Here is a 71,421-nt window from a genome sequence, read left to right on the forward strand (position 1 = left end):
AATAATTATTTATATTTTCCATATATGATATTCTTATAAAAATGAAAAATAAAAACAAAAAATATGATCTATGAGAAGAAAAATAAAAACAGAGTAATTAGTAGATTTAAATATCAAATTTGTATAAAATATTCTGATAACATGTCTGTGATTTTTTTTAAATGAAAAACTAGAGCTTGCTTCCTGGAGTCTAACTTTTTTTTTTTTGAGACAGAGTCTTACTCTGTTGCCCTGGCTAGAGTGCCGTGGCCATCAGCCTAACTCACAGCAACCTCAAACTCCTGGGCTTAAGCAATCCTTCTGCCTCAGCCTCCCAAGTAGCTGGGACTACATGCATGTGCCACCATGACCGGCTATTTTTTCTATATATTTTTAGTTGGCCAATTAATTTATTTCTATTTTTTTAGTAGAAATGGGGGTCTCGCTCTTGTCCAGGCTGGTTTCAAACTCCTGACCTTGAGCTATCCGCCCGCCTGCCTCGGCCTCCCAGAGTGCTAGGATTACAGGCGTGAGCCACCGCACCCGGCGAGAGTCTAACTTTTTAATATTAAGTTTTATATTGAAAATAGTTCCTGCACATGGTTCCTGATCTAGACATATTAAATGATAATCTCTTTAATTTTTGACAGTCATCATGGAGAAAAAACTTTTTTTAGCACAAGAAGTGATGGTAAAATGTAAAGCCATATTTTTCTATTTGTATTTTTATGTACGATTTTTGTATAGATATATATCATACATGTAGATATGAGCACACAGCTTGGTGTTCCACTGGACTAATTTTCCCAAACATCCACTACCAGCACCCAGACCAAGAAACAGAATGATACCAGCATCCCTGAAGCCCCATCCATGCCTTCTCCCAGCAAATACTCCCACTTCCCCCAACAAGGTAACCACCATGCTGACTTCCATAAGTGGAATTTATACAGATAACACTTTTTTGTGCCTGACTTCTTTCGCTCAACCTTACGTTTGTGAGATTAATTCACACATCATTTTGTATAACAATAGTTCATTCATTCTCAAGACTTTATGGGATTTTATTGTGCGGAAACACCACAATTTGCTGAGTAGTCTCTTGCTGGACAATTGGGCGGTTTCCAGTTTTTGCCTATTGTGGTTGTGTGGCTATGTACGCTCTTCTACATGTCTCTTTGTGTTCCTATGCATGCAGTTCTGCTGGGTCTGTGTACAGGGGTGAAGTTGCTGGGTCATGGAGGACAGGTGATTCCAGTTGACATTCCTGCCAAAAGTGCAAAGGGTTCCAGCCGTTCCACATTTTTGCCAACATGTGGTATTGTCAGTTAAAGCTATTATTTTTTTTAAACAATGATGCATAAATTTACAGTAGCCGAAATTATACTTGAAGGATCTAGCAGCTCTTTTCTTTTATTAATGATAATAATACAGCATTGACATTTTTTTTCTGATGAGAGAGATGAATGTTGGAGAAGCCCTTGGGTGAGGCTAACCAAGACCTATTCCTAATCAATATCCTTTGTAGCTGTTTCCATAGGAAGAAGCTAGTTCTTTGCGGATTCCAGAAAGAAAGAACGATCGAATGATGGTTCTCTTCTTTGGCTGCTCTATCAGAAACTTGAAGGTTTCTGGGAGAGACCATGCTTCTTTCTACCCAAGGGACACGTGAAAAGGATGCCCTGCATCCTTTACGCTATTCCCAATGCACGTCTTCATTCTATCATTTATTTTCCTAGTAATGTGGGCATAAGGCATCTTGTATTACTGGCACGGAAACTGAGGCTCCAAGGGCGTAAAAGTGATCTCAAAAGATTACAGGGGCAACGACAGGAGCAGGGTACATTTCCTGACCCACCACTAGCGCTTTTGCTACCAGGAAACAAGGAGGTGTTGCTGCCCAGTTAGCATACTCTTTAGCCAGAAGGCTTTTGGATTTTTAGAAAAATCAGAGCCTGACCAGTGGCCCCAGAGCGATGAGGAGAAAGCAAGTGACCGCGTCTACGAAGTCAAACTATGGGTCCTCAAGCAAAAACTCCACGAGGACTCCACCCGCGTCTCTGAAGCTGCCCGACTAGGTGATCTCCTGGTGGCACTTGCCCCGCGAAATGGGCAATGAGGGGCTGCATTTGGGCGAAGAGGGCTTTGGGCAGAGCGTCCGGATCAGCCCGGCGCTCAGAAGGACTGGTGTGCGAGGGAGGGGTTCAGCACGGTACCCCGTGGGAATGCCGGCCCTTCAGGACATCCCCCGCCGCTGGAGCGCGCGGGGTTGGGGGGCGACACCGAGCTGGCTCAGGCCTTGGAACTTCTTACCCTGGCAAGGTGCTGGGCTAGCTCGGGCCGAAGCTCTCTAGAATTAGAATTGGGGGTGTCCTAACTCTGCCGCCCGCGGAGCAAGGGCGCCGCTCGATGCTCGGCTCTCGATTGCTCGAGCCTGGCGGCGGCGGGCGACGCACACGCCGACTGGAGCTCTGCGCTCGAGGGGTCGAGCCTGGCCCGGACGGGCCGCGATGAGCACTCTGCGGTGACCCCGGCGCCTCGGGCGGGCGGGAGGGAGAGGCCGTGGCTGCCGGCGCGGGGATGTCGAAGAGCTCGAAGGCGGTGCTGGGCCTCTCGGTGCTGCTGACGGCGGCCACGGTGGCCGGCGTGCATCTGAAGCAGCGGCAGGACCAGCAGGTCGGTGTCACGTGACCGTCTCTTCCCGGCCCGTGCGCGGCGGCGGCCTCGGGCCTCCTGTGGTCTCTGTCCGCGTGGTTCGCACCCTCCGCCTTGTGCCTTTTCCTTTCCGCCTCTTTTTTGTCGGGCGACTGCGTGGCCTGGCGCCCCCACGTATTTGTGACTGCGGCGCAGTGGCCGCCCAGCTGTCCCTGGCCCCTGCGGCTCTCCGCGGCGTGTGCAGCCTGGAGGCCCAGGGTAGCCCCTGTACTAGCGGCTGGCACCCCAGGGCGGAACGGGCCTTGCTCCCGCACCCGCGCGCTCTTGGGGTGCCCAGCGGTTCTGTTTTCAAGTCACAGCCAGTCTGCAGTGAAGCCGACCTTTCAGCATCTCACTTGGGCGGTTAGAAAGTGTTGATAGAAGGCAGGCAAGGGCTTTCCTTGGGGTGCTTTCAGCAAATTGCTGGCCTCCTCCCCACCCCCAGACCCAAGGTCGGGGCTAAAGCCTAATGTGTTTAAGTGGTAGTGAATTTATCCCTTGGTAAAGGAGGCGCCCCTATACCCACCTTCCGTGCCTTTTGCATTTTTTGTATAAATGAACACTTTGCTATGGAAACCGTAGACTCTGGGAAGGATACCAGCCTCCAGATTTTCTTTTTGGTACTTTTATTTCTGGAAATACACGTGACTCACTGATCAGTGACTGACCGTCTATCTATTCTGTCTGTCTCAGTTCGTATTTTCTTTTTTATTCAAGTTGGCAAACGTTTTGTGACCACCGTATGCCAGGTTCTTCACTGGGTTCTTTGGTAATACAAAGAGAGAAACAAAGCTGCTCCAGAGTCTGTAAAAGATTCACAACAGTGCTGAATGTTGAGTGTAAGAACGGTCAAGCAGGGCGTTGGTGAGCTTTCAGAGAGCACCTTGACAGTTGTTGGGGTTGAAACTAGTTTGCCCAGGGTGGAAATAATGAACTGGATGAATCAAGAGTAAGCAGTCTTCTTGATTTGCCTGTCCAGAGCTTTGGGCTGTGCTATGTGTTTGGTATACAGAGATGAAGCAGATAAGGTCTTTGTCCTGGGTGTTCCCAATCTGTGGAAGTCAGAGGAGAGGAAGCATGTGATGATAAAAGAATGTTGAGGAGGGGGATGGAATGACTGATGAAAAGGGCACAGAGGAGATTGGAGATTTGGGTTTAAAGTGTGAGTCTAAGAGGGTAGCTTTTGTAATAGCGGGCGGGAGACTTCCCCTTCTTAGGAGGAAAAAGAAAAGATAGTAATCCCGAGAAAACTTGAGAGTAGAGGATGGTATGTCAAATGTAGTTCTGAGGTTAGTGAAGGCAGTGATTTTTGAAGAGAATTAAGTAGTGATGGGTTAGAACTTGGTTCTGATCCCTAGCTACTTATCAGGTGTTCCTGGGAAGTTTTTGCTGTGTGACTAAGGCTTGGCCCCCACCCCATACAAATTAAGCCAGAGTCTCTTGGGGGTGGGGGCCCGGCATAGGTATATTTTAAAGTTGACCCACTGGATTTTAACACCCAGCCAGGGCTGAGAACCACTGTGTTAAAGAGTGGAAAAGTGGTTATTTGGAAGTTGGAGATGAAGACAAGATTGACCAGAATAACATGGGTTTATTTTACCTGTGGTCCTTCATTAGGAGTTTACATTCTAGCAATGGGAAATAGAACAAATTTGATTGACACGGTAGGTTTATCAGAAGGTTCAAGGAAGTGAGAAATGAAATAATGGTGGTTGTTTCCTGTCTTCTATATGTCAGGTACTGTATTAAGCACTTTATATACATCATCTTTTTTTTTTTTTTTTTGAGACAGAGTCTCACTTTGTTGCCCAGGCTAGGCTAGAGTGAGTGCCATGGCGTCAGCCTAGCTCACAGCAACCTCAGACTCCTGGGCTCAAGTGATCCTCCTGCCTCAGCCTCCCGAGTAGCTGGGACTACAGGCATGTGCCACCATGCCCGGCTAATTTTTTCTATATATATATATGTTAGTTGGCCAATTAATTTCTTTCTATTTATAGTAGAGATGGGGTCTCTCCCTTGCTCAGGTTGGTTTCGAACTCCTGAGCTCAAATGATCTGCCCGCCTCGGCCTCCCTGAGAGCTGAGATTACAGGCATGAGCCACCGCGCCCGGCCTATATACATCATCTTTAATCCTCACAGTAACCTTCCAAAAACCAAGTAGTACTATATGAGGAGCTAGAGTTCTAGGTGTTAGGGTTGTGAAGAGGTCTTTGGAAGTTATTGTAGTAAGGGAGGCAGTTTAGTAGCTAGTAAGAGGAGTGATTAGTAAGGTAGTTAAGTAGAAGTCACAGGAAAGATGTGTGAGGCAGTCAGCATAGACATTGAAACCTGAAGGAAGATCTCAAATGGTGGGATGAAGTGCAAGATTATAAGCATATGCTAATGTCTCTGAGAGGGAAGGGTAGGATCTGGGAGTCAGGTGTGGAAAGAATGACTCCAGTGGATAGTGTGGGCTTTGTGTGGGGGGAGGTATGTAGGTATGTCGTGGTGCAAGGAGCACAGGACAGGAAGACCCCAGGGGTGAGGGGACTGGAATAAGCACGTCCATGTTTATCTCCCTGGGGATTTTGCCAAGGGTGTAGGGTTCAAGAAAATTGGGTTTCAGCTATCAGTCCCAGGACTTTTAAATTTCCCAGCTCTCTCATAATAGTGAGTGAAGCTATAGGCCTGCAGGAGGTCCAGCGAGTAGGTACTAGGTGAGTTTTTAAAAATAGATATAATAATTTTTAGAAAATCAAACATACCCAAGCTGTGGGGCCCTACCTTTATTTATTTTACCTCATAAAGCCATTATTAAAAACTTATTAGAATGTTTTGTGAGCTATAAACTTGAAAATATTAGTTATTAGTAATGACTGAATTGCTGTTTTTAAAAGTCTCACCTTAGGTGCCAGTTCTACGTTCTGGAATTCTGTACTTGATTTTTTTAGTGCTTAACAAGGTAACTACCATTGATGGGTCTTTATTTTTACCTCTGGTAGTAGCATTCTTTGCTTTTCTTTCTCTGTTCATTATGTAATTTTTTTTTTTTTTAAGAGACAAAGTCTTGCTCTATTTGTGGTCATAGGTCACTGCATCCTTGAGCCCCTGGGCTCCAGCGATCCTCCTGCCTTAGCCTCCTGAGTAGCTGGAACTTCAGGTGTGTGCCACCATGCCCAACCAATTTTAAAATTTCTTGTAGAGAAGGCATCTTGTTGTGTTGCTCAGGCTGGTCTCAAACTCCTGAACTCAAGTGATCCTCCCACCTCAGTCTCCCAAAGTGCTGGAATTACAGGCATAAGCTGCAGTGCCCTGCCTCTGTTATATAGTTGATTAATACTTTTGTATGATTTTTACCTCTTCACTTTACATGCTAGAAGAAGCCAGGTTCTTTATTGTATCCTTAATAATTTGTTCAGATTTTAGTAATCTCCTTTTTTTTCTCTTGATGTTTATTGTTCAGCTAGGATAATTGCTAACAGGAGAGTAGTTTACAGTGCTGCCATAGTAACTCATGATGGAGAATAGCTTAGTGATATCCTGACCTTTTTTTTTTGTCATTGTCCTTTAAAACCTGATCAAGTAAAGGACAGTGGATCACATATTTTAAATTACTGCTTTATAAATCCCTTGTGTCTGAGTAAAGATGTGGGCAGGCACTCTTCTGAAGTTTTATTTTATCTTATTATTCATCAGTTTTTATTTTATCTTATTATTAATTAATTTGTTTTTGAGATAAGGTCTCACTACATCACCCAGGCTGGTCATGAACTAGCCTCAAGTGATCCTCCCACCTCAGCCTCCTGAGTAACTGGGACTACAAGATTATAGGCTCAAGCCACCACGCCTGGCTTTGTCAAATTTTTAAAGCATCAAATATCAATTAAACTTTTAAAATTCAACATGGTGCCAGCTTTTTCTTTTTTGCTATTTCACATTAAGTTTTCTGTACTAAATGTTCAGGAATGTCTTAAAATATGGTAAGAAGTCATTTCAGTAATAACTGCACACTACCAAATTTATTTGATTGCTTCGTTAGATTTTATTACATTTTACATTTGTACAGAAAGTTAAAATAGTAATTGGGTATTTGGAATCTGAAAGTTTTAAGTGTATTTTGGTAACACTGTTATTTGGATTTGAATGGCACAAGGATGGGAACCACCTGTTCTGGGTGTTACTGAAATCTGTTTCTTACGTTTTTAGAGGCTTCGTGAGGGAGTGATCAGAGACATTGAGAGGCAAAATCGGAAAAAAGAAAACATTCGTCTTTTGGAAGAACAGATTATTTTGACTGAGCAACTTGAAGCAGAAAGAGAGAAGATATTATTGGCAAAAGGATCTCAAAAAACATGACTTGAAACGAATACGAAATATCAATGGGACAGACAACACTGAGAGTGTGTGTGTGTGTTGATGGAGAATAGCTTAGTGATATCCTGACTTTTTATTTGTCACTGTCCTTTAAAACCTGATCAAATAAAGGACAGTGGATCACATATTCTAAGTTACTGCTTTATAAATCCCTTGTGTCTGAGTAAAGGTGTGGGCAGGCACTCTTCTGAAGAGTTTCTGTCTGTGTGATCCTGGTAGAAGCCCCTTTGAGTTCAGTGTCCAGAACTTAGGATTGTTACTGAGAAGCACTTCTGAACTTGTGAGAAGAAAGGATGGATAGTAACATCCACTTGAGTAGTTTGATAAGTCGGCATGATGATGAAGCCACAAGAACATCTACCTCGGAAGGGCTGGAGGAGGGGGAAGTGGAGGGAGAGACCCTCCTGATCGTCGAATCAGAGGATCAGGCATCAGTGGACTTATCTCATGACCAGAGCGGGGATTCCCTCAACAGCGACGAAGGAGATGTGTCCTGGATGGAGGAGCAGCTGTCTTACTTCTGTGACAAGTGCCAAAAATGGATACCGGCCAGTAAGGAGCTTCTCAATTCCTTTGATTTGTCAATTCCTGTGTGAAGGTTTGTTTTTCTAACCTGTGAAGGAAACATGAATGTAAAATAGATGTAAATAAAAGGATAATTATATTTATTATTTACTTGATCAACTATAAATTTATATAAAACATAGACACTTATACTAATAAAAATTGTCAACCTCTATCACATTGGTAAATTAACATTCTTGATGGTGACTCAATAAAAATAAGAAAATTGGAAATCCTGTGTTACTTAAAGAATTAGCCACATTTTTCTAACATGATCATATTATAGATTTGGGGCCAAATTCTAGTCACAGTGTAGAATTGATGTTCAAGTTCATAAAAATTAGTCTTTTATTTAACTTACATGGAAAACTGCTATTTATACTGCAGTGAGGTCAGAGCAGACTGAAGGTGTTTTGTGCCCTTTTCCAGGATGAATCTTTTTTCTTATTTGCTGGTCCCCTTTATCTGCTGGGAAGGGACACACACACACAGGCTCCCTCATTGCCTCAATCTTGGTATTTGCATCTGCCAGCTTCCTGGCTCTTGAGGAGCATGGCTTGCCAGCCGCCATAGGATTCATACCAAAACAGGATTTTTCCATTAGGCAAGAGACTGGTCAAGACATATGTACTCAAATGCTTTATGTATAGATTTTGTAACTAAGAGAAATTTACATATATGTTATTGTGAAGTGGGTCATTTTCTGGTATGTGGAAATGTTTTTGTTAAAAGGGGTTCAACTATTCAAGTTAATAGTAACGTTATCACAGGAAACAAACCTGGGATTTACTGCTTATTAACTGGTCTTTGCTTCTGAGCTATGTCTTTCTGCTTGTTAATTCTGGGTTCTGCCTGAACATCTCATGGTTTTTCCTTTGTCCTCACAGCAAAATAATAAACCTCCCTTTGTGGTCAGGCCCCTGCTAACTTTAGCCTCTTTTATTCTCATACAGACAACTTTTGCAGTTAGGGTTAACTTTTGATACTCCACAGGCAATTCTTTTTGATCCCTAGGACTTAGCACATTTTTGTTTCCTCTCTTGAATGTGCATTTCTCCAGCCTCCATGCCCTTCCCCACACACACAGGTACCCCTCTTCATCTGGCCAATTTCTAATCTGTCCCCTCCCATCTTCCTAATATAGGTTGGGCGCTCCTCTTATGTGCCCTCACACTGCCCTGTGATACACATCTCATTCTACTTCTGTGGTTTTCTTGCCTCACAGAGCATCAGCATCGCCTGGGCAACTGTAAAAAATGCAGAGGCCTAGGTCCTCCTTAAGACATAGGTTCATTTTGTCTAGGGTAGACATAGGCATATTTAAAAAACAAAAAGCAACTCCTTGGGTGATTCTGATGGAGAGTGAGGATGGAGAATTGCTGTGCTGTTGTGGTTACCTGTTTTTCTTGTAAACCTGTGAGAGCAGGCACCACTTCTGTCTTGAAAGTTATATTCTTGGTTCTTAGCCCAGTGTGTGGCACGTGGTGGGAGCTCAGATATTTGAAAGAATGTGAGAGGAGACCTGCCTGTAGGAGTCAGGAATGTGACAGATGGAAAGTCCAGTTAGAGCAATAGCACCTGCTTTTCTAGTACTTTTCTCCTAAAAGTTAACCACAGATCCTAGTGGGCATACACTGGATGTTAGAAGAATAAAAATCTTTCTTTACTCCCTTCCTCACCACAGGCCTGCTTTGTGGGTTGGCTGAAAAAAAAAAAAAACACGTAGCCTGGGAAACTTGGGAAATCTGGTTGATAAACTGATTAAATCTTTGGGTTACCACTGCACTAGATACCTATGATGTGACTTTTTGTTTTTCTCCTAGGTCAGCTGAGGGAACAGCTGAGTTACCTTAAGGGTGACAATTTTTTTAGGTTTACTTGTTCCGATTGCTCGGCAGATGGCAAGGAGCAGTACGAAAGGCTGAAGCTGACATGGCAGCAAGTGAGTAAAAAGCTCTAGAGTTCATGAGGGTGGTCCTCCAAGGGATTTGTCGGAATGGCTATCGAAAGTGAGAAATATGTATGAGCTTTTGCATTTTTGAGGGGCACTTTTTATTTCACAATGAAAATTGGGTACCGATTCTGTGGAGAAAGGAGTTCTTAGTGAAAAATACTGCTAACTTAGTGAATTGGGTTTGAGATTCTTGCAAATCTCACATGATTTTATTTATATGTAATAACAAGCTCTGATTATAATTGAAAATGAAGTTCACGTTTTTCTGGTAGCAATTTTTAGAACAGCAAAACCGGAGGCAGGAAGATTGTTTGAGCTCAGGAGTTCGAGCCTGAGCAAGAGTGAGAGCGAGACCCTGTCTCTACAAAAACTAAAAAAATAAATAAATAAATAAGAAACAACAGTAAAACCACTTTTTAAAAAAATATAAAGATGGCCACATTGAAAATAGAAGAAGTAACGTGACTAACTGCAAAAACTAACATAACCCAGCTTTTCTGCATTTGATCTCAGAGATGTTTGCATATTTTTTATTTGATAAATATTTACATTCCCTTTTAACCATCTCTAATACCAACACCCAAATTTAAGCCAACTATAGCCTAAATGATAGCTTTTTACTGATCCCCAGGTTGTATTAAATTTTTTTTAATACTAATATGTGTAGTAATATATAATATGTATAGTGAGACACCAATGCATGTATATTTTTTAAGCTCAAAAAACAGATGAATTATATATTACTCAATTTTTTATGTTCATTTGTTGAACAAATACTGAATGCCTATAATGAACCAGGTGCTATTCTAGGCCTGGAGACTACTATGGTGAAGGAGACAGCTAAGGCCCTTGTTGCCCCAAGGCAGATGACATCGAACTTTTATTTTAGATAATAAACATAAATAGGATAATTAACCATAACACTTTTTTGCTTTGAAGAAAGTAAACAGGGTAATGAGAAGATTTTAGATTATACCATGTGAGCCACTTATAGTGTTCCTTGTAAATTGTAGTTGCTTTAGCAGCCTTAGACTGTTATCTTAATAATCAGTGCTTTATTAGGACGTCTAATGAAATCTGTCGGTGGTGAATTTAGGAAGCCTTTTTGGACATGCCTGAAATTATATTAGTAGAAAACGAAGGGAAGTTTGTATTGAGGGTATAGTATTATGAATGTTGTAATTGGATATTTATCTCAAAAGTGTCCATGGGATACTGTGTCTGGGCAAGGTCATATTAATATTAATAGATTATTGTTATATGTGCACACAGGTAGATTTGTATTTGACTTGCAAGTAGTTTGTCATAAAAGCTGTAAAGTGGAAGAAGAGCAAATATGTGTAAGTTGTATTTTCAAGAATTTGAGTTTTCTGTAGAGACTCCTCTTTTTTTTTTTTTTTTTTAAAGACGAAGTCTCTTACTCTGTCTCACTCTGTCACTGTTGCCTGGGCTAGAGTGCTGTGGCATCAGTCTAGCTCACAGCAACCTCAAACTCCTGGGCTCAAGCAGTCTTCCTGCCTCAGCCTCCCGAGTAGCTGGGACTACAGGCATGCACTACCATGGCCAGCCGGTTTTCTATGTATTTTTAGTTGTCCAGCTAATTTCTTTCTATTTTTGGTAGAGCAAGGTCTCGCTCTTGTTCAGGCTGGTCTTGAACTCCTGAGCTCAAACAATCCACCCGCCTTAACCTCCCAGAGTGCTAGGATTTACAGGTGTGAGCCACCGCGTCCTGCCTAGAGATTCTTTTAAAAAGAAATTTGTCATTTGCCTATATTGCTCAGAATATATATATATATATATATAGGTTTAATTTGCATATTTAATTAGACTAATGTAACTTGCAAACTATTTTGTCACTTCCAAAAGACATAAAGATGGTGGATAATAACCTGGTAGGATGAAGCGATAACTTAGATCACACACATCTGGTTCTTGGCGAACTACTGACCAGTGTTTCTAGTTGCATCTGAAAAAGCCCATCTTTCCTTGAAGACCTAAAAGAGAATCAGTTTGTCTCTAATAGACTCCACTGATGTGTCCAGATACTTAGTGTATTGGAATGTGGGTTTTCTGTCTTTTTAAACTTTGTATTTGTTGATTTACCGAAGTATAAGTGTAAATGCTTGTACAGAAAATCATATTTTGTTAGTATTATACTCATGGTACAGAGATCTGGTTTCACGACTGAAAAGCCTCTTCCTGTGTCCTCTACCTCTTTGGTGACCCTTGTGAACCAGTTTGATGTATAAGAGAAACTTTATCGAACATTTGGGAAGAGGCTGGGCATGGTGGTTTATGCCTGTAATACCAGCACTTTGGGAGACCTAGGTGGGAGGATTGCTTAAGATCAGGAGTTCGAGACCAGCCTGGGTGACAGAGCAAGACCCTGTCTCTAAAAAAAAAAAAAAAATAGCATTTGGGAAGGATAGGGAGTTTTTACATTCTTTCCCTGGGGACTCATTCTGTGTCACAAATAAAGATACCATGATCTGTGCTCACTATTTTTCTAGGTGTTCTTTAGCAGACACTGAGTGTCTGCTTGCCCTGAGCTAGGCCCTGGGAATACATTGGTCCACAATGCTGGCTTCATTACTGACGAGCTTGGTCTAATAGCTTGAAAGCAGGAAACTAAACTGGAATTCATTATTTTAGATCACAGATTCCATGAGAGGAGGAAAAACAGGTCCTTTATGTATTAGTATATAGTTTGCACAGTAAATGTAAGTGATGAAAAGTTATTTTCAATAAATATATGAATTTTAACTTAGTCATGAAATATCTCAAATATAAAGGAAAGCACTGGAAATAAAATATCAGACAAATATCTACCACTGATATTATCAGTGAGTACATGTTTCTGAGGTACTCTCAGAGTCAGACGGGGCAAAGCTCAGTCTTAATTTTCTTCCTCCCTCCTTGCCTTCCTGCCTTCGGTTCCCTTGCCTTCCCTCCACTTCCCTTCCTTCGCTTACCCTCCCCTCCCCTCTCCTTTTCAACAGTCTCACTGGTGTTTCCCCAGGTAGAGTACAGTGGTGTCATCATAGCTCACTGCAACCTCAGACTCCTTGGCTCTGTGATCCTCCTGCCTCAGCCTCCTGATTAGCTGGGACTACAGGCACATGCCACGTCACCCCGCTAATTTTTTCTATTTTTAGTAGAGATGGGGTCTCGCTCTTGCTCAGGCTGGTAATTTTCTTAAAGCATTTATTGGGCAGTAACTTTTTTCAGGTTGTGATGAAATATGCATAACATAATTTACCATTTTTCAGTGTACGGTTTGGTGGCATTAAATACATTCACACTGTTGTGTAACCATCCTCACCATCCATCTTAGAACTTTTTTTTTTTTTTTTCTTTTTTCGACAGGATTTTGCATGCCGACTTAGAACTTTTTTATCTTAGCAAAATGAAACTATACCCATTAAACACTAACTCCCCAGAATATTAGCTGTTTAAAGGAAGATGTTTGTTGGCTGGTGTAGACCTAATACAAAAATAAATCTATTCATGGGGTTAATTGTGTGGTAGACTGCAAGCATTACAAGTTTAACGATGGGGGAAATTGAAACTTGGCTAGTGAAGAAGTATCAGAATTACTGGGCCTGTCTGTGTGGCGTAGTCATGGGTCTTCCCATAGGACCATTGGGGATTTAATGCTGTGAACACATGTTGGGGCATTAACTGCAATTTACTAGACTCCTAACAGCTATGGGATGCACCTTATAGAAATAAGGTCTAAGGATTCTTTTCTGGAGTCTCTGTTTCCTTTTCAATTTCCCAGCACTTTGAGAGACCTGGGTGGGAGGATTGCTTAAGATCAGGAGTTTGAGACCAGCCTGGGTGATAGAGCCAAGACCCTGTCTCCTAAAGTGCTGGCCCAAAAATAAGTCATGATTTTTATTAGGTTGAAAACATGGTTTTGAATAGCTCCTATAGTTTTGTCCATTTACATAAATTACATAAAGAAAACATCTCTATGAATATATATATATCTGTTTTATTTATTTATTTATTTTTGAGACAAAGTCTTGCTTTGTTGCCCAGGCTAGAGCGAATGCTGTGGTGTCAGCCTAGCTCACAGCAACCTCAAACTCCTGTGCTCAAGCAATCCTCCTGCCTCAGCCTCCTGAGTAGCTGGGACTACAGGCATGCGCCACCATGCCCGGCTAATTTTTTCTATATATATTAGTTGTCCAATTAATTTCTTTCTATTTATAGTAGAGACGGGGTCTCCCTTTTGCTCAGGCTGAACTCCTGACCTCGAAAAATCCACCCGCCTGGGCCTTCCAGAGTGCTAGGATTACAGGCGTGAGCCACTGTGCCTGGCCATCTCTATGAATATAGATGCAAGGAGAAATGTCTGAAAGGGCAATCACTGAAATTTTAAAAGTGATTAATTTGTTGATGGATTTCAAGTGATTTTTCTTTCCTTCTTTGCTCTTTTCTGTATTATTGAAGTCTTTTACAGTGAGCATCTGTTATTTATATTTCTGAAAAATACCTCCCCATTTGGGGCCATGAGTTCCCCCTCTGTAAAATAAGAAGCTGGGACTAGGTTAGGAGTTTGCACCCAAGCTCTGGGGGTATATTGGTGCCTTCTGAGAATGGGTGGAGTGGCCAGGCCTTTCAGTTCCGTGCCCTATGTCTAATGCTGATTTCATTTGTAGAAAGGTTTCCATAGTTAAAAATGGCTAAATCACTGAGTAGATGGCGTCCGACATTTTCAGCTCCAAAATTTAGAGAATCTTGTTTTTACCCTCTAAAGATCTTAGAAAAGTAAACATGCAGGGGTCATTTTAAAAATATTTAATAAAGGGTAGCTCCATCAGTCAGAAAATGCTGGGTTAGGCTGGGTGTGGTGGCTCATGCCTGTAATCCTAGGACTCTGGGAAGCCAAGAAGGGAGGATTATTTGAGCTCAGGAGTTCAAGACCAGCCTGGGCAAGAGTGAGACCCCATCTGTACTAAAAATAGAAAGAAATTAGCTGGACAACTAAAATATATATGGAAAAAATTAGCTGGGCATGCTAGCACATGCCTGTAGTCCCAACTACCTGGAAGGCTGAGGCAGGAGGATTGCTTGAGCCCAGGAGTTGCAGTGAGCTAGGCTGACGCCACGGCACTCTAGCTGGGGCAACAGAGTGAGACTCTGTCTCAAAAAAAAAAAAAAAAGAAAAGAAAATGCTAGCTTGAGTAGGCACTTGCTGGCTAAGTAGTTAGCCCTTCCTTTAGGGCTGCATTGTATAGGGTAGGGGCAGTGTTTGAGACAATGCCTATTTATCAACTGATTGAGTGGCAACTCTGTTGTAACCATCAGTCCAATCAGTCCAGCCACACATCAGCCCTGCATATGTAACACCAACACAACAACTGCACAGAATTAAGTGGATTAGTAATGCCTAATGAAAGACAAAAGGGAGTAAAATTCTACACTGCTAATATTTCAAGATATTATACATCCCTTGTCCCCTCTATTCACTACCATTCCTACTTGGAATATAAAACAGAGCAAACTTTTCCCCCTCAAGATTAACATCCCTAATCACACTGTTCTCCCAGCCCTTGTTTTGTTTGTGTTTCAGGTTGTCATGTTGGCAATGTACAACTTGTCTCTGGAAGGAAGTGGACGTCAAGGTTATTTCAGGTGGAAAGAAGATATCTGTGCTTTTATTGAGAAACACTGGACTTTTTTACTAGGGAATAGGTAAGGTGATTTTTAAAAATATTATACTTGAAGGAATATTTAAAGAACAAAGTGTACAAGATTTGAGAGAGCCTAATGTAGCCCCGTTAGAGATTTAGAGTATTTACTTGTGACATTTACAAAGAATTTTTGAATGCCAGAAAATGTTTTTACTTTAAGTTAAAAAACTTTATGAAAAATCAAAGTGGCAGTGTATACTTATTATAAAAGTGTGGGTCTTCATACTTCTCTCATTCTACTTCCAGAGCATAGTTTTGGTTTCTACTGAGCATGATGTTTTTTGTGGTTTTTTTGAGACAGAGTCTCACTTTGTTGCCTAGGCTAGAGTGAGTGCCGTGGCGTCAGCCTAGCTCATAGAAACCTCAAACTCCTGGGCTCAAGCAATCCTTCTGCCTCAGCCTCCCAAGTAGCTGGGACTACAGGCATGTGCCACCATGCCCGGTTAATTTTTTCTATATATATTAGTTGTCCAATTAATTTGTTTCTATTTATAGTAGAGACGGAGTCTCGCTCTTGCTCAGGCTGGTTTCGGACTCCTGACCTTGAGCAATCCACCTGCCTCGGCCTCCCAGAGAGCTAGGATTACAGGCGTGAGCCACCGCGCCCGGCCAGCATGAGGTTTTTGATGAGATACTTAGAATGTTAAAAAATAGAGAAAGAGTTTGATAAGTAACTGTTTAATTGAGGAGATAGGATTATTATGTTCTTTTAAGCTGGTCATGATGAGGCATGCCTGTAGTTCTAGCTACTCAGGAGGCTGAGGTGGGGAGGATCCCTTGAGCTCAAGAGTTTGATGCCAGCCTGGGCAACATAGCAAGATCCTATCTCTTTAACCACTTTGGTTCTGCGCTCACCGGCTGCAAAACCTTGCCCACAGCCGGCACTCATGGTCCGCACAATAGTTTGTGCTGTGCATTGACGACAAATCCGTTTTGCTCTTGTGTGATGAGGAAAGCTTTAAAGCACTGAAAGCTTGTTTTACTTTACAGGCAGCTTTACTTGTAATGTAAATCAGAATAGGTAACATATACATATATGTTTTCATTACGTTATTTTTAAATGTTCACAATTTTATTTTGAGAAATGAAAAATGAGAAAAGTCATATCACAGCTGTCAACGCTTGGTTGTGTGCCTTCATATCACGGCTGTCTGGTAAAGTTGCTGTGCGCATTCATCTGTGGCAATTGACTATAGTCGATGCTGGTACCGAAGTGGTTAAAAAAACATTCAACACCTTATAGGAGATCAGGAGAAGAAAAATAATGGCAGTTACTGACTGTACTCATTTAGATTGCTTTTAATGGGGTTTTGTGTTACTCGTAGTTTTTGTTAACTCTGAAAGTAGTTTTTATTTTTTGGTATTATTCATATTGCTTAGCAAAGCCTAGGCACATTAATATGCATCTGGTTTATTTGTTAATTACTGTTTCACTGTTTTCATAACTGTGCTTTGATTTCGCTGCTATTGTTCCTCCATGGTTGCCGCTTTGGTTCATCAGACGTAGGGATGCCAGTGCACAGACATTGAGACCATATGTTTTAACTAAAGGTCCATGTGGATCTAACAGGATTTTTATTCCTATTAGGAACTAGAGAGTTTGCTACTACATTGGTGAATTTTGTTTGAGATTCTGATTGTTAGTTGCTGTCTGAAGTCTAACGTGAGATTCCTAAGTCTTACATAATTAGGTCAGTGGAGACATGACAAAGGCTCTGATTACTTCAGGTAGGAGCAAGAAGTTCGTACCTGTCCTCACTCTGAATTCACCACAGCGTCTGTTTCTTCAGATGCTGAGAAATCACAGCTTTGCTCATGTTTCTGAAAGTACAAAGAGGGCAGCTGAAAGGAGGGGTGACCTTCTGAAGGCTTTGTGAGAAAACATGGAATAGATTCAGCACATTTTTACAAAACGGGTTGTTTTAGTTCTTGAATTATTTAGTGATGCTAAGAAAAGAATTGACACTAAAACTGGTTCTTTCTCATAAGGAAATAAAATCTGTTGTTTTAGTTTAATGATTTAGTACTATTTATGGAACTTAATATAACCCATTTATAAGGGATACGAAAGGGAAAAAACTGATAAAATTAGATCTTGGAATATATTCATGAACTCTGCAGTTCTTTTTAGTGGATTATCTTCTGGAAGAAATTTGATTAAAATTGCTTGTTTTTAAGGATATTACTGGATTTTAATAAGTTGTTCATTTGTTTCATTTGTTCATTTCTAGAGCATGTTCTGAGGGGAATCAGCTGAGCTTTAGCTGCGAAGGCTTTTTCTTTTTAACACTCAAATGCAAGGCATTAATTTCTCTCCAGTTTCTGTGTAGTTTAACCATTAAACCAGTGGTTTTTTGGCCACATTGGTGTAGCACCTGAATTATTATTTACTTAATCTCCTATTTAAATAAGAAACAGTACATTTATTTTAAAAAGAAACTTCTCATTACCATGGTAAATGGGAAACCCATATCATTTGTCATAAATAGAATGTAACTATCATAATAAATACACGAAAAATAAAACAATGCTATTAAATTGTAGCTGGATCTCCATGGCATGTAAAAGCAATCTGAGGCTTTTTTTTTTGTCAGTCAAAAAGGGAGGTTTCAAGTGCTAATGAGAATTTAAAGCAATAAACTTTCTCCTTGATCTAACCGAAAGGAGTGAAAGAGAATTAAAAATCACTCTGTGATTCTTTGCTACCTGGTTTCCTGCCACGATCCTGTTCTTCACTTTGGGAACTCCACTTTAAACATCAGTGATTGGAAGAGTCACCTGAAACTACTCACCTTACATAGTTAACATTTTTTCAGACATCTCTATGTATAAATGTTTACAGGATCACTATACTCCAGGGAAGCTGTCCGTGAAGAGCATTTATATTTAAGTTAAACTTTTTTCTTAGCTATTAAAGATTTTAATTCTTCTATCCATAGGACATACTTTAAATTCTTAAAAATGATAACCATTTCTGATTTGCCACAGGGTCTAAGAGAATAGTATACTGTGTAATGAGGTTCTAAATTTGAACACATTCTTTTTCAGATGTTTACAGGTTTTTCTTTTATGCCTTTAATTTGTTATTAAAATTTAAATATAGGCCGAGCCCGGTGGCTCACGCCTGTAATCCTAGTACTCTGGGAGGCAGAGACCGGCAGATTGTTTGAGCTCAGGAGTTTGAGACCAGTCTGAGCAAGAGCGAGACCCTGTCTCTACCAAAAATAAAAAGAAATCAGCTGGACAACTAAAAATATATAGAAAAAATTAGCTGGGCATGGCGGCGCATGCCTGTAGTCCCACTAGTCAGGAGGCTGAGGCAGGAGGATTGCTTGAGCCCAGGAGTTTGAGGTTTCTGTTAGCTAGGCTGACGCCATGACACTCTACTAAAGGTATTTTTAGTTGGCCAATTAATTTCTTTATATTTTTAGTAGAGGTAGGATCTTGCTCTTGCTCAGGCTGGTTTCCAACTCCTGACCTTGAGTAATCCTCCTGCCTTGGCCTCCCAGAGTGCTAGGATTACAGGTGTGAGCCACTGTGCTCGGCCTACAATCTTTTTATTATTTATTTATTGTGGTAAAAAACATAACAAAATTTACCATCTTAACTATTTTTAACTATTTAAAAAAAAAAAAAAAAGTAGTGTTAGACTGTAGTTCCCAACCCCTCGGTTGCATACTTGTTCTGGTCCCTGGAAAAATTCTCTTCCAGTCCCTGGTGAAACCAGTCCCTGGTGCCAAAAAAGCTGGGAACTGCTGTACTGTTAAGTATATTTACATTGTTGAATATAGATTGACAGATCTCCAGAACTGTTTTCATCTTGTAGATCAGAAACTCTATACCTGTTAAACTACTTTCCATTTTCCCCTCACCCCAATTCTAGGCAGTAATCGTTCTAAATACTTTCTATTTCTATGAATTTGACTTTTCTAGGTACCTCATATATGTAGAATCATCCAGTATTTGTCTTTTTGTGACTGGCTCATTTCACTCAGCACAATGTCCTTAAGGTTTATCTATGTTGTAGCATGAGACAGGATTTCCTTTAATTTTTTTTTTTTTTTTTTTTGAGGCAGAGTCTCACTCCATTGCCCTGAGTAGAGTGGTGTGGCATCAGCCTAGCTCACAGCAACCTCAGACTTCTGGGCTCAAGTGATCCTCCTGCCTCAACCTCCCGAGTAGCTGGGACTATAGGTGCTCGCCACCACGCCCAGCTAATTTTTCTATTTTTAGTAGAGATGGTATCGCTTTTGTTCAGGCTGGTCTTGAACTTCTGAGCTCAAGTGATCCTCCCCCCTCAGTCTCCCAGAGTGCTAAGGGTTTCCTTTAATTTTAAGACTGAGTAATATTCTATTGTATCTATATATACTACATTGTGTTTATTCATGCTTAGATGGACATTTGGGTTGCTTCCATCTTTGTTAATCTTTTTGAGAAACTGAAAAGCAACCTCTCTTTGTCTGTTGGGCAAAACAGGAGATTTCTCTTGTGAATCATGACCTACTTAAAAGGTACATGAAGAAGCCAGGCACAGTGATGCATACCTGTAGTCCTAGTTACTTGAGAGGCTGAGGCAGGAGGATCGTTTGAGCCCAGTAGTTCAAGACCAGCCTGGGCAACATAGTGAGACCTTGTCTCTAAAAAAATAAAAAGATAAAAACAAGATACATGAAGGAGAGTGGTTCTTAAGCCTTTTGCTCTCAGGACCCTTTTAGACTCTTAAACATTATCTAGGACCCCAGATAGCTTTTGTTTATGTTAGGTATAGTTATTGATATTTATCATTTTAGAAATTAAACAAATTTTATAAATATTAATTTTAAAAATAGTCAACCCATCAGACACTTGCTTGTATTTGGCCAACTATAAAAAAATGGAATAAAAAGAAATGAAAGAAAAAATAGTTGACCCATTTCATGTTAACATATTTTTATGAAAAAATATATTTTTTCTGGAGCAAAAAAGTAGCAAGACAAGTGCCATATTTTTTATTTTTGCAAATCTCTTTAATGATTAGCTTCTAAAAGACAGTTGGATTCTCTTATCTGCTTCTGCATTCATTCTGTTGGATATCACATGTCATGTAGCTGCTAGATGGGTGGGGGTGAGAAAGCAAATAGAATGGTTTCTACCCTGATCTCATCCCTTGGGTTAGAGGGGGGGGCATTTGGAAAGGTTAGAAAAAGGTGAGAATGTGGGAAAGGTGCTCTGGGATCAAAAGGTTGGGGGTGGTAGCCAAGGTGTCGTTCTCTCCATCTGAGAGAATGTTCATGCCTACTAAAGTTTATTTTTTTGTGTGCCTTCTAGTACATCTTTCTTCTCAGAATGCTGTTTCTTTGCCTTTCCAGCAATATTTTCCAACTATTAGACTGGCTTTCTTGTGAAATACTGTCTTTTAGGATTTCTGGTAATTGATTTATGTTTTCAAGGTGGGGAAACAGAAGATTTGCCTTGAAGAACTTTCAATCCTGAATAGTTGACAGCTTGCATGTTTTGTTACTTTGGTGTGAACTATATGCCTGTTTGTGGAACATACCATGTAGTTTTGTTACCACTCTAGTACATCAGGGCAGGTAGGAGCAGAATGAGGGATACATCTGGTTCCTTGGGTAAAATGGGCTATTTACCAGGGCTAATGATTAACTTGTACCACAAAATGCCCAATCCTGGAGTTATGTTTCTTGTTCACTTTATTTCTTGATAGCTCTGTTTAATTCACATATAAAAACAACTTAATTAAATTTAGCCTGTAGAATTCCATAATCATGGTGATTGCATGAGAAGTATTTTATATTCTTTATATTATTTCATTTAATCCTCATAACAACCCTGTAAAGTAAGTTCTATTATCCTGATGTTATAGGTGAAAAAGTTAAGCAGCTGGAAGGTGATAGAGTCAGGATTTGAAGCCAGGCAGACTCCAGAGCCTCTCTCCTGACTCTTAGACTCTGTTCCTTCAGCAGTGTGAGGTTCTATTGCATATCACACCCTAGGAGTTACAGAGAGTATTCATTGAGTATATTTTCTATATAACGATCAAATTGAAGTGCCAGTAATTTTTAAATTCTTAAATTCTTTAGGAAAAAGACTTCAACTTGGTGGAGCACAGTAGCAGGCTGCCTCAGTGTGGGAAGTCCCATGTACTTCCGTTCTGGTGCTCAGGAATTTGGAGAACCCGGATGGTGGAAACTTGTTCATAACAAGCCTCCAACAATGAAACCTGAAGGAGAGAAGTTGTCTGCCTCTACTTTGAAAGTAAAAGGTACTGTTGTGAGAACAGTGCAAAAGGTGCTGGTTACACCAGAGCCAAGCAGATGTGAGCTTCAGAGACAGTCCTGTGTTTACCAGGCATAGCTCATAGGGCTCTCTGTGGATACTCTACTTGGCAGTTTTAGGATGATACTTTTATTTGTGTGCTGTAAATAAATACTATATAAAAACATCAAGTTACTGGTTTTACAAGTTTCCTTTGGTATCTGAAAAATGCTTTTCAGTGTTTTCAATCTAATTTTTCTTTTTAAACCTTTTTTTTTTTTTTAGACAGAGTCTCACTCTGTTGCCTGGGCTAGAGTGCCATGGCGTCAGCTAGCTCACAGCAACCTCAAATCCTGGGCTCAAGCAATCCTTCTGCCTCAGCCTCCTGAGTAGCTGGGACTACAGGCGTGCGCCGCCATGCCCAGCTAATTTTTTCTATATATTTTTAGTTGGCCAATTAATTTCTTTCTATTTTTAGTAGAGACAAGGTCTTGCTCTTGCTCAGGCTGGTTTCCAACTCCTGACCTTGAGCCACCCTCCTTTCTCGGCCTCCCAGAGTGTTAGGATTACAGGCGTGAGCCACCACGCCGGGCCTTTAAACTTTTCATTATGAGAATTCAAACCATACAAAAGTGAAAAGAATAATACAATGAATTCCCATGTACCTTCCACCTCACGTCAATAGTTAACTCCTGACAGTCTCCGTTTATCTAAATCCCCGGTATTTTCCCCAGCCTTCCACCCATCCCTACCCATGGATTATTTAGAAGGAAATCCCAGGCATCAACATTTCTTCCTAAATATTTTAATATGTATTTCTTTATTTTTAAAATTTTTTCTTATTTTTTTATTTTAAAACAAATTTTAATTTACATATTTATTATTAAATTTTTACTCTTTACCTTTTTTTTTGTTTTTAGCTACATAAGCTTTTGCTTACTTTAGTATGTATTTCTAAGAGTTAAGGATGCTTTCCTTTTTGCAGCCTAAGCCTAATATTACTTTCACATTTAAAAAAAATTAGCAGTAACTCTTTACTATCACACATTAATCTGTTTTTTTAATCAAAAAAGTTTTAATGAACTTTTAAATTTTTAAAAATATAATTGGGAAAAGATCAAATAGTATTTTAAGACTATAAAGTCTGAAAGTTACTCCCTCTGGCCCCCTGCCTGCAGTTTCACTTCTCAGAGTAACCACTGTTGTTTTTTATGAGTACTTTTAGAAATGATCTCTGCATATTTAAGCATTTTCTTATTTTTTTTTATTTTTATTTTTTTGAGACAGAGTCTCGCTTTGTTGCCCAGGCTAGAGTGAGTGCTGTGGCGTCAGCCTAGCTCACAGCAACCTCAAACTCCTGGGCTCGAGTGATCCTTCTGCCTCAGCCTCCCGGGTAGCTGGGACTACAGGCATGCGCCACCATGCCCGGCTAATTTTTTTTTTTTTTATATATATATCAGTTGGCCAATTAATTTCTTTCTATTTGTAGTAGAGACGGGGTCTCGCTCTTGCTCAGGCTGGTTTTGAACTCCTGACCTTGAGCAATCCGCCCGCCTCGGCCTCCCAAGAGCTAGGATTACAGGCGTGAGCCACAGCGCCCGGCCTTATTTTTTTTTTTTTAAGACATATAAAGACTCATACCGTAGTACTTGTTCTCCATTTTCCCACCACTTACCAATATGCCTTGGACATTTTGTCATAACTGTATATGTAGATCTATTTTATTTCATTGTATTCAATATATGGCTGTATGATAAATTGTCAAAGCATTCCCCTATTGATGGACATTTTGATTGTTTCTACCTTTTATTGTTATTTTAAACAATGCTATAATTGTACAAATTTGTGTACATGTGAAAATTGTGATAAATTCCTGGAAACAGAATTGCTGTATCAAAGGGCATATTCATGCAAAATTTTAATTATTACCACATTATCTTCCAAGGAGCTGTAATAAAATTTATGTCATACTAAAAGAAATGAAAATGCCCATTTCCCCATACTCCTGCTGAGATTACCAAACTTTTAATGTTTATCATTTCCAGTAGGTAAAAGATAGTATTTGTTTAAATTTATCATACATTATAACTTCTTATTCCTTAAGAGATATTTAAGTCTTTTAGCTTAAGGCATTCATTGAACATTTCTCTATATTGAACATGATACTAGGCTTACTATAATTAGCAAGTGAAGCTCAAGTTGAGTAGTTATTTTAAAATTTAGATACTGGTAGAGCATCTCAAATCCAAAAATTCAAAATCCAAAATGCTCTGAAATCTGAAACTTTTTGAGTGCCCACATGATGCTCAAAAGAAAGGAAATTTCACTGGAGCATTTGGATTTCAGATTTCTGGGTTTAGGATGCTCAACTGGTAAGTATAATGCAGATATTCCAAAATTTGAAAAAATCTGAAATCCAAAACATGCTTCCTTGATCCCAAGCATTTTGGAGAAAGGATTATTCAACTTGTATTTATTCTCTTTTAGCAGCCTCAAAACCAACTCTAGATCCAATCATTACTGTTGAGGGACTTAGAAAACGGGCAAGTCGGAATCCTGTGGAATCTGCCATGGAATTAAAAGAGAAACGATCTCGAACTCAGGAAGCTAAAGACATTAGAAGAGCCCAGAAGGAAGCAGCTGGCTTTCTTGACAGGAGCACGTCTTCTACCCCTGTAAAATTTATAAGCCGTGGCCGCCGGCCAGATGTGATTCTTGAAAAAGGAGAAGTGATTGACTTTTCATCGTTGAGCTCCTCTGACCGAACCCCACTGACAAGCCCATCTCCTTCTCCATCTCTGGATTTCTCTGCCCCCGGGACGCCGGCCTCTCATTCTGCCACGCCTAGCTTGCTTTCAGAAGCAGATCTGATTCCAGATGTGATGCCCCCACAAGCTTTGTTTCATGGTAAGGCTTCCCTTGCTTTGGTCTTTTATTTTGTGTATGGGCCATGATGTAAATGTAAACGTTTTCAGCCCTGGGCTGTGTGCTCTGCATTTCTTCTTTCCTGTGTCTTGATGACACTGTTTTATGCTCTGCACAGATGATGACGAGATGGAAGGCGATGGAGTCATAGACCCAGGGATGGAGTATGTCCCACCCCCGGCTGGGGCAGCAGCTTCTGGGTCAGTGGTTGGGGGCAGAAAGAAGGTCCGAGGACCTGAACAGATAAAGCAGGAGGTAGAGAGTGAGGAGGAAAAGCCCGACAGGATGGACATGGACAGCGAAGACACAGATTCAAACACATCTTTGCAAACGAGGGCTCGAGAAAAGAGGAAGCCTCAACTAGAGAAGGACACGAAACCTAAAGGGCCCAAGTATACTCCCGTGAGTATCTATGAGGAAAAGCTGCTTCTCAAGAGGCTGGAAGCTTGTCCCAGTGCTGTTGCCATGACACCAGAAGCTCGGAGACTGAAGCGGAAACTGATTGTCAGACAAGCGAAAAGGGATAGGGGATTACCACTTTTTGACTTGGATCAAGTTGTTAATGCTGCTCTTCTGTTAGTTGATGGGATTTATGGAGCCAAAGACAGAGTTTCTAGGCTTCCAGCTGGACAAGCCACATACCGAACAACTTGCCAGGACTTCAGAATCCTTGACCGATACCAGGTGAATGTGTACATGCTCTAACTCTGTTGGGGGCAGAAGTGGAGGTAGGGCAGGCAGCACCAGACAGTAGACACATTGATGCTGTGACTTAAAATTATGAGTAATTTGAGGAGAGAGAAGAAAAGAGCAAGGGAGAAAAATACAAAAATGAATGGGCTTTATTTTTTGAATTTGTTCAGTATAAATATTCCTTAATACATCTGGGCTTTTCTTTTCCCTTGGGCATTCAAGGTATAACCTAGAAGTTTTTTTATAGCTCTCAGTCTCTGTGGGTAGCTGTACATAGTGTGTGTCATAGCTTTGATTGACAGATTTGTTGAGGACATCCAGTGTACTGGATGCTGTGCTGGGCAGGATCTGGAAGTGTAGAAACATCTATATAGTTAGGTGACAACATGAAGAAATAGCAGCCAGGGGATCAGCGTGGTGTCAGTGGAACCCAGGTTTTGTGAATGCTCCTGGGAACAATTAATTCCACTCAGAATTGCTGGCATATACCCTCCCACAGGGGGGAACACCGGGTCTCCATCCTTGCTAGCAGTTAACACTAACCTGCCTTTAAGTTTTGCTAATTCGAGGGCTATATGTGAAATCTTGTTTTTTATTTACAATACTTTGATTACAGGTGAGGTTAAACATTTTTTAGGTTTCTTGGTTGTTTATCTGTCTGTGAATTGCCTGTTTGGAGTCCTTGCACATTTTATTTCTTTTCTGGACACTAGTGGGATCTTCTCTTTATTGCCAGTGTTCTGATAACTATTCAGCGATACACCATATGTGGGGCTTCTTTCTTTCCTTGTGCTGGGCATGTGGTGTGTGGGCCCTTTCAATTTGAAACTCTCCTTCCTGAGTTCTGAAAAGTGTTAATTTCCTGTCTTCTATTTTCTCTGTTCTCTCATTTTAGAACTCCTTTGTTTGGATATTGGGCCCTGTAGAGCAAGGGTTGGCAAACTTTTTCTGTAAAGGGCCAGATAGTAAATATTTTAGGCTTTGCAGGCCGCATACTCAGTTGGAACTACTCAACTCTGCTGTTGTGATGGGAAAGCAGCCGTAGTGAATGGGTGTGGCTGTGTTCCAGTAAAACTTTATCTACTAAAATGGCAATGGGCTGGATTTGGCCTGTGGGCTGTAGTTTGCCAGGCTCCCTACTCTAGATGGATCCTATTCATTTTCTTTTTTCCTCCTATTTCCCATCTTTCCTGGGAAGTACAGTATTAACTTTCCTGCATTCTAGGAGCCAAGTGGGGAGGGGCCAGGAACCTACAATTAAGTAGGTAAACTACTGAATCTCCCGGTCTTCAGAACAGTACTCCCACACTTGGCTACCTGTGTGCGGAATCTCTTGAGCCTCTCTAGAAAGTCCAGTCTTCTGCCCTTGAGGGGAAAGATCATTTACTTCATGGGGACAGTGCAATTGGTGTAGTGGTATAATTGGAGGCTTTAGCCTCTTAAAGAGCCTCTTGATCTATAGCCCTACTGCCCACTCTCAGCTTCCATAGTACCTGATGCCTCTGATTGCTGCGCTTTCCTTAGGCTGTGTCTTGTAAATCATTCAGCTCCTCCACCACCAGTTTAGGTTTCAGCTTTCTTTGGTCTGTTAAGTAATTTCTGGCTGGTGTGGTGGCTCACACCTGTAATTCTAGCATTGTGGAAGGCGGAAGTGAGAGGATTGCTTTAGGCCAGGAGTTCAAGACCAGCCAGAGCAAGAGTGAGACCCTGTCTCTACAAACAATAGAAAAATTATCTGGGTGTGGTGGCATGTGCCTTATAGTCCCAGCTACTTGGGAGGCTGAGGCAGGAGGCCTGAGGCTTAAACCCAGGAGTTTGAGGTTGCAGTGAGCTATGATGATGCTACTGCACTCTAGCCCAGGCAACAGAGCAGAGACTCTGTTTCAAAAAACAAAAACAGGGACTTTGAAAAATAAAAAGTTAAAAAAAGTAATTTGCCACGTGTTCATATGTTTTTGTTACAGTCATCTGTTCACCTGCTCTTTGTTCTTGTGGGTGTGTCTGTGTAGTGCCTAGCCTTTATTTTTTAATTGTAAATGTGTCATACAAATAGAAGGCATAGAAATACAGGTATAGTTTAGAGATTAATAAAATAAAATGCCCATTTATCTATCTCCTGTGTAAAGAAATAGAGTATTACAAAGACCTTGGAAGTCCTCATGTGTGCTTCTGTTCCCTTCAGAGGGAGCTGGTCTTTGACTTTCAGTGTTAATTATTCCTTTGTTTTTTTAATGTATATATTCCTAAACAATATACTTTTCGTTTTTTAAAAAAACTGAGTAGTAAGCACAAATCTAGCTGTGTAAGCAAATTACCACTATTAGATGAAGTTTCCCAGAGAAGATGAGCTAAGGAGTCTTTTTTGGGTTGTTGTGATAGATTGAATTGTGTCACCCAAAAGGATATGTTGAAGTCCCAACCCTTGGTACCTGTGAATGTGACCTTATTTGGAAATAGGGCCTTTGTGGATATAATTAGTTAAGATGAGGTCGTACTGGACTAGGGTGAGCACTTTATCCAATATGACTTGTCTTTATAAGAAGAGAAGAGGCTGGGCATGGTGGCTCACAGCCTGTAATCCTAGCAATCTGGGAGGCCGAGGCAGAAGGATCACTTGAGGTCAGGAGTTCGAGGCCAGCCTGAGCAAGAGTGAGACCCCCGTCTCTACTAAAAAAAAAATTAGCCAGTCAACTAAAAATAAAAACAAAAAATTAGCCGGGCATGGTGGCTCGCGCTTATAGTCTCAGCTACTTGGGACGCTGAGGTAGGAGGATCACTTGAGTCCAGGAGTTTGAGGTTGCTGTGAGCTAGGCTGATGCCATGGCACTCACTCTCATAAAAAAAAAAAATTAAAAAAAACCCCAAAAACAAAAGGAGAAGAGATGCAGAGATGGACACACAGGGGAAAAGGCCCTGTGAAGCAGAGGCAGAGATAAGTGTTCATCTACAAGCCCGGGTGTTGCTGGCAACACCAGAAGCTAAGAGAAAAGTATGCAGCAGATTCTCCATTGGTGCATACAGAAAGAGAGCACAGTCCTGCCCACTGTGAGAAAGCCCAGTGATTTCTGACCTTTGGCCTCTGGAACTGTGAGATAATAAATATCTATTGTTTTAAGCCACTCAATTTGTGGTACTTGTTCCTGTAGCACCAGGAAACTAACACAATCACATTCTGGCTTTGGATTTCATAATCCTTGCCTGGTGAAGTCAGTGGTCAAGGTCATTAGGTAGTCCTGGAAAACATAAGGCTATGAGCATCAGGGCTGTATTGTACACCAGAAACGTGGCAGAAATCTGGGCAAAAGGAGATCCTCTGCTTCTCCTGCCTGAGCCGACATGGCTTCCCTCCAGCTTGCAGGAGGTCAAAGCAGTTATTTGTGGAGTGAGTGTCCTCAGCTGATCCAGGGAGTGGTCATGGAGGTTCACCAGTGCATGGTTAAGGCAAGCTGAGCACAGATGAGATTTTGGGCCATGACTCCTTAGGTTTAGAAATGGTCGGTGGCAGCAGGGACTTGGTGATGATAGCCTTAGTAGGTGTGCCCGTTGACTCACACTTGCCCAGTCCAGACTGGCCTCCGTTTGTATGTGAAACTCAGCAGTGGCCCTGGGAACTCCTCTCACTAGAGATTCCTGTTGCCTCCTCTAAATTTGATCTCCTGTTGTCTGTGGCCCATCTATACCTTTTTGTAGGTTTACTACCTTGTTTTGTGGAGCACTTTCTTAATGGCTTCCAGAGGAAAGCTACACAGGAAGTAAATCTTGAGACCTACATCTGAAAAGACCCTGACTTAAAGCCAAAATCCCAAGCCAGCATCAGGTAAAGTTGAAAGCCAACTTAACAGCAACCCTGAAAGCAAGTAGCCAGTGGAGCAGTGCTTTCAAATTCTGAGGTGAAATTAGGTTGAACCTAGAATTTTATACCCAGCCACATTATCTAGGTGAGTCATCTGTTGAGAACTCCTGACATTTCCTTTAGGTCTTTCCTTTTGAGGTAGTCAGTCCCCAGGGAAGAGTCTTCCAGTCTCACAACCCTAGTTGCCAAGTAGGGGAAGAGGGACCTTAGCATTAAGCCTGTAAGGTGCTTACCCTTCATTTCATCTGAGCTGCCCAACCCAGAGCCCCTGTTGTACTTTCTCTAGAGAAGGACCTCCAGACTTCTGGAGGGCCCAGCAGCAGGGAGTTGGGGGATATGGGGATTTTTAAATTTCTATACCCTTACTTTGTGGTTTTCACACAGCTTTTTTTTCTGCTCCTTATTTTACTGCCCCATTTATTCCCAGTTCCAGAGGAATCTAGTGCTGCCACCTGGGTTTTGGCAGGATTTTGCAATATAGATTGGGCTAGTTCTCTCCTCACCCAAAGCCAGTTTTGAATTTTGGCATTAAATCAGTTACTATTTGTCCATCTGCTTAGCAGTTACTGTTGTTTCTAATTCAGTCATTTTCTGTAGTTTTAGGATTTGGGGAGGTAGTAGAGATGCTTGTGTTTAACCCCTTCTTAACCAGGAATTTTAGCATAAATTTCAATGTATTTACACAGAGGTGCAGCTGTAAATACATTTATTCAATCCATACTCTTTCTTGTTTCCTGAAAAATGTATTTGTACCAATAAATTTCCCTATAATTACTACTTTAGCTATGACTCATGACTTTTGAAATGATGTTGATTTTATTACCAATCAGTACCTAGCATTTTGTAATTTTTCTCATTATTCCCCCCTCTAACCTAAAAATAATGTAGTTCTAATTTTTTGTTTTCAGATATATGAGACTTTTAAGCTATCTTTTGGTAATGAATTTGATTTCTAATCAGATTGTAGAGAAATACAATAAAGAAATTTCATTCTCAGAGAAAATAGTCCATGTGATGTTGATTCCTTACCATAAAGAAAATTATACATTCTGTTTTTATTTTTTATAGATCATAACTAAGACAGTTATTTGTCTCTATTTTTTAATTTAATGTCTATAATTTAGTTTAATGTCTATAAAGTTTTAATATTATCATGTAGTCATCCCCCCAAACAAAAAATAACCTTTTTTTTTTTTGAGACAGTCTCACTTTGTTGCCCAGGCTAGAGTGAGTGCCGTGGTGTCAGCCTAGCTCACAGCAACCTCAAACTCCTGGACTCAAGTGATCCTCCTACCTCAGCCTCCCAAGTAGCTGAGACTATAAGCGCGAGCCACCATGCCCGGCTAATTTTTTCTATGTATATTAGTTGGCCAATTAATTTCTTTCTATTTATAGTAGAGATGGGGTCTCGCTCTTGCTCAGGCTGGTTTCAAACTCCTGACCTCAAGCAATCCACCTGCCTTGGCCTCCCAGAGTGCTAGGATTACAGGCGTGAGCCACCACACCCAGCCTCAAAAAATAACCTTTGCGTACTCTCATCTGTCTTTTTTCTTTTGCGTTGCTCAAAGGACAGAAACTTTACTAAATTACCTATTCATGTTTACTTCCCATTATTCCTTCCTAGATCAATTTCTTGCTGAACTACTTTTACAATTTTGTAAAATATGGCCTTTTTGAGGTTAATTTTGAAAACCTCTATGCCTAAGAATATCTTCATTTCATTCTTTAATTAAACGATAACGTAGCTGTATAGACAATTATGATTTTTGTTGTTCCTTCGACATTTTTAAATTATAACTTCATTATCATCTTACATATAATATTGCTCCCAAGAGCCCTAGTATCAGTCTGATTCTTATTTCTTTGTGGGTGGCCTCGTTTTATTCTCCCATCTCCTGGAAGCTCTGAAAATTTTCTCTTTGTTTTTGATCTTTAGTACATTTTAAGTGTTTTTTGCTCTTATCTATCTTGCTTGACAACTCTGCTGTTTTAGTCAGAAATATCTTTCTTATATGCTTGTTGGCATTTATCCTGCTTGGTGTTCTCTGAGCTTCCTGCATGTGTGGTTTGGTGTCTGACATTAATTTGGGAATATTCTCAGTCATTGCTTCAAATATTTCTTCTATTTCTATCCCTGTTCTTTCTGGCATTCCCATTATGTGTACGTTATACCTTTTGTAGTTGTCTCCACAGTTTTGGGGTAGTCTGTTTCATTTTTTTTCTTTTTTTCCTCCTCTGCTTTTCTGTTTTGGAAGTTTTTATTGACATATCCTCAAGCTCAGAATTTCTTTTCCTCATCTGTGTCCAATGTACTCAGGAGCCCGTCATCAAAGGCAATCTTTATTTCTAACACATAATTTTTGATCTCTAACATTTCTTTTTTATTCTTTCTTAGAATTTTCATCTTTGTTTAAATTGCCCATCTGCTCTTGCATGCTAGCTGCTTCATCCATTAGAGTCCATAACATGATAATCATAGTCATAGGCATACCTTGTTTTATTGTGCTTTATTGCACTTCACAGACATTGCATGTTTTACAGATTGGAGGTTTGTGGCAACCTTGCATCAAGTAAGTCTAATTGGTGCCATTTTTCCAACAACATGTACTCACTTTGTGTCTCTGTGTCACATTTTGGTAATTCTCACTATATATAAACGTTTTTCATTCTTATTATATCTGTTATGGTGACCTGTAATCAGTGATCTTAGATGTTACTATTGTAATTGTTTTGGGGTGCCATGAACCATCGCCTTATAAGACAGGGAACTTAATCAATGTTGTACATGTTCGGACTGCTCTACCAACTGCTCTTTCCCCTGTCTCTCTCCCTCTTCTTGGGCCTCTCTGTTCCCTGAGACACAACAATATTAAAATTGGGTCACTTAGTAACCTTGAAATGGCTACTAACTGTTCAAGTAAAAGGAAGAGTTGCATGTCTCTCACTTCAAGTCAAAAGCTAGAAATGATTAAGTTTAGTGAGAAAGGCATGCCAAAAGCTGAGATAGAGCAAAAGATATAGGCTTCTTGCACCAGTTAGCTAAGTTGTGAATGGAAAGGAAAAGTTCTTGAAGGAGATTAAAAGTGCTACTCCAGTGAACACACGAATAAGAAAGCAAAACAGCCTTATTGCTGATATGGAGGAAACTTGAGTGATCTGGGTAGAAGATCAAACTAGCCGTAACATTCCCTTAAGTAAACCTAATCCTGAGCAAGACCCTAACTCTCTTCAGTTCTATGAAGACAGAGAGGAGGAAGCTGCAGAAGAAAAGTTGGGTGCTAGTTGAGGTTGGTTCATGAGGTTTAAGAAAGGAAGCTGTTTCCATAACATAAAAGTGTGAGGTGAAGCAGCAAGTGCTGATCTTGAAGCTGTAACAGGCTATCCAGAAGATCTAGCTAAGATCATTGGTAAAGGTGGCTACACTAAACAACAGATGTTCAGTGTAGACAAAACAGCCTTCTATTGGAAGATGCCATCTAGGACTTTCATAGCAAGAGAGAAATCAATGTCTGGCTTCAAAGGGCAGGCTGACTCTCTTATTACAGACTGAGGCAGCTGGTGACTTTCAGTAAAATGCTCATTTACCATTCTGAAAATCGTAAGAACCTTAAGAATTATTCTAAACCTACTCTGCCTGTGCTTTATAAATGGAACAACAAAGTCTGGACATATGTTACTGAAATTTTAAGCCCTCTTTTGAGACCTGCTACTCAGAAGAAAAGATTCCTTTTAAAATATTATTGCTTATTGACAATGCACCTGGTTACCCAATAGCTCTGGTGAAGATGTATAAAGAGTTAATATTGTTTTTATATCTGCTAGCCCAACATTCATTCTACAGCCCATAGATCAAAGAGTAATTTTGACTTTCAGTTTTTATCATTTAAGAAATACATTTTGTAAGGCTATTGCTGCCATAGATAGTGATTCCTCTGATGGATCTGAGCAAAGTAAATTGAAAAAATTCTGGAAAGGATTCACCTTTCTAGATGCCATTAAGAACATTTGTGATTCTTGGAGGAGGTCAAAATATCAACATTCATAGTTTAGAAAAAGTTGATTCCAACCCTCATAGATGACTTTGAGGGATTCATGACTTCAGTGGAGGAAGTTACTGCAGATGTGGAAATAGCATTCTAACTAGAGTTAGAAGTGGAGCCTGAGGTGTTACTGAATTGCTACACCCTTGGGATAAAACTTGAACAGATAAGAAATTGCTTCTTACGAATGAGCAAAGAAAGTAGTTTCTTGAGATGGAATGTACTCTTGGTGAAGATGCTATGAATATTGTTGAAATGACAACAAAAGATTTAGAACATTACATAAAATTAATTAATGAAGCAGTTGCAGGAGTTTGAGGGGAATTATTCCAGTTTTGGAAGTTCTGCTGTAGGTAAAATGCTATCAAACAGCATTGCATGCTACAGAGAAATCTTTCATGAAAGGAAGAGTCAGTCGATGCTACAAACTTCATTGTTGTTATTATCTTATTTTAAGAAATTGTCACAACCATCGCAGCCTTTGGCAACCACCACCCTGATCAGTCAGCAGCCATCAACATGAAGGCAAGAATCTCTACCAGCAAAAAGATTACAACTCACTGAAGGCTCAGATGATTGTTAGCAGTTTTTTTTTTTTAGCAATTAAAGCATTTTAAAATTTTTTATATATATATATATACACATATATATATATACACAGTGGTATTTTACACATAATAATATACAGTATATGTATATACAGTGTTTATACAGTGGTATTTTACACATAATAATAGACCACAGATAGTATAAACATAACTTTTATATACACTAGGAAACCAAAAAATTTGTGCTAGTAAAACGTAGAATGTTCTGTTACTGCAGTGATCTGGATCTCTGAGATGTACCTGTTTTTTAAATTCCCAGTTCAGTAATTGCACCATCTCTGACATATGAGTCTGGTTCTGATACTTGCTGTCTTCCGGCTGTGTTTTTTGCTTTTAGTAGCCTTGTAATTTTATGTTGAATGCCAAACATGATGTTCTGGGTAAGCAAAACTGTTTTAGATATAGGCCTTTGGTAATGTAGTAAGGTGTCAGGGAGGGAAAACCCTCTGTAGTTCTGTGGGTAGTTCTCAGTCTTTTGGTGAGCCTGTGCTCTGGGCTGTGAACTTCCTAAGTGCTTCTCAGTTTTCTCCCCATTTAGGTGAAACAGGATGGCTAGAGGGGACAGAGTTGGGTATTTTCATTCCTCTAGGTTGGCTAGGCTCTGATAAAACGCCAGTAGGTTAGGCCTGGTAAAATAAATCCTCCTGAGGGCAGGCATTGTTAAGAACAGGATGCTGTGTCATATTTCAAAATGGTTCCTTTTCTCCCTCTCCTCCTCCTACTGGAAGCACTTGGGGATTTTTCTTTAATATTCACTGTGAGAACCTGATCTAACTCTTGGAGGTATAACTTATTAAAGTGTTGGGCTTCCCCTAAGACTGGACCCCCTAGAGTTTTTATCAGACTTGTCCACATTAGCCCTCCAGCAACTCTTCAATCACAGTGCAGGTTTTCCTACCCTGGTACGGGTTCCTACACAGGATTCTACTCCAGTATGTTGGGACGCTCTGTATCTACCTGTTTGTCTTCAATTTTGGGGGCAGTGGATTTGTCTTACGGAGCTCAGAGGAGTTGTGGATTTTTCAGTTTAGCCTTTTCTTTCACTAATTAGGATGGAGTAATGATGTCTAAGCTCCTTATACACCAGATTGGAAACCAGAATTGCTCTTAATGTGCTGCTTTAATCTGGGAAATTCCTCATTATTATGTCTTTATGTATATTCTTCCTTTATTATTTTCATCTTCTGGACTCCTTTTTTTTTTTTAATTTCAGCATATTATGGGGGTACAAATGTTAAAGTTACGTATATTGCCCATGCCCGTCCCCCCTCCCACCTGCCCGACACCTGATAAATGTTATTCCTATATGTCCACTTAAGTGTTGATCCGTTAATACTAATTTGCTGGTGAGTACATGTGGTGCTTGTTTTTCCATTCTTGAGATACATCACTTAGTAGAATGGGTTCCAGCTCTATCCAGGAATATACAAGAGGTGCTATATCACGATTGTTTCTTAAAGCTGAATAGTACTCCATGGTATACATATACCACATTTTATTAATCCACGCATATATTGATGGGCACCTGGGTTGTTTCCATTCCTTTGCAATTGTGAACTGTGCTGCTATAAACATTCAAGTGCAGGTGTCCCATTTGTAGAGTGTCATTTGATATTTTGGGTAGATGCCCAGTAGTGGAATTGCTGGATCAAATGGTAGATTTACTTGTATCGCTTTAAGGTATCTCCCTATTGTTTTCCACAGAGGCCGAACCAGTTTCTTCTGGACTCTTAATGTGGATGTGGGCAACATTACTTCTCTTCCTTTACCTTTTTGAAGAAATCCTTGACCTGTCCCTAACATCACTAATTGAGTGCTTTATTTCTGTGATCATGTGTTCAATATCTGCTAATGAATGTGAGATGCTTCATAGCAACCCATTCCAGTTTCCCAGCTCCTCCATTACCTTGAGCCTAATTATTACTATCTTTTTCTTTTGTAACAGCTTTATTGAGATACAATTCATATACCTTATGCCCATTTAAAGTGTACAATTCAGTGGTTTCTAGTATATTCACAGAGTGGAACCACAATCAATTTTAGAACATTTTATAACCCCAGAAAGGAACTGTGACCTCATTAGCTCTTACTACTCAACCCTCTGCTCCTAGCCCCACCTCTACCCCCACCCCCATTAATCTCTTTCTGCCTCTGTAAATTTACCTTTTCTGGACATTTCACATAAATGGAATAACATAATATGTGACCTTTTGTGATCACCTCGTTTCACTTAGCATGATGTTTTCAAGATTCATCCATGTTGTAGCATATATTAGTATTAATACTTCATTCCATTTTATGGCTTAATATTCCATTGTATGGATAGACCACATTTTGCTTATTCAACAGTTGATGGACATTTGAGTTGTCTCCACCTTTTGGCCATGAACATAATCTACTCTCAGCATTTGTATATTATACAGATTTTTGTGTGGACATATGTTTTTATTTCTCTGGATGTAGATCTAGGTGGGGAAGTGCTGGTCAAATGGTAACTCTGTGTTTGGCTTTTTGAAGAACTGTTAAACTGTCTTCCAAAGTGGCTGCACCATTTTACATTCCTACTAGCAATGTATGAGGATTCTGATTTCTTCACACATCCTTTCCATGCTGTTATCTGTCTTTTGATGATGGCCATCCTAGTGGGTGTGAAGTGGTATCTCATTGTAGTTTGGATTTGCACTTCCCGATGACTATTTATTATACTTAAAAAAAAAAAATTCTTGTCTGTTCGGTATATTAATTCTGCTTTTTCCTGTACAGTTTGTTTAGTTTGTTATCCTTCTTTTGCTTTCTTGCATTCCTTATTTACAAGTCTCAATATTTTTTCCCTGTGAGCTTATATCCCCTTAGTGTTTTCAGCTACCTTTGCTGGTAGTGTATACCTGAGAGGAAGAGCAAAAGCCTAATTCCTGGCTTGTGACTCTCTCAGCAAGTTTATAGTAAAATGGGAGGCTCTGGGCGAATCCATTTCTGGTCCTCACCTTTTTCCACAATCAGGCAACCTCGCCTCGCAGGGAACCCCCAGGACCTCTGGCCCAGTCGCTGCTTTTTACTTCCCTCTGCATTTGCTGCCTGGGGTTGTGGAATGCTCAGGGGCTGTCCAGAATGGGGTTTGCCCTCTACCTCAGAAAGGCTCCAGCACGGCTGTGGCATCACCTTCCAGCTGACGCGTGGCTGGCAGAGTTGATTGGCAGTGATCTGATCTGCCTTTCCCAGAGAAGCATATGGGAGAGGAGGTGGCATAACCAGGAAGCCTAACCAGGCTCTGTCTGCGGGGCAGACCCTTTCTCTGTTCTCTCCACTCAGCTACTTCACTGGTACCTGATGCCCTTTGACCTCTCTGGGCTTTCTCCAAGCCTTGTGTTCCATGTTTCCTCTCAACATCTGGTATCTCCCAGGTTGGGTTTGGCATGGGACCCCAGCAGCCCACCTAGCTCTCCATTTGTTTAGAACTAGAAGTTTTAAGAAACTCATTTAACATTTTCCACACTTATTTGACTTTGGGATGCTTTTTTCCCCCAATACTTTGTTATTCACCAGACATAAGTTGACTACTTAGTATGTGCCAAGCACTATTCTAGCTGGAGATACTGCAGTGAATTAAGACAGAGAAGGTCCCCACCCTTATGGAACTGACATCCTTGGGCAGGGAGATGATAGTGACTAGCTCGCCAAGCAAACAGCATTACTCATGCAAGGTGAGTGCTGTAGGGGAGTGGAGTGAAGGAGGGCAGGGGCACCCTTCTGTGCTGGGAGGTCAGGATGGCCTCTCTGTTTTTGGTAGCTCCTGAACTAAGTCCTGATTCACAGGGAGGAGCCAGGCTGAAGAAGGGTCAGGGCTGAAGGCCCAGGTGCAGGCCCCTAAGGCAGGAGTAAGGTATGTGTGTGTGACTGGGACTAGGTGATGGCAACGGAATGGGGTTGCAGGCATTGAGGCCACGGAATGATAGGGGCCAGAGCCTGCAGGATCCTGCAGGCTGTGGGTGAAGAATTTGGGTTGTGTTCTGAACATTCAGTGGAAAGCCATGTAGGAGTTTTTTTTTTTTTTTTTTTTTGAGACAGAGTCTCACTTTGTTGTCCAGGCTAGAGTGAGTGCCGTGGCGTCAGCCTAGCTCACAGCAACCTCAAACTCCTGGGCTTGAGTGATCCTTCTGCCTCAGCCTCCCGAGTAGCTGGGACTACAGGCATGCGCCACCATGCCCGGCTAATTTTTTATATATATATCAGTTGGCCAATTAATTTCTTTCTATTTATAGTAGAGACGGGGTCTCGCTCTTGCTCAGGCTGGTTTTGAACTCCTGACCTTGAGCAATCCACCCGCCTCGGCCTCCCAAGAGCTAGGATTACAGGCGTGAGCCACAGCGCCCGGCCATGTAGGAGTTTTGATCAAGGAAAGTGAATTTGTGTTTCTGGAAGAATCTGGCTTCTGTGTGGAGACCATGTATGAGGTAAAAGTGGGAGCAGAGAGGCCAGCAGGAGGCAATAAGGTGGCCAAGGTAGCCTGGGGTGGCTTAGACTAGGGTGAGAGCAAAGCAGAGAGATGGGAAGAAGTTGGGGGTCTGGGAATCTGTATAGTATCAGTGGAGGTCCTCAGGACTCACTTTGAGACATTAGCCAGATAGAAAGAGCATTCTGTGCACTGGTAGTTTAGTGGCTGGTGTTTTAGTTATCTATCGCTACATTATATACCACCCCAAAACTTAGTGGCTTACACCAATAACTGTTTTATGCTTCTTCTGATTTTGTGGATTTTTTTTTTGTGCTCAGCTGTGTTCTTCTACTCTGTGGGCTAGAGGTCACTCGTATGCTGCATTTGCCTGGGAACTAGGTTGGGATTAGAATGACCAGGAGAGCTTCTCTTCTTCTAGAGCCTGTCTCCATGCGGCCTTTAGTCATGCCCTGGTCTAGCTGGGACAGCATGGCACCTGGACTCCAAGAGGGAGAATGTGGAAGCTGCCAGTCGTCTTAAGACCTTGGAAGTCTCAGAATGTTACTTCTGCCACATTCTGATTGGTCAAAGCCATTCACAAGGGCCCACCCAGATTCAAGGAGAGGGGAAATTGACTCTGCCTTCTGATATGATGAGCACTTATACCTACAGGGGTGGGAGGAATTATTAGTGGCCATATTTGTAAAGTATATGCTACAGCTTTGAATTTTACTTTGATATTTTAAGCCTTGGAAGAATTTCAAAATTGGCTTTTGAAAATTTTGGTGTCCAGCTTGGGAAAGTATGAGAACATTGTGAAGGAAGGACTCTTGCTCTTCTTTCAACAAAGTTATTTTCTAGTTTAAGAACAAAATGATTCTACAAAAACAACTCAGGTTTCTAAACTTCATCCAACCCTTGGCAAGCACCTTTATAAATGTGCCTTTTCCTTTTAATCTTCCATCTGAGTTCTTTGCTATAAAACCCTAATTGCACATGTTCTGTTACTACATGACTGAGGGCCCTAGAGCGGCGCTCATTGAAGAACAGCACATCTTCAGTCCAGCTCTTGGTGTTCAAAAGGAAATGCATAGAATCCACCAGTTCTGTTAGGATATCCTCCTGAGGAACAAATGCCACATCCTCATTGAACCTCTGGTAGGGTCTCTCTGCTGTTGAGATTTGTTTTAAGGATGATAATCTACATCACTCCCAGTTTTGCCCAATTTATTCATTGGAAAAGAGCTGTATTTCAAAAGACCTGTCTACAGCAGGCACAGCAGTAATTGGCCCCTATGGCTCTTTGGATAACAGAGTGGTCAGATTATATGACCCATATATGCCACCTATTTGATACTAGTGCTGGTTAATATTAAGTGAATAGGTTAAAGGTATAATACGGACAAAATAAAGCCTAGAGAGGCTGTAAATCCAGTGTTCAGTCACGCATTTTGCTCACTTAAATGAGTTAACATTTTTAAATAACTTCAGAATTTTAAAAATTATTTTGATTTTTAAGCTATTACAACTGGGGTTAGTTTTTCATATCTAGTTTTTTGCAAAGGTGCCTACAAACTTTGTATTGAAGCTTGAGCTTTCCAAATAAGTAATACAAAAAGACCTTTCTGCTGCATAAAAATATCATACTAATTATATACCGAAATTAACCAGTCCTCTGAGTAATTTTATTTATATGTAACCAGTGTTGCTTTTACACAGACTGCCCTTCCGTCCAGGAAAGGATTTCGGCACCAGACCACAAAGTTTTTGTATCGTTTGGTGGGATCGGAAGATATGGCTGTGGACCAAAGTATTGTCAGCCCTTACACTTCTCGGATCTTGAAACCTTATATCAGGTATATGAAGAAGAAGAGGTGTGATATAAACTGTGTCATGAGGGATAATGATTACGGTTTCTGTACTTTGTTCTCCTGTTGGAGAGAATAAAGACCACAAACTGAGAGCAGGCATTGGCAAGGACTGAGTTCTGTGCTCCATCTCCAGTTTCATCCTTTGCTTGTTTCAACTGCACTTTGTTTGCGGAAAAGATGGTCCTTTGAAAAAACCTAAAAAGCAAGAATAAGATAACTGTTAGATTTCTTTGTGATTATCATAATCATTGTTTTATTTTAAATATTAAAGTTGTACATATTTAGGGTAGCCTGTGAAATGAAAAAATGGGAAAGATAGTGAAGTCTACATCTGGACTAGATGTTGGGACGGTTTCTAATAGTGAGTTTCATTGTCCAGGCAGTGAAATGGAAGCTGAGCTTTGCACTGTGATTGAGTGGGCCCACTATTGCCTTTGTTGCACCACAGTTGCTCTGCAGCTCCATAATGGCCCTGACCCTTTACACTCACATCACGTGCCTGAACAAACACACTGAAAGGCAGCTTGTGAGCCTGCTCTGGGCTCACCTTGTCTCTGTGTTCTTCAGCTGTCCAGCAAAGTTGGAGGCCTCCTCTTCTGTCCTCCAATGGCACTGGAGATGCATCCCTGTATCTTAGCACTCCTCAGGTTGAATCCGATGCTGTTTCTGTTTCCTCACTTTGTTCATGAAGGCACCTAGTACAGTCCCTGGTGGGTACAGAGGGATAGGTGGGTACTGATGAATGTTAGTAGACTAAGTTTTAGATTTCATACCAGGAAAATTTACAGCTATATTCAAGCTAGCTCTCATATAAAGCAGTGCCAATTAGTTTAAAATTTCAAGCAGATCAAAGAGTTTTTGTTAGTCAGATAGCTAGGAATAATCTTGGGTATTGTTCTTGACTTGAATTTGTTTATTTTCTGTGGTACTGGAGGCGTGATTATGAAACAAAGCCACCCAAACTGCAGCTCTTGTCGCAGATCCGCTCGCACCTGCACAGGAGTGACCCTCACTGGACACCTGAGCCTGACGCGCCTCTCGATTACTGCTACGTGCGGCCAAATCACATCCCGACGATCAACTCGATGTGTCAGGAGTTTTTCTGGCCTGGTATGTTCCCCCTTCAAACCAGGCAGATCATTTTTCTGTGTAGTTCATTCTAGTACTTTTTAAAATTAGTGTATGTCATGTGACCTAAGACCTTTACTCATATCATTTCAGTTTTTCTCTACTAACATAGAAATATTAAAGTATAAATACCTTTTGCTTTCCTAAAATCAAGAAGAAGCCAGCAATTAAAGTAATAAACAGTGTTTTTGTTTCTCTTCCCTGTTTGTCTCTGCTTCCAGAATAAAAGATTCATCCTGTTTTGCTTCTACATATATTTAGATACCAGGTAATGTCTATCAAAGATACACAGACTGGTAGCTTGGGCGTGTTTGGACGCTTATGTTTTTGGCTTAATAAATAATTCTTTATGTTTTATTTATTTAGCTGTTCCTTAGAGAATGTTAGGATAGCCAAAAAGTGTTTTTAAAAAGTCAAATACTAATGGTGATATTTTAGATATTTTGGTTAAATAAAATGTATTGTTAAAATTAAAAAAATAAAGTCAAATACCCCAATCACAGACTTTGAGAATAAGAGTAAACCCAATATGACTTGTCATTTTATCAGCCTTAACAAAATTGTCTCTGAAGAGCAAAGGCATTAATTAAAGGACACATTTTAATTGGTAAATATAAACATGTTCTCTTTGGATCTGTTTTCTCACACTACTTTGAAGCCTAAAGGAAATAATACGTGTCTTCCATATATTAGATAAAAGATTTCATCAAGAATAGAGCTGTGGCATCTTTATTGTCTGTTAGTCATATAATGCGGTGACAGAGTACTTGTTCTTTTAGGAATGGTACTGGGCCCAAAGTAACATTCTAGGAACATCTCTGCTTCCTGCCTTTATTTTAGAAGCCTTCCATACGTTATGCATAGAATCATTTTCTACTGCTTTATTGTGAAAGGTAGCATTCCTGCAAAAGCTTATAAATTGTGTGTGTATGGGGCAAAGAATATGACAGGAGCACTCCCAGGAGGTCTTTACCATAACTCTGTCAGGTATGTTGCAGAAACCGAGGCCCCGAGATGTTTTGAAATGTGCCAAGTGACACATGTGGTAGAGGAGGCTGAGTTCAAAACCAGGTGTGTCCAATTCTGAGCCCGTACACTACTGCCCACCCATCCTGCCTCTCTTCTTTTAACATTTGCACTTAGGAAAGACTATGTAAATTTCAGTATTTTCTAAAATTCATTTTTATTTTCATGATCTGAATGTGCAGTATCTATGGTAATACTTTGTCTCCAATTTTGTTTTTGGCTTTTTTTTTTTTTTTTTTTTAGCATGCAGGTGTAGCGTTAGGTACAGACTGAACAGCTTGGCGTCCATTAATTCCAATAGGCACACAGGTTGATTCTCTGGTTGTTTCTTTTCTTTAGGCATTGACCTGTCTGAGTGCCTGCAGTACCCAGACTTCAGTGTCGTTGTCCTTTATAAAAAAGTCATCATTGCCTTTGGCTTCATGGTTCCCGATGTGAAATACAATGAAGCTTACATTTCATTTCTGTTTGTCCATCCTGAATGGAGAAGAGCGGGGATTGCAACTTTCATGATCTATCATCTGATTCAGGTAAGTTGTGCTTGTGATTTACCATCTTGCCTCTGGGTTCACCTGAAAGACTTGGAGGAGGAATAAAAGCTGAGCTAGTTTTCCCCAGCATGGCCCAAGGGAATGGGTTGCCTTGTGAAAGAAAGCCAGTCATCACCATTTATGAGGTTATCAAAGCACACAGACAGAAGTCTCTAACCCTCTAAAGTATGATTATTGTTCAGACCTAGGTTTCAGAGAAACCAGTTTGTAAACCCGTGTAATAAATAAAATGAAAAAACATCAGAAGTAAGACCCTAAAGCATGTGTACTAGCCATGTTAGTAACTGCTGCTGCTTTTAGAATCATCACTGTCACAGCTCTGACAAGTAGGAGTAGAACTGTGATTTTACTCTTTTTAGGTATTTGTAAACATTTTCGTACAGCTGTATCAATAAGTAGCATGGGCCATGCATGGTGACTCGTGCCTGTAATCCTAGCACTCTGGGAGGCCGAAGCAGGAGGATTGCTTGAACTCAGGAATTGGAGACCAGCCTGAGCAAGAGTGAGACCCTGTCTCTACTAAAAAAAAAATAGAAAAATTAGCTGGGTGGTGTGGTGGCGCATGCCTATAGTCCCAGCTATTTAGGATGCTGGGCAGGAGGATCACTTGAGCCCAGAAATTTGAGGTTACCGTGAGCTATAATGATGCCACTGCACTCTACTCAGGGCAACAGAGCAAAACTCTGCTCTGTCTCAAAAAAAAAGTACCTATTCTATTATTGCTGATTGTTTTTCATTTTTACTATCACTATATAAGCTAAGCTGATAAGAACCTTCTAAGACTTGATTCTAATAACGAATTATAATTCATCTGTTGATATATTTGTATCACCTTGAAGAAAATATATCACAAATTAGTATTTATATACTAACAGTGCATACTAACTAAAAAATGCAAAGAATTTTTTCCGCCAGAATTTTTCTGATAACTATTATCAAGAAGCCATTTAGGGCCGGGTGTGGTGGCTCACGCCTGTTATCCTAGCACTCTGGGAGACCGAGGTGGGCGGATTGCTCGAGGTCAGGAGTTCGAAACCAGCCTGAGCAAGAGCGAGACCCCGTCTCTACTATAAATAGAAGGAAATTAATTGGCTAACTAATATATATAGAAAAAATTAGCCGGGCATGGTGGCGCATGCCTGTAGTCTCAGCTACTCAGGAGGCTGAGGCAGTAGGATTGCTTGAGCCCAGGAGATTGAGGTTGCTGTGAGCTAGGCTGACGCCATGGCATTCACTCTAGCCTGGGCAACAAAACGAGACTTTGTCTCAAAAAAAAAAAAAAAAAAGAAGCCATTTAGTATTGAGGACTGTATGTTATGTGGGTAAGCTTCCTTTTAAAGAGAGAATAGAGATGATAAATTATTGTTTTTCTAATTTTTTAATGAAACTTGCTTAATAATTCCCAAATGTTGGCAGGAACCTTGAGAACCATCTTCCTAGAAATTTTTTTTTCTCCTTAGGCTGTGACTATGTGAGTCACTCACTGGGTAATTAGTATGTTCTACCTTGTGTTGTTGTTTTCTCCTGAGACTATCTCGATCATTTCTACCACATCCTCCTTTCTTTGCCCCATCCCACCCACAGAATTGATCTCTTCTCTGTATTCATATCTCTATCCTAGCAGAGTGCTTACAGAATATTCTGCCTTCTCTGTCACCAGTAAGGGCCTGAGGATAGGGTAAGGATGGTACTTTAATATGCGTATGTCATTGGTGACCAATACAAGGCCTGGCACAGAGTCAGTCCTTACTGAAGGTTTGCTGGCTGGTTGGAGGAGTCGTTCATCTTTGTATGTGGGCACCTTGCCCCTAGCCAGCCCATACACCCCAGGGCCCAAACACAGGAGGTACTCAATAAGTAGTACTTGGTGTTGGCCATGGTTAGACCGTGTATATTTGCAATCTAAAGAACACGAACATTCATGCCTGCAGATGTGTGCAGGTAAAAATAAATATATAGATAGATAGATAGACAGACAGACAGACAGACAGACAGACAGAAAGAAAGAAAGAAAGAAAGAAAGAAAGAAAGAAAGAAAGAAAGAAAGAAAGAAAGAAAGAAAGAAAGAACGAACGAACACTAACATCACCCCACAGAGTTTGCTTTAAAAACTCTCCATGGCCGGGCGCCATGGCTCACGCCTGTAATCCTAACACTCTGGGAGGCTGAGGCGGGCGGATTGCTTGAGGTCAGGAGTTCGAAACCAGCCTGAGCAAGAGCAAGACCCTGTCTCTACTATAAATAGAAAGAAATTAATTGGCCAACTAATATATAGAGAAAAAATTAGCTGGGCATTGTGGCGCATGCCTGTAGTCCCAGCTACTCGGGAGGCTGAGGCAGGAGGATTGCTTGAGCCCAGGAGTTTGAGGTTGCTGTGAGCTAGGCTGACGCCACCACACTTACTCTAGCCTGGACAACAAAGCGAGACTCTGTCTCAAAAAAAAAAAAACCTCACCACATGCTCTTGTCTGTTCTTGAACTCCTGACCTCAAGCAATTCTTCCTCCTTGGCCTTCTAAAGTGCTAGGATTACGTGAGCCACCACGCCCAGACTGTCCTTGATATACTAATAGTGCTCTTTTGTCCTGAAAATGTCTTTGGATACACAGTATGAGTTAAGCAGAGAAAAGAAGGTACCGTGTTTCCCCGAAAATAAGACCTACCCATAAAATAAGCCCTAGCAGGTTTCTGCGCAATATAAGCCCTACCCTGAAAATAAGACCTAGTGATGGGCGTGGCTACCCAGTGTATCTGCACAACCCATGCATTTCATCATGGAGCAGTAAAGAAGCCTAGCAGCCCTTCTCATCTGTCCCATGAGAGCTCTATTGCTCGACATGAGAGATTGGTGCCAATGGTTCTAAAGGAAATAGAGTTGCAAGAAATTCAGGATGGAATTCGGAGTTTGGAAGTTATGATGATGTTCCAGAAGAAGATGACTTAACTATATTTGAATAAATGTAGATTGTTGTACTGTACTTAAAAACCACATCCCCTGAAAATAAGCCCTAGGGTGTCTTCTTCATGAAAAATAAATATAAGACCGTGTCTTATTTTCGGAGAAACACGGTAGCTGTCAGATGGCCCTTGACCAAGGAGTTCTTAAACAGATTATACATCTCAAGGACTTTATCAACTTCAGTATTTCAGTGCCTTCCTCGTTAAAAAATAAGTGCTTAATTTATATGACTTTTGGGATTCCTTATTCTTTGTGGCTAATTAAAAGCATCTAAGAACTTGCCTTGGGTTTGCAGAATAATTATTACTCTTATCCCTTAAGATTATGCCAATGCTGAATATAGAAACCTCAGTTCTAAGAAGCTAATTCTGTCAGTTTTAGAGGAATGGAGGGTAGACTTTGAAACTCAGAAGATCTATATAAGGCCCTCAGGTTTGATAATTAAATTCGTAATATATTTGTGCATATAGTTTAGCATCTTTTCTAGCTGGTCTAGTAAGGGAATTTTTACAAGTTTTGAGAGGTTGTAAGATAACATCTAGTTTAAAAAGCAAAACTAACTTTGTTCTCTGCTTCTTCAAAGGTGTCATAGTGTTGGGTATTGATGTGTTTGACATATTTAAATGTGTTTGACATATTTAAATGTGTTTGACATATTTAAATGTAATTGAATTATAAATAAAATAATAAAATTGGCAATAACATATATCTCCCTTGGCTTTTTGCTTTAAAAAAAGAAAACCAAAAACGCCCAGAATGCTATCAGTTTCCTTAATCTTGTGAATGTTTTTGATTGGCAGCAAAACATCATTCATTTTCCAGTTGTTGCTAGGTGTTGTAATGTCTCAGCCTCAGTTTCTGATTTCTCTGATTTCCATAACTACCTACCCACACTTAAAAGAGTTTCTTCACCTACTCATTTTCCCTCAGGCCTTTCCATTTTCATCTTGTTTTTCCACTCTTTTGGCAGACCTGCATGGGCAAAGATGTGACCCTTCACGTCTCAGCAAGCAACCCCGCCATGCTGCTATACCAGAAGTTTGGATTCAAGACTGAAGAATATGTTTTAGATTTTTATGATAAATATTACCCATTGGAGAGTACAGAGTGTAAACATGCATTCTTTCTGAGGCTCAGGCGCTGATGTGAATGTAGCCCTTAACAGAGAAACACATACGCTATTAGAGAATGGTTCTTCACGGGGAGACCTAAAGGCAGTGATTTATTTCACGGTGGGTTCTAATGTTCTCTGCGATCAGACAGTCCTTCGAACCTCTCAACTAAGGTGAGAAAAGTGGTGGGCCGTGAAATGACCAGTGAGCAGCCCTTCAGCAAAATCACTCTCTAGTCCTTTCCGGGGAGGCCTTCAGCCAACATCCTGGACTCTGCAGTTAACTCAGACTGAATGATGCTGCTCTCTCCTTCCACCTGGCAGTCTGTAAGAGTAAAAGAGCATCTCAGTTGATATTCTTGGTGAGAGAGAATCTGTCTGTCCTAACTTAAAGGATGAGAAAGTGTGATAGCTATTAAAAGATTCATGCAGAGGCGGGAGGATAGCTGTAGCTCAGGGGTTCGACACCAGCCTGAGCACAGTGAGACCCTGTCTCTATTCCTAGAAACAAGAAAAAACAAACAAACAAAAAATACACAGACACACAAAAGATTCATGCAGTCCCAAGAGGCACTGTCCTATCCTGGGATGATGAGAGATTACGAGGTGATTTCATGCAGGGATTCCAGCCCTGTTCCCAGCCATTGATGGGTTGTCATTCAGTCCAGAAAGACTTCTAGGGCACTGAAGTTTTGTTGTCTCTTTTGCTGACTTTGGTCATCGTCAGTAAAAATAAATGTTTGTGTCAACAGATTGTTTTACTTGTTCTGTTAGCATCTCCTGCAGAGACGTAGGCCTGGGATCGGAGCATCCCATTCTCCCATGGCCTGTGAAGTCGGTTCGGGGTTGGTGCATTCGAGCAGCCTGCCTTCAGCCTTCACTGGCCCTTCTCACGCCCAGGGTAGTTGCAGCGCAGAGTGGAGGGTTGGGTGGCGTGAGTAGAACCTACGGTGGATACACCCTGTATTGTCGGTAGGGCCAGGCTGGTGTGCTTGCAGGGGTTGGAGACAGACTGTCAATCAGGTTGTTTTGGATCCAGAAAGAACATTTCCAAAAGTTTCAGATGTAGTCAAATAAAAAAGCTTTCCTTGTAACAACCCATGGCCAGAGCTTCCATATGGTCAGTTTCCTTTCAAAGCCTCTTCAATTAAAATCAGATGGTTCTTAACTTTTTAGGATATGGATTACTTTGAAAATCCAAAGAAAGCTGAATACTCTCTAGTAAACTGTCATACATATTTAAAATTTTGCATCAAGAGGCTATACTTGCAGCCAGCTTCAATTCTTTTGTTCAAGGGGGGATGTGTTGAGCTCCCACATTAAGACAATCTGGGAATTGTTCAGTCACCTGGGGAAACAGTTGAGGCTTCATTTCATTTGTGTGAGGAACTGGTAGCAGCAGTGTCTCATTTCTTTCTTTTTTTTTTTTATTTCAGCATATTATGGGGGTACAGATTTTAAGGTTTCAATAAATGCCCATTTCCCCCCCTCCCCCCATAAGTCTGAGTCTTCATCATGACCATCCCCCAGATGGTACACATCTCACTCCATTTCTTTCTTTATGTTTCTTTCCCTCTCTCCCTCCTAAGAGCTTTCTACCTTTGACAGTTTTGTTTTGCAAACTGGATTGCAACCCCATGAATTAAAATTGTGGAAGCAACATTTCCAAACCTGTGAACCAACTTGTGATTGTTGCATGTGAATGTCAAGCATTTGTTGTTGAAAAGGGTGGCCGAAGCAATTGTTTCCATAACTTCAGGAAGCCGAGGAAAGCTGTGATTGCTTTAATTGACCCCTTTACATTTCTTTTTTGCCTTTAAAAAAAAAATTCTGCATATTATGAGGGTACAAATGTTTAGATTACATATGTTGTCCTTGCCCCCATTTACATTTTTTAATTATAAAAATTTTCAGTTATACACAAAGAGAATGATGCAACAGAACCCCATCACCCATATTCAACAATTATCAAGATCCTGCCATATATGCTTCATTTATCTTTTTGTTTGTTTGCTAAAGTATTTTAAAGTAAATCTTAGATATATAATTTTACCACTACTTACGTGGGTAATTCCATAAAAATACAGATATTTTCTTGTATAACCTTAATGCCAATTATCCCTCCTCTATCAAAGTGAACACAGTTTTGGCATTATCTAGTAGCCAACCTGTAGTCATACCTTCTGGATTGTCTCAGAAATGCCTTTTACAGGTGGTTTGTTTGCATCAGTGGCCAAGCAGGTTTCATTTGAGTGACTTACTGTCCTGTCTCCACAGTCTGTGTCTAGAGCAGTCTCCTGCTTTATCATTCCCCTGCCACTGATTTGTCACAGAAACCAAATCAGTTGTCCTCTGGGGTGCCCCATAAAGTGGGTTGTCTGTTGTGTCCTTGTGGTGTCCTTTGTGCAGTAGGACTGACTGAACGAGGTGAGAAGTGGACTTGTCTTTGTCTCTTTAGTGGGAGCCTAAGGAAAGCTGGCTTTCCTCTCCCACCCGAGTCCCTGCTTGGGTGTCCAGGCAATGTCTCTGGCTTGCATTATAATAAACCCTGAACTAGTCCTCTAAAAGTGATTCTTCACAGTGTAAGCGGTAGGGGCTGGGTTGTGGAAGAGCCATGTTTTGGTGGATTTACAGTCATCATTTACTTTGAAATGTCAGAATTTCAAGTAAGGAGGAGGGCTTGTTTTCTCATGCCACAAAAGAGGGCATGAGTTTTAAAAAGCTGAGATATACCGTCTTCTGTTGTGTGTTCTTGAGGAGTCTGGATTGTTCCCTTGGGAGACTGGCCAGTGGTACCAGGTGGGCCTTCAGGATCCCTGTAGGGGTAGTAGAAGTAATGACGTAAGTAATGATTTACCCATAGTCTTTTTCTATGGTGGTTGAGTTCTGTTTATAGTAAGATGTTTGAGAACTTAACCATAATTTTGAATTTTCTAAATGCAGTCAACATATTTTATGTAAGTTTTCATCACCTAAAAGACACATTGCCTTGGGACCTTTCCTGGAACTTCCCCCTGCAGGTGGGATTGGGGTCCCCACTACAGCCCTAACGAGAAGCAGCCAGGCCAGCCCTGCAATGCTGGGGTGCATTATACTGGCTAAGGACATTTTCCAGGTAGCTAATAGCAGGAAGTTATGGTAAAAGAATATAAAGTAAAAGCCAGGAGGGTCCACAAAGCCAAGAGAGGCCTAGGGCTAGGAAGGGACACAGCACTAGAAGGAGCCTTAGAGCCAGGGGGGTGAGGGGCTTGTCACAGAGCTGGGGAGGTGACACAGAGGCAGAAGGGGCTCAGATATCCAGGAGGGGCCTCAGAGCCATAGGGGACTTCACAGAGTCAGGGGAGTCCTTGGGCCAGGAAGACTTATAGAGCCTAGTGGGGCCTTAGGGCCAGGAAGATTCTCAGGGCCTGAAAGGGCCTCGGGTTCAGGCAGGGCCTCAGAGGAGTCAGACAGGGACACAGTTCTGGGTGTGTGTATGGGGGGAGTTCACAGAGCCAGAGAGGAAACAGAGCCAGGAGGGTTCACACACCCAGGAGTGGGTCACACAGCCAGGAGGGGACACAGAGCCATAGGAGGCCTCACAGAGTCAGGGGGGTCCTCAGGCCAGGAAAGGACACAGAGCCAGGTGGGGGTCTCAGAGCCTGGAAGGACCTCAGGTCCAGAAGGGGCCACAGAGCCAAGAGTGTCCACGAAGCCAGAAGCAGCCTCGGAGCCAGGAGGTTCCTCAGGGTCAGCAGGGGGTCACAGAGCCAGAAGGAACCTCAGGACCAGGAGGAGACGCAGAGTCTGGATTGGCCTTAGAGCCAGGAGAGGTCATGAGCCAGAAGGGGCCTCTGGCTGAGCAGGGACCTTGGAGGCAGGAAGGGACACAGAGCCGTTAGGGGACAAAGAACCAGGATGGGCCATAGAGTCTAGAGGGGTCTGAGGGCCAGGAGGATTCTCGGGGCCTAGAAGGGCCTCAGGTTAAAAAAGGGGGGGCTTCAGAGCTAGGCAGTGGCACAGATCCATGGGGGAGTTCACATAGCCAGGAGAGGTCACTTAGCTAGGAGGGGCTTCAGGGCCAGGAGGGGACACAGGGCCAGGAGGGAAGGGCCCCAAGGCCAAGAGGGCCACTGAGGCAGGAAGGGCCTGAGTGTCATGGTGGGCCTCAGAATTAGGAGGGGACGCTGAGCTACACAGTGACCCAGGGCCAGGATTGGTGACAGAGCCATTAGGGGTTAAAAAGCTAGGAGGGCTCTCATAGTCAGGATGGGCCAGAGAGCCAAAAGAGGACCTGGGGTTGGGGTCACAGAGCCAGGAGGTGCACTGTGGGTGGGAGAGGCCTCAGCCCGAGCTCAGGTGGGAGGGGCTGGCCAGACCCAAGGAGGGAGGGAAAAGCCTGACCGTGAGGTAAAGAGAGCCAGGACAGTTAGCACAGGCGTTTTAGTGTTTATTTTATGTTTTCATATATATGCGCGCGCGCGCGCGCGCACACACACACACACACACACACACACACACACACACACACACACACACACACTTGCTTATATAAAGCAAAATGTATTCAAACTGAGGGAGGATCAGTATGAAATGAAAATAGCTGTGCTCAGTCCCAGCCTTAACACGGGGAAGCTCCTTACAGACAATTCTCTGTGCTTCGAGGTGACAGCTGGCGGGAAAAGGCAGACAATGTTCCCCTCTACTTCTATTTGTGAATTTCCTGCACTGTGAAAAGCTTTTGTAATCAATTGGTCTACCTTTAAACAGGATGCCCAGAGCTTAGGCCTTAGGGCACCCAATTCCACCAGAGTGTCCTACACCCACTCGGTGTGTGTGCCCAGCTTCCCCATCTGCGCAGTGGGACATTCTCGTTGGAAGGAGTAGAAGTCACAGGAAGACCTTTGGACTTCGGGGCAGGGGCTCACAGCCTCCAGGGCTGGGTGAGGGTTCCCTGTCTCTCACAGTGGCTCTGGGACCATCCCCCAGAGAGAGCCACAGGACACAGGAGACTCTGGCCTGGGAATGTCCCAGCACTTGCTGAAGGCAAACACTTCCAATTCCCCTAGACAGTGCAGGGCCACCAACGGAGGGGCTGCCCCATATTCTGTGCAGAAGTGAACCTGCTTCAAAGCAAGTTCTTTCCATTAAGAGTTCATAGCAGAGGGTTCCCCATGCTCTTTCTGGAGGTGAGTCTCTGCTCAGAAGTTCACCTATAGTTCCAGCCTGCTTTCTCCTGCTACAGAGCTGGAGATTAGACTCAGGGCTGCCTGGGCACCCAGGGCTCAGCCCTTGGGGACCCAGCAGGCCCGAGGCATTCTTGGAAACGGTGTAGAAAGCCGGTGAGACACCTGCTTGTCCCCTCCACCCTCATTTCCACAGCGAGTGTAACACAGCCTCCTGACCTCTCCAGGAAAGTTTGTCCTGCTGTTGCCAGCCGGGTCCTACTCCGCCTCCACTGAGCTCCACGAATTTGGTGGAGGGAAGATTTGCAGGAATCTGTCGAGTGCAGGCCTGGGGCCTGGATGTCAGCCTCTTGCCCTGTGCCTCACTGTGTTTCTGTTGTGTATGTGGGCTGTCGGCCTGAAGGGAAGAGGCTGAGGCACAAAATATAGTTTACTGGAGCCAAAGTGAGGATATCTGCCCAGATGACTCAGACCCAAGTGACCCTGGCTGTGAGCCCCATTTGGGCTTTGTTACAACCAGGTTTTTAAGGGCAAAAATGGGGAATGGAGTGATATGAAGTCTTTTGTCAGGAATTCTCATGGTTTACAGAGGTAACATTGATTAGTGAGTGGTATGCATCGTTAAGCTATCGGGTGTGGGTTGTAGTGCCCGAGGGGTATTAATTATCAGCTTAATTTGTATCTACTTGTGGCAGTAGCAAGCAGTTTCAAGAGATGCAAATATAGCTGTACCACAAAATGAGGGGAGTAGGACATGATTTTTGCCTCTCTGGGCCTGATCATTTAAAATGACTCACATTCCTCAGATAAAAACTCTTTTCTTTACTCAGGGCACATTCCTGTGTTCCCCTGCGGCACAGGCAAGAGTGCTTCAGTCTGTGGCTCCCAGTGAACACTGGAACCCGGGCGGGCTCCCCTCCAGGGCCGGGGCAAGGGGCCAGGGCTCACACCGGCCCCTCCTTCCTGGGCTTCTCACTTCTCCTCCCCTCTCCATGGCTGTCAGAGGTGGGCAGGTGTGGGGGCAACGAGCTGCTGGTTACTTCTGTCCACCCGGGACCTCTGAAGTGAAGACACCAGGTCCCAGGCAGCCCCAGACACCGTGTCTCTGGAGATAGCTCTGTGCGGAGCGGTGCCCGCCAGGTAAAAGCCCTGCATTTTGCCTGTGGGTGTGAAAGAGGCACAGGACCCACTCAGGCAAAAATTTTTAATTGTCACAAGTAGATAAAAAAAAAAGCGTGACCCCAGTTATACTTCTTCTTATGCGTATGGACATGGCACCCAGTGCAATTCAGATAGAGACTGATTTGACAAATGCACAAAGTAAGTGGGGCCAGGACTAAGGTCCAGACCTCTCAACTCCTAGCCAGTAGAAAATCCCAGTTCTGGAGGCTTCAAATCCAAGACCAAGGTGTCAGCGGGTTTGGCTTCTCCTGAGGCCTCTGTCTTTGGCTTACGTACAGATGGCCGCCTTCTTGCTGCGCCCTCTGATGGCCTTCCCTCTGTGTGTGCAGCCCTGGGGTCTCTGTGTGTGTCCAGAGTTCCCCTTATGAGGACACCAGTCAAATTGGATGAGCCCCCTCCAACATCCCCATTTTAACTTCGCCACCCAGCGAAAGGCCCCATCTCCAAATACAGTCACATTCTCGGATACTGGGATTAGGGCTTCAGCACGTGAATCTGGGGACACCATCCAGCCCATAACCGGGGCCTCAATTGCCTCTGGGTTGAGTGTTGGAATAAGCCCCATTCTCTTCAGGCTTGTGCTCTGATTGTGCTTCTCAAATTTGACAAGAAGCCCCACTCCAATGGATATATTCTCTTTTTTATTTCTTACAAACTTTGTTGTTTCATTGTGTAGGGGGTGAGTTAATGGTCAAAATTCATTTTTCCCAAATAGATATCCAATTGTTATGGCACCTTTCATGAAAGATCGCTCAGGTCTGTCATTCATCAAGCATCCCATAGACATGTAGGTCTGTTTGGGAGACTCTTCTGTTCCACTGGCCTTGCATTCTATTCTTGCACAAACATCACCCTGGCCTAGTCACTGTAGCTTTATGATGTGTCTTAATGTCGAGTTATCTAAGTCCTCCAACATTGTTATTTTTTTGAAGATAAAAGAAACTTGCTAGGATTTCCATTGGGATTGCATAGAAACAACTGATCAAAGAAATAATGTCATTACTTACAGAGTTTCCTAATCCTTGAACATGGCTTATTCTTCCATATGTCTTACTTATGTCTTATTTTATTTTTCTAGGCAGATTTTAATTTTGTTTCCTGAATAGAGATAGTATATATCTTGTCAGATTTAGTGTTAAGTATTTGATTTTTTTTAATGTTATTGTGAATGCTATTAGGTTTTAAAATTTTTATCTAGTAACGCTTTGTTAATTTAAAAATGCATTTTTTTTTCAGTTTTATTCCTGAAGTATATTTTAGGTAGGTATGGAATTCTAGCTTGACAGTGATTTTTTTCAACATTTAAAAAATATTCTTCCATTGCTTCTGGTTTTTATTATTCTTCTTGAGAAGTCAGTTATAAATCATGTTTACTCTTCAGAGTTCAGTATCCTTTTTATCTTGTGCTTTTAAGATTTTTCTCTTTATCTTTGATGTTTAGGAGTATAACTTAAGTTTTCTTCCTGTAGTTTTTCTTTGTATTACTTCTATTTGAGGTTCTTTATCATTTCTTGAATCTGAAATATATTTCATCAATTTTATGAAATTATCAGCCATTCTATTTTTCTATTTTAAAATATTTATTCTTCCTCATTCTCTTTCTCCTTTTCTTTTGGATATCCAATTACTATCATGCTATCTCTCTTTTTTTTAGAGTCTCACTCTGTTGCCCCGGCTAGAGTGCCATGGCGTTAGCCTAGCTCACAGCAACCTCAATCTCCTGGGCTCAAGCAATCCTTTTGCCTCAACTTCCCGAGTAGCTGGGACTTCAGGCATGCACCACCGTGCCCGGCTAAATTTTTCTATTTTTGGTAGAGAAGGGGTCTTGCTCTTGCTCAGGCTGGTCTTGAACTCCTGGGCTCAAAGGATCCTCCCACCTTGGCCTCCCAGAGTGCTAGGATTATAGGCGTGAGCCACCACACCCAGCCATGCTATCTCTTTTTATCATGTCTCTTGCACTATTCTCTGTACTTTTCATATTTTTCTCTGTGCTTCAATTTGGATAGTTTTTAGACCCATAGTCCATTTACTAATTTTGTCTTCAGGTCTATATAATCTGATATTAAATCATTGATATTTTAATTTTTGTTACTGAATCTTCTATATATTTTATTATTTTATAGTTCCCTATTCTCTGTTGAAATTCTCCATCTTGTCATTTATCAAACATGCTAATCATAGTTTAAAGTACATGGTTTTAAAGTACATGGTTTTAAAATATATAGTTTAAAGTACATATCAGTATATCTGATAATTTTAATATTTAGATCTTCTGAGAGTTTTTTTTTCTTGTGATTTCTTAGCAATGCTTGTTATTTTGCATGTCTGGTTATTTTTTATTAAATATTAGATTTTTATTAAATATTAAATTCGATATTGTAATTGAAAATTGTAGAGAAAATTTGCAATTCTGGATGCTGCTCCCATCCTCCAGAGAGTAATTATTTTTATTGTAGAAGGTAGTTACCATAGGTAATACTGTCACATCAGGGGTTAGGATTTCAAATATGAATTTTGGGTGGACATAGCCATTCATACCATAACGTCAGACTCTCAACTGTACCTTTCAAAGTGTCAGATACCTTTAGGGGAAATGTGGCACCAAATGTGGAGATCATCCATCTGGATTTTCCTTCGCTCCAGACTTTGTTCCTTTAAGTACTTGATTAAGTTCTCTGTGATTCAGATTTTTTCTATATATTTTTTAAACTTTTCTTAGGAGAATTGGCCTGAAATAAGCTATTCTGCCATTACCAAATGTAGAAAAAGTCTTATTTATTTTTACCTTCTAAGTATATGTACTTTTGTAAACTCTCTCTTTCCTCTTTCCCTTTGAAGATGAGGTGGAGAGCTTTTTTTTTTTTTTTTTTTTTTTTTTTTTTTTGAGACAGAGTCTCACTTTTGTTGCCCAGGCTAGAGTGAGTGCCGTGGCGTCAGCCTAGCTCACAGCAACCTCAAACTCCTGGGCTCAAGCGATCCTCCTGCCTCAGCCTCCCGAGTAGCTGGGACTACAGGCATGTGCCACCATGCCCGGCTAATTTTTTTTTGTATATATATTTTTAGTTGGTCAATTAATTTCTTTCTATTTTTTTTTTAGTAGAGACGGGGTCTCGCTCAGGATGGTTTCGAACTCCCAACCTCGAGCAATCCGCCCGCCTCGGCCTCCCAGAGTGCTAGGATTACAGGCGTGAGCCACGGCGCCCGGCCAGGTGGAGAGTTTTTTAGGTAATTGTTTTTAAGGTCATCTCACAAACACTAACCTCCCAAGATTGTTGGTAGCACAAGGGCACTGTGAAAAATACTAATATAGACATAATAGGAAGAAAGAAAACAAGGTACCCACAGGTGGCAGAAATGTCAAGTACACAAGACAGGACCCCAAAATGCCTGGGTGTTCATAGTTCATACAGAAGAAAATGCTTCTGTATGGCAGGGTCAGAAGAACTTTATGGAAAAGGTGTGCTTAATCTTGTCAAACTAAAATAATCAAAAGGGTCAGAATCTAGTTTAAAGAGAGATTCTTCATGGCTGGGCACAGTGGCTCTTGCCTATAATCCTAGCACTTTGGGAGGCTGAGGCAGGAAGATCAATTGAGGTCAGGAGTTCCAGACTAGCCTGAACAAGAGTGAGACTCCACCACTTAAAAAAAAAAAAAAATAGAAAAAATTAGCAGAATGTGGTGGTGGATGCCTGCAGTCCCAGCTACTTGGGAAGCTGAGGCAGGAGGATCACTTGAGCCCAGGAGTTTGAGGTAGCAGTGAAAGACCAGCCACGTGGAAAGCATAGATTCTAAAGAATGGCAGTCAGTGTTCCTAAGAGTAGATGTTCGGGATTATTTATACAGACAAAACGTAGGGAGGCTTAACAGAATTTCAACATCTTTCTATGCAGGGCTTAATGCAAAGTTACAAGGGCCTAATTAGCTCAGGTAGTCTTTTTCTTTCAGGAAAGGTATATTTAACATTCCACATGGAAGACATAATAGTCATGGGGCCTTGGGAGCCATCTAGTCTGAAGTAGAGGATAATAAGGGAGGAAGTTAATCTACAACAAAGATCAGTGATTGGAAAGGGGGAGGTCTGGTCTCTGGTCTCTTCTGGTCATTTACAGAACAAGAACAATGAGGAAGAGAGTTAATGTATAATCTTAGAAGCAGAATTGAAAACATGCTATGTAACTAGTTCTCCAGATCTAACTTCCCCTTTAGGATAATAAATTTAGAGAGTCCTGAGGTTTTATTTTCTTTTACAAATTGGATTTTGAGGATAAGTAAAATTTTGGTGGGTTGCCATAGTCGTGGGAAATATTTAAAAATGACACTTTAAATTTAGATCTGTGTTTAATTCTACAGCTATGAATGCCAGGCCAAGAGTTCAGACTTTTCTGTGAGGTGTTCTTTGACAATGGAACACTTTCTCAAAAGAGTTCTTAGTTAGGGAATTAATACAAAACATGTAAAGCAGAGAGGCTTGGATTGAATGAAGGGTGAGGTCTCGTGACTGCTCCTATCTGGTCACTCGTTCACCCAACAGAACCCTGAGGCACCTCTGTGGAACCACAGGGCTCCAGAGACCCAGTATGCATTGGCACTTCAGTGAATTGGACAATGAGAAGAGATGTCAGGCTCCTAGACCGCATAGATTATGATACAGCACAGGGTCTTAGCAGGGAGCTGAGAATATTAGAGAGGGTTTGACCATCCAGAACCTGGCTGGGGAGGATATTCCATGTGTCATTGTTTTACTACCTCCCCCCTTCTCTGCAGTGGAAATAGTCCTCTCTCCTTTTCAACAGCCCTACGTTTCTTTGGGGAATGAACATGACCACATCAGTAAAACAAATGCCAGCTTTCCACCAACTCTTTTGACAATGTGTGCTGAGGGTCCACTGGACACCACGTGTGTGAGTGTGTTCTGCAGCAACCTGGCAGGGTTGAACTTCAGAGGAGTGTTTTGGGGTCTCCCCGAGCAGATACCAACCCCAATAGTGGCAAACAGGCTGAGTCACAGGGACCCGTAGTCTACCACCTGGTCCCAATCACTGCCTCTCTTCCAGAAGACAAATCCAGCTGGACTCCTTTTGCCTTCCAAATAAACCTTGAACTTCCCCCTGCTCACCTTCCTGTCCTCCTGGTTTTGCCCATCAAATCTTATCCATCCTTCAGGCTTTGATGTCTGCAGATCTCTCTCCTCCTGTCATCTGGAGACAGCAGCTTATGCCCATGCTTTGGGACTGTCCCATGCAGTTTTGTGTGACCATGTGTGAGAACGAGGCCTCAAGTGCGGGGTGTGGTCCTTTCGATGGCATCACCAGTTCTCAGCCCAGGCTGCACATTCCAGCACCCAGGGCCCTTTTACAAAGGCTCACTGCTAGGTGCCTGTGAGGCCACGGGACTTCTCAATCCTCAGGTGCCTCCAACTGTACTTGCTGGGGTCTGAACAGGGTCTTCCAGAAGTCAGATGGTTCTTGCATCTGCCAGGCAGGACATGTGTCCTATGACAGCAGGGGCCTGGGAACTGAAGATGAAGAGGACAGCAGCGGCCATGAGGACTGCCAACCCCAGATGAGGCCCTGTAGCCCCGAGACGGGCAGGCAGGGGTGAGGGTAGGTAGGAGGGTGAGGTCTGGGGAGGCCTCTGGGCTTAGACACTATTCCTCAGGCTTTGGCTCTTGTTTGGGCCTTTGAGCCTGAGGCATGACCTCCACAAGCGAGGAGACCTCCCCTGACTTCTCAGCACAACGTTAGGATCGTGAAGGACCTTAGAGTAACTCACTGGATTACTCCCCACTGCTGTGTGTGTGCGTGCGTGTGTGCGTGCGTGCGTGTGTGTGCACACGTGTGTGTGCGTGCGTGCATGTGTGTGTGCGTGTGTGTGTGTGCGTGCGTGCGTGTGTGTGTGTGTGTGTGTGCGTGCGTGCGTGCGTGTGTGTGTGTGTAGGCAGAGCTCCCCCTGAGGGGGGTGACCATGCCCTGTGCCCATGTCCCGGCCCATCCCAGCTGGCAGGAAGGCATCAGCCCTGGGGGCAGCAACTTGAGAGCCACTCCCTACAAGGCCAGCTCTGGAAGCACTGGAGCAGATTTCTTTTTATTTATTATTTTTTTGAGACAGAGTCTCGCTTTGTTGTCCAGGCTAGAGTGAGTGCTGTGGCATCAGCCTAGCTCACAGCAACCTCAAATTCCTGGGCTCAAGCAATCCTTCTGCCTCAGCCTTCCAAGTAGCTGGGACTACAGGCATGCGCCACCATGCCTGACTAATTTTTTCTCTATATATTAGTTGGCCAATTAATTTCTTTCTATTTATAGTAGAGATGGGGTCTCACTCTTGCTCAGGCTGGTTTCGAAGTCCTGATCTCGAGCAATCCGCCCGCCTCGGTCTCCCAGAGTGCTAGGATTACAGGCGTGAGCCACCGCGCCCGGCCCGGATTTCTTTTTAAAAGGCAGCAACTTCTTTAGAGGGGCCGCTTCATGCAACCATGCATTTGGTGCAGAAAGCCCTCGGTGCTGGCCGTGGCTCGCAGCCACTCCTGGATGGAGCACACCCGCCCCCTCTCCCACTGCAGGCCCCACCTCAGACAACCCCTGTCGGTCCAGAGGGTTCCCCGTTGACCCCGGATCTCCAGTTACTGGCCCGTCCAATCCCACATTGGAACAACAGGCAGGACCCCAAGGCTGGCCTAGGCCACCGAGGCCAAGAGGGGAGCACCGAGGCCCACCCTTTGCCTCTTCGCTCTACCCAGATCAGGCAGTTGTATGCTCTCCTTGAAGACCCTGCTGCTGGGACGGAGTCCGCAGGACATGCAGAGCTGCCTTAGCTCCACCAGATGGAGACAGTCGCCAGCCCTGGCCACGGCCCCCCACTCTGTCCAGTCCTGGAAGGATTTCCTCAATTTCAGTTTGTTTGGTTCAACTAAAAATTTTCTCCTTCAACTTTACTTTCCTGTGGTTTTAAAAGTGTGTTTTTTTATAATGGAGTATATGACCAATCATAACAGAAGTTATGATATTAATTTCTGTTCCTTAATTTTTATTCTTAACTTCAGAACTTATAGTTTAGAGAGCTACTCTTTTTTTTTTTTTTGAGACAGAGTCTCACTTTGTTGCCCAGGCTAGAGTGAGTGCCGTGGCATCAGCCTAGAGAGCTACTCTTTTATGTCTTATGCCTAAACATTATTGAGCTACATGACAGTTTTACATATATATTTTCTCTGAGTTATATATATATATATGGTTTTTTTTTACTCTGTTGCCTCGGCTAGAGTGCCGTGGTGTCAGCCTAGCCCACAGCAACCTCAAACTCCTGGGCTCAAGCAATCCTCCTGCCTTAGCCTCCCGAGTAGCTGGGACTACAGGCATGCACCACCATGCCCGGCTAATTTTTTCTATGTATTTTTAGTTGGCCAATTAATTTCTTTCTATTTTTAGTAGAGACAGGGTCTCGCTCTTGCTCAGGCTGGTCTCGAACTCCTGACCTTGAGAGATCCTCCTGCCTCGGCCTCCCAGAGTGCTGGGATTACAGGTGTGAGCCACACCGCACCCGGCCTATGTTCTTGAATCTAGGTATGTTTCTGAACACGAGCTGGCATAGGGCTTAGGCTTAGCAGTAAGACCTAGAGCCAGGTCCTGACCTCAGGCAAGGTACCATCTCCCTGAGCCTATGTTTCCTCTTAGGTAAAGTGGGGAACTTTGACTATGTCACTGACTTGCACACCATTTTCAAAGTTTTCTTGGAAAAACTGAACTTGTATTATAAAAAGAAATTCCATGACACAGCATTATAAAGGACATCAAGAAGTAGAGCTGCCTGGCTTCAAAGGAAGGCTGGGAGCTCTGAGGCTGTGACTTCCTATCCCTTGCTCCTGCAGTGTCCTCTGTAGAACCTGAGATTTCGGTGGGACATACTGTGAAGACTACCAGTGATGCGAGAACTCTTGTGATTAGCAAAAATGCATGGCTACATAGTTCTCTTTTGTATAATTTGATCATCTTATTTTTTTAATGGGATACTATAAATGAATTTGCAGATGGGCTCTCCTTATCGATGGTGGCCTTCAATGTACCTCTGCCATCTGAAACTTAATCCCCACCTGGAGATAAAGAGAATGGCCACTGACAAAGAGGATCATTTTTATTAACAATAGTTTATGTATTTTACCTGATGAATAGTTAATATAGTTTTTTGATTTAATATTATGCATAAAACAGATTAACAATTTATCAATTTTTTAAATTTCCTCTGGCAATGTTCCATTTATTCTAAGCTATTGTTCTTTTTTTGTTTTTTTTTAGCGTATTATGGGGGCACAAGTGTTAAGGTTACGTATAGTGCCCATGCCTCCCCTCCCCCCTCGAGTCAGAGCCTCAAGTGTGACCATCCCCTAAATGTTGCACATCTCACTCATTGTGGTTGTATATACCCATCCCCTCCTGCCCCCTACCACCTGCCCCACACCCGATAAATGTTATTCCCATATGTCCACTTAGGTGTTGATCTGTTAATACCAATTTGCTGGTGAGTACATGTGGTGCTGGTTTTTCCATTCTTGAGATACTTCACTTAGTAGAATGGGTTCCAGCTCTATCCAGGAATATACAAAAGGTGCTATATCACAATTATTTCTTAAAGCTGAATAGTACTCCATGGTATACATATACCACATTTTATTAATCCACTCATGAATTGATGGGCACTTGGGTTGTTTCCACACCTTTGCAATTGTGAATTGTGCTGCTATAAACATTCAAGTACAGGTGTCTTTTTCATAAAGTGACTTTTGATCTTTTGGGTAGATGCCCAGTAGTGGAATTGCTGGATCAAATGGTAGATCTACTTTATCGCTTTAAAGTATCTCCATATTGCTTTGCACAGAGGAACTAGTTTGCAGTCCCACCAGCAGTGTAGGAGTGAGTGTTCCTATCTCTCTGCATCCACACCAACATTTATTGTTTATTGACTTTTTGATAAAGGCCATTCTCACTGGAGTTAAGTGATATCTCATTGTGGTTTTGATTTGCATTTCCCTGATGATTAGAGATGTTGAGCATTTTTTCATATGTTTTTTGGCCATTATTCTGTCTTCTTTTGAGAAGTTTCTGTTCATGTCTTTTGCCCATTTTTTGATAGGGTTGTTTGATTTTTTTCTTGCTGATTTTCCTGAGTTCTAAATAGATTCTAGAAATCAATCCTTTATCGGATGTGTAGTTTGCAACAATTTTCTCCCATTCTGTGGGTTGTCTGTTTGCTCTCTTGACAGTTTCTTTGGCTGTGCAGAAGCTTTTTAATTTGATCAGGTCCCATTTATTTATTTTTGTTGCTGCTGTGATTGCCTTTGGGGTCTTCTTCATAAATTCTTTGCCTAGGCCAATGTCTAGAAGAGTATTTCCGACATTTTTCTGTAGAATTCTAATAGTTTCACATCTAAGGTTCAAGTCTGTTACCCAGCGTGAGTTGATTTTTGTGAGAGGGAAAAGGTGTAGGTCTTGTTTCAGTCTTCTACATGTGGCTATCCAGTTTTCTCAGCACCATTTATTGAATAAAGATTCTTTTCTCCAGTGTATGTTTTTGTCTGCTTTGTTGTAGATTAGTTGGCTATATGAGGATGGTTTTACATCTGGGTTCTCAGTTCTGTTCTACTGGTCAATGTCCCTGTCCTTGTGCCAGTCCCAAACTGTTTTAATTACCATAGCCTTGTAGTATAGTTTTAAGTCTGGTAAATTGATACCTCCTATTTTGTTTTTATTGCCTAGGATTGATTTTGCTATACGGGGTCTTCCCTGGTTCCATACAAGGCGTAAAATTATTTTTTCTATATTTGTGAAAAATGATGGTGGCATTTTGATAGGGATTGCATTGACTTTGTAGGTCATTTTGGGTAGTATAGACATTTTAAAAATGTTGATTCTGCTGACCCATGAGCATGGTATATTCTTCCACCTGTCTACATCCTTTGCTATTTCCTTCTTCAGTGTTTCATAGTTCTCCCTGTAGAGCTCTTTTACCTCCTTAGTTAAATATATTCCTAGGTATTTTATTATCTTTGTTGCTATTTTGAAGGGAATTGAGTCTTTGATTTGGTTCTCACTTGTACTGTTGTTGGCGTATATGAATGCCTCTGATTTCTGTGTATTGATTTTGTATCCTGAGACTTTACCAAATTCATTTATCAATTCAAGAAGTCTCTTGGTTGAATCCTTGGGGTATTCTAGGTATAATATCATTTCATCAGCAGAGAGTGAGACTTTGATCTCTTTTGCTCTCATTTGGACACCCTTAATTCCGCTCTCTTGTCTGATTGGTGTAGCAAGGACTTCTAGCACTATGTTGAATAGAAATGGAGATAGTGGGCAACCTTATCTTGTTCCAGTTCTAAGTGGGAATGCTTTCAATTTTTCCCCATTCAGTATGATATTGGCTGTGGGTTTGTCATTATGGCTTATATCATTTTTAGGTAAGTCCCGTCTATGCCTATTTTGTTGAGCGTTCTTATCATAAAAGGGTATTGAATTTTGTCAAGTGCTTTTTCTGTATCTATTGAGAGGATCATATGGTCTTTGTTTTTGCTTCTGTTTATATGGTGAATTACATTTATAGATTTGCATATGTTGAACCATCCCTGCATCCCTGGCATGAAGCCCACTTGGTTGTGATGGATTATTTTCTTGACAAGCACCTGGAATTGATTGGCTAGAATTTTGTTGAGAATTTTTGCATCTATATTCATAAGGGATATTGGTCTGTAGTTTTCTTTTTTTGTTGCATCCTTTCCTGGTTTTGGTATCAGGGTTATGTTCCCTTCATAAGATGTGTCGGGGAGAATTCCATCCTTCTCGATGTTGTGGAATAATTTCTGCAGGATAGCCACCAGTTCCTCTTTGTAAGTGTGGTAAAATTCGGGTGTGAAACCATCTGGTCCAGGACTTTGCTTTTTAGGAAGGTTTTCTTATTGCTGTTTCAATTTCAGTGCTTGATATTGTCTGGTCAGGAATTCTATTTCTTTCTTTTTGAGCCTAGGGAGGCTGTGTGTTTCTAAGAAATTGTCCATTTCCTCCACATTTTCCAGTTTGTGTGCATAGAGGTTTTTGTAGTATTCACGAATTATATCTTATATCTCCATGGCATCCATTGCAATTTTCTCCTTTATTGTTTCTGATGGAGCTTATTAGAGATTTTTCTTTTCTGCTTTTCATTAGTCTAGCCAAAGGTGTGTCAATTTTGTTTATTTTTTCAAAGAATCAACTTTTTTAAAAATTAATCTTCCATATGGTGTCCCTGTTGTCAATTTTGTTTAGTCTGACTTGATCTTAATGATTTCAATTCTTCTGCTGTGTTTGGCGTCGGTCTGTTCTTCTTTTTCCAGCTCTTTGAGATGATTCATTAGATTGTCTATTTGTGATCTTTTTGACTTTTGGATATAGGCATTTATGAAAATGAACTTTCCTCTCAGGACTGCTTTAGCTGTGTCCCATGAGTTTTGATAACTTGTGTCTCCTTTGTCATATAGTTCAAAGAATCTTTTGATTTCCATCTTCATTTCCTTGTTTATGAAGTGATCATTCAGCAGAAGGTTGTTTAGTTTCCATGACTTTGTGTAGAAAAGAGAGTTCCTGTTAGAGTTGATTTCTACTTTTATTCCATTGTGATCTGAAAAGACATATGGTATGATTTCTATTTTTTAAAATTGTTTGAGACATGCTTTGTGTCCTAGGATCAATCTTAGAGAATGACCCATGAGCTGATGACAAGAACGTATATTCAGTGATTTGGGGGTAGAATGTCTTGTAAATGTCAATCAGGCCCATTTGTTCTAGAGTTCTGTTTAAGTCCATTATTTCTTTGTTGATTTTCTATTTGGAGGATCTGTCCTATGCAGTCAGTGAAGTGTTAAAGTCTCCAACTATTATGGTGTTGTTGTTTATCCATTTGTTTAGATCAAGTAGAGTTTGCTTTATGAATCTGGGTGCACCTAGGTTGGGTGCATATATATTTAGAATTGTTATGTCTTCTTGTTGAACTGTACCCTTCACTATTATATAGTGACCTTCTTTGTCTTTCATTACTTTTGTTGATTTAATAACTAAGTTATCTGTAATCAGCACCACCATGCCAGCTTTCTTTTGGCTTCCATTTGCTTGAAATATTGTTCTCCACCCCTTTACCTTTAGTCTAACTGCATCCTTGCAGGTTAGATGTGTTTCTTGAAGGCAGCAGATACTTCGCTTGTATTTTTTTATCCATTCGGCCAGCCTAGTCAAGCCATTCACACTTATGAGATAACTGATAGGTGGGGTAGATTTCTGTTCATTATGTTGGGTTAAACTTTGTTGCTTTGTTTTCTCTCTTGAGCCATTGTGGTTTCTGGGCTTTGATCTTTAGCTTTTGAGTAGATTTACATTTGTGAGTATTTATTGTGTTTATCCATGGGTAACACCATTTTGAGTACTTCTTGAAGGGCTGGTCTTGTCTTGTTGAATTCCCTCAGTCTTTGCTTATCTGAGAATGTCTTGGTTTCTACTTTGTATACAAAACTTAGTTTTGCAGGGAATAAGATTCTAGGCTGGGTGTTATTCTGTTTCAGATGAGTGAAAATAGGGCCCCAGTCTCTCCTTGCTTGTAAAGTTTCAGTAGAGAAGTCTGGTGTTATTCAGATTGGCTTTCCTTTGTATGTCACTTGCTTCTTTTGCCTTACGGCTCATAGAAGGGCCTCTTTGGTTGATATTTTGGTCAGTCTGATGACTGCATGTCGTCATATCTTCCTGTTTGTATTGAATCTCCCAGGGGTCCTTTGAGCTTCTTGAACTTGTATATCGAGATTTTTACCAAGGCCTGGGAAATTTTCCTCTATTATATCTTCAAATAGCTTATCCAACCCTTGAGTGTTTTCTTCTTCCCCTTTGGGCAACCCTATAACCCTCACATTAGGTTTCTTCACATAATCCCACATCTCTTGTAGGCTTTGCTCTTTTTTCTTGTTTCTCTGCTCTATCTCTGTGACTAATTTATTTAGTTGGAAGGTGTTATCTTCAATCTCAGATTCTTTCTTCTGTTTGATATATCCTGTTCTTGAGGCTTTCCACTGTTTTGTAGTTCCCTGAATTGAGTCTTCATTTCCAGGAGTTTAGTTAGATTTTTCTTCATTGTTTCAATTTCTTTAGTGAATTTTTGTTCCAGGTCCTGGAATCTTTTTGCGTTTTCTTTTTTGATTATCCAGTTTTTCTGCAAATTGTTGAATTTTCTTTTGATCCATGCTTGAAATTCATCTTCTGTCATTTTAGTGGTCTGATTTTAGTTGATGTCCATTTCTGAGGGGCTGGTGTTCCTCTTTGGGGGTGTGCTTTCCATTTGGGTTTTCATATTTCCATAGTTCCTTCGCTGATTTTTTCCCATCTGGATTAGTTGTTGCTTCTTACCTTTAGGCTTTTCTTTGGGTAATGACATGCCCTGTTTAGTCTCTGAGCCAGTAGGGTGTTTGTGGGTGGGATTCGACTGCACCCTGTATGATGAGTCAGTAGGTGCCGTGGAAAAGGTGTGCAGAATGTCCTCCCTGTCAGTAGGTGGTGCTTGCTTGGAGGAGCAGGCTACACTGTCGTTTTTGGGTCCTGTAACTGGCTCTTGTTCCTCTGGAGAGGCTCTCTAGTGCCTCAGGTGGTGGGTGGGGCCCTGGGACTTCCAGGTGTGTCCTTATTCTCCACCTCAGTGAGGGCTGGTCTGGGAGTGAGTCTGGGTGGAACGGGGTTGGGTAAGCCTGCCCTCAGGCACCACCAATGCCATTAGCAAGGGTCAAATTTCTGTTCTCTGCTTCAGGGAAAAGCTGTCAGGGAGGGGCTGGAATGGCCCCGCTCAGTCAGAAAGTCTTATGTGTGGGGTGGGGCTGTCTGAGACCTACAGTCTGGAGCAGGCCTCGCTCCTTTCCACCCTCCCCAACTTTGTGGCTTCTCCTGGGCCTCTGCCAGCAGGCCAGACCTCACGCCACTAGGCCTCCCCTGGCTGTGATGCCAGCTGGGAGGTTCCCTGTGCAGGAAAGCCACCTGGGCTGGGCACATGGCTCCCCTTTAGGAGGAGGGTTGCCCTCAAGCATACTGATCTGCCCTTTAAGGCACACACACCTCAGTAGGCTGTTCCCGAATATCCCCTCTGTGCCCCGAGCAATGCGAGACCTGGGTGCACAGGATCTGGTCTGCAGGTCTGACCTCTGGGCCCCAGAATTCACTCCCTGATCCCACAAGGGAGCGGAGTGCCCGCCCCAATTCACACACGGGAGCCCAAGCTGGGTCGATGTCTCTCAGTCTCAGGGTCTGCCCCGTTCTCCTGGAACCACCAGGCTGGCAGCACCTGGGAGGGCTGGCGGGTAGGGAGCTCACTGTCTGAGTATCCCTCAGTCAGCTGTAGGGCCCCAAAAGGGAAGGTCCCATTCCCTGGAGGTGCCTCCAGCTGGTGGTTATATTGTCTCTCTCGGCAGCTACAGATAGGGACGGAGGAGGGGAGAATGAGGCAATATGGCGCCTGCGGCCTGGCTTGGGTCTGTGCACACGGAGGTGGCCGAGAGAGCCTGGTGCTGCATCTGCTACAAGCTTACCGCTCACTGGTGGTGGCCATCTTTGGGCTGGTGTCCGCAGGTCTCTCCACCTGCTGGGGAGCCCACCAGCAGTCCGAGAGGCAAGGGAGGGGGAAGTTAACCGCTCCATCTACCCTTGCCGCTGGTCTCCAGGCTACTCGGGAGGTCTCTGCTTCTGGTTCTCCTCTGCAACCTCCTCCCGTGGAGTCTCCTGTAGCCTCTGTAGTCTCCGGTACCCCTCCTTCTGACCCTCTTCTGATGTATGCTCGTCTGTTTGCTTCTTTCTTCTAATTTCTTCTAGAAACTGTCTTTTTGCAGAGATACTCTGTCTGGCGGTGTTTCTTGTCTGCCATCTTGCTCCACCCCCCACAGGTATCTTTTCCTGCCAGTTTCATGTGACTCATCCCTGACGGCCAACACCAGGCCTGCAACTTTAACTAATGTGCCATCATCTTCCAAGTGGGAATACTGTCTACCTCTGAACTTTTCAATCAGGATGGGTGCTTCTCTTTTTAACACCTAAGAGGGGTGCAGATAATTATGTCTCAGAATGGGTGGGTGGAGAAAATGCTTTCCATGGAGAGATACAAGAACAAGGTCTAAACCCCCACGATAGACTGGGGGCATTGAGAGTGCAGGTGGGTAAAATGGTACTGGGCTGGAAGAACAGCAAAACCGGGTTGGTTAGAAGTGCACTGACGGCCTTTTGGCTTTTGGGTGCCTGGATATCGGACCAGAATGCCACACAGTCCATATTAAGCTTGTTTTGGCCATTTTAAGCTGGATCCAGAGAAACCAATAAATAGGCCTTAAGAACACCTGGATTGGAAATAACTTTGAAGCTAGGTCCCCAAGGCTTCTTCTGTAAGTACATGGAACATGAAAAATAGAGGTCTGCTTTGATAAACCATTCTGGACTCCATAGCAAGTGTCAGGCAAGAAAAACCAGGCCAGAGGCAGACTGTTGGACACTGTTAGCCCAGGTGAATGGATGATACTGGTGTCCAAAACTAGAACCTGCATTGTGTGGTTAAGAGGGTACATCATAGCAGATGTAAACTGAACCTGCACAATCTTATTAGATAAGACGGGTCTCTGAGGCGGGAGGATTGCTTGAGGTCAGGAGTTCAAAACCAGTCTGAGCAAGAGTGAGACCCCATCTCTACTATAAAAATAGAAGAAATTGGCCGGGCGCGGTGGCTCACGCCTGTAATCCTAGCACTTTGGGAGGCCGAGACGGGTGGATTGCTCAAGGTCAGGAGTTTGAAACCAGCCTGAGCGAGACCCCGTCTCTACCAAAAATAGAAAGAAATTAATTGACCAACTAATATAAATATACAAAAAATTAGCCAGGCATGGTGGCGCATGCCTGTAGTCCCAGCTACTTGGGAGGCTGAGGCAGGAGGATTGCTTGAGCCCAGGAGTTTGAGGTTGCTGTGAGCCAGGCTGACGCCACAGCACTCACTCTAGCCTGGGCAACAGAGTGAGACTCTGTCTCAAAAAAAAAAAAAAAAAAAAAATAGAAGAAATTAATTGGCCAACTAATATATATATATAAAATTAGCTGGGCATGGTGGTGCATGCCTGTAGTCCCAGCTACTCGGGAGGCAGCAGGATCACTTGAGCCCAGGAGTTTGAGGTTGCTGTGAGCTAGGCTGACGCCCTGGCACTATAGCCTGGGGAACAAGACTCTGACTCAAAAAAAAAAAAAAAAAAAAGACTGGTCTCAAGTAACAAAAGATGGTTTTAGCATCCAGACTTAGAGAATTGCATTGTTGAAACATGTTATGTGTTCTCAGTGCTTTCCCCCCACCACAGGCTGCTTGACTGTTTTAGTTGGGTGTGATAAGAATGACACAATTTTACATTTCTCACTTTTGATCAGTATGCTTTTCTGAAACCAATCACTGATCAATCATTTTGAAGTTAGGCTTAATTGTCCCTTGGTGCCAGGATGGACCTGTCCTGGTGGTCTCTGTCCCAGGTCAGGGGAAAGTATGAGGACCTGTCAGGGATCCAGGACACATTAGGGTAACAAAGAGGCCAGAAGGAAATGTGTTCTCTGGGCACAGCTGTTTGGATTCCAGCACCAAGTTCCATCTTACCAGTTCCATAGGCATCAGAAAGTATCTTGAAGCATTTAGTCAAATTATGTTATGAAGAGAGTTGGATTTATAAAGATTAGGCAGGCAATAAGAGCAAAGCTTAACATCATAATGAAATAATAAGCACAGTTTGAATACTAGCTTTAAACCATGAAACTAATTTTAAAGGTAATCCACTAAACATATTGATAAGTCCAGACATATCTGGTAAGAATTACTATATGGAGTCTTATTTCAACCTCTTAGGAAAAGCTGCTTACAGCATGGGAAATTCAACTTGTCCTGGTTTACACTTCAATGTCTCTGGCCATGGCATCAGATAGTTTGGTGAACTTTCTGTGTGGCCCATACATTACCTGCAAGACTTGTTTCTTGAAATTCATGTAGTTTCAGCTTATAGGGGTTAAGGCACAGAGAAGTTTGCATTTTTGTAATTTTTTGTAAGAAAGTTGGATGAGAAGAAACCAGAAAAATTCAGAAAATAATATACAGAGCTATAGTCAAATAATGAGTGTATTATATAGCTTTTTAAAAGAAGTATAACTTTTTTTTCCTCTATGTTGATCACATAGAAACCTCAGGTTTAATAACTTCTTAAGGCTAGGAAGCCAAACCAAGGCAGACATTAGGTTTTATTTACAGTTTTAAGGATGCTGGCTCTGGCAGAAAGTGAGTTTTTATTTACTTATTTTAAGTCTAGCCACCCTTGAAGTCAGGCATTGTATGCATATTTTCAAATATGATATTTTAGTCAAAGCCTTGGTAATAAATAAATCTGGAAAACAAACCTTTCAAGTAGACAAACAAAAATGTTTTAAATAAAAGTCATAAAGACATGATTTTTATCAGTTAATCAATGTCACGTTGTGAACATTTGTTCTGCTTAATCTCCTTGAAGTAGTATCATGAATCCGCCAGTTTCTTTAGTAGCGTTCCGGAAATTTTTATTTAGTCCATTGTCCTTAAGGTTATCAGAAACCTGTATTTAAGAGTATTTGTTGGAGTCTGTTTCATGAATCTGATTGTGAATGATTTTTAGAGAATTCAAAACTATAACCATGACAAAAAATTAGAATAGCCATGGTTAAAAATCTGATGAAAGTTTACAGTCAATAAGGAAACTTCACTATATCTCTGATATATAGTAACCAGAATTATGACCAATAATATATTAGGTTTCTATAAACTTACATGCTTATAGAAATGATATTTTTGAAACATTCATATCAATAAAGTACTAATAAATAAAACTGAAGAAGATCTCGTATCACTTATCATTGAACTGTGTTTCTTATACAATTTGTCAACTAAGTCTAATCATTTAATATACTTTTAAGATGGGAGATATATATTTTGAATCTTTCCAGGGACTCAACTGGAAATTTTCATAATTAATTCATTCTAGGTTAAAGATGCTTAAGTTAGAATTCAATTTGGGAGAGGCTTGTCAAAGATGTTAAAGGGCTGAAAACATTTGACCAAAACAAAATCACAGAACACTATAAAATAGTAGTCATTCATTTAACCAAACTGATAATCAAAAGACTTTGAAAGCAGTACAGAAAGTTACATGGATGTAAAAACCTTCACCAGTAAGCCAGTAAACGCAGGCAAGAAAGTATGTAGACAACTTTGAAGACATTTCTAGCTTTATTTTATCATTAATTTTTAAAACAATTTATCAAAACTTTTCTTGTCATATGAACTAAAAATAATTTGATT

At 41.7% G+C, this 71,421-nt stretch overlaps 2 protein-coding genes across 4 annotated transcripts; both read left to right on the plus strand.

The window, feature by feature from the left end:
* The first annotated feature begins 2,449 nt into the window (after window positions 1-2,449).
* On the plus strand, window positions 2,450-7,152 carry PET117 (PET117 cytochrome c oxidase chaperone). The gene is made up of 2 exons (XM_012780130.2): window positions 2,450-2,655; window positions 6,860-7,152. The coding sequence occupies exons 1-2, from the start codon at window positions 2,560-2,562 to the stop codon at window positions 7,007-7,009; spliced, it is 246 nt and encodes an 81-aa protein (XP_012635584.2). The 5' UTR covers window positions 2,450-2,559; the 3' UTR covers window positions 7,010-7,152.
* A 140-nt stretch (window positions 7,153-7,292) lies between these two features.
* Window positions 7,293-47,795, plus strand: KAT14 (lysine acetyltransferase 14). 3 transcript variants are annotated; one of them, XM_012780111.3, is made up of 10 exons: window positions 7,293-7,579; window positions 9,415-9,533; window positions 15,127-15,248; window positions 21,328-21,509; window positions 23,990-24,409; window positions 24,546-25,111; window positions 39,773-39,909; window positions 40,859-41,034; window positions 42,418-42,608; window positions 46,558-47,795. In XM_012780111.3, the coding sequence occupies exons 1-10, from the start codon at window positions 7,321-7,323 to the stop codon at window positions 46,729-46,731; spliced, it is 2,346 nt and encodes a 781-aa protein (XP_012635565.1). In that variant the 5' UTR covers window positions 7,293-7,320; the 3' UTR covers window positions 46,732-47,795. The 3 variants fall into 3 exon arrangements, with proteins under 3 accessions (XP_012635565.1, XP_075867272.1, XP_075867273.1); XM_076011157.1 differs by having other exon boundaries at window positions 23,993-24,409; XM_076011158.1 differs by lacking the exon at window positions 46,558-47,795 and adding an exon at window positions 41,274-41,320 and having other exon boundaries at window positions 42,418-42,494.
* The last annotated feature ends 23,626 nt before the right edge of the window (window positions 47,796-71,421 follow it).

Source organism: Microcebus murinus, chromosome 16 (genome assembly GCF_040939455.1).
Source record: "Microcebus murinus isolate Inina chromosome 16, M.murinus_Inina_mat1.0, whole genome shotgun sequence".
In the NCBI taxonomy this organism is placed as follows: domain Eukaryota; kingdom Metazoa; phylum Chordata; class Mammalia; order Primates; family Cheirogaleidae; genus Microcebus; species Microcebus murinus.

Coding starts and splice junctions, on each gene's coding strand:
- PET117 (XM_012780130.2), top strand. CDS start 2,560: ATGTCGAAGAGCTCGAAGGCGGTGCTGGGCCTCTCGGTGCTGCTGACG. Junction 2,656..6,859: donor AGCAGCGGCAGGACCAGCAG/GTCGGTGTCACG, acceptor TTACGTTTTTAG/AGGCTTCGTGAGGGAGTGAT.
- KAT14 (XM_012780111.3), top strand. CDS start 7,321: ATGGATAGTAACATCCACTTGAGTAGTTTGATAAGTCGGCATGATGAT. Junction 7,580..9,414: donor CCAAAAATGGATACCGGCCA/GTAAGGAGCTTC, acceptor TTTTTCTCCTAG/GTCAGCTGAGGGAACAGCTG. Junction 41,035..42,417: donor TCAGGAGTTTTTCTGGCCTG/GTATGTTCCCCC, acceptor TCTTTTCTTTAG/GCATTGACCTGTCTGAGTGC.